Source organism: Apium graveolens, chromosome 8 (assembly GCF_009905375.1).
Source record: "Apium graveolens cultivar Ventura chromosome 8, ASM990537v1, whole genome shotgun sequence".
Classification (NCBI taxonomy): Eukaryota; Viridiplantae; Streptophyta; class Magnoliopsida; order Apiales; family Apiaceae; genus Apium; species Apium graveolens.
Genome location: NC_133654.1, coordinates 253675515 through 253747603, shown reverse-complemented (window position 1 = coordinate 253747603; position 72089 = coordinate 253675515). Strand labels below are relative to the sequence as shown.

At 34.9% G+C, this 72089-nt stretch overlaps 3 protein-coding genes across 3 annotated transcripts; 1 reads left to right on the top strand and 2 right to left on the bottom strand.

Annotated features, from left to right (window-relative positions):
• Window positions 1–21727: 21727 nt before the first annotated feature.
• LOC141678528 (endoglucanase 5-like) lies at window positions 21728–25323 on the bottom strand. Its single transcript, XM_074484877.1, has 10 exons — window positions 24996–25323; window positions 24632–24844; window positions 23976–24176; window positions 23796–23882; window positions 23522–23686; window positions 23216–23339; window positions 22963–23126; window positions 22488–22848; window positions 22345–22398; window positions 21728–22231 (listed from the first exon to the last, which is right to left on the bottom strand). Exons 1-10 carry the CDS (start codon window positions 25191–25193, stop codon window positions 21942–21944), a joined length of 1857 nt encoding a protein of 618 aa, XP_074340978.1. The 5' UTR covers window positions 25194–25323; the 3' UTR covers window positions 21728–21941.
• A 3874-nt stretch (window positions 25324–29197) lies between these two features.
• Window positions 29198–34177, bottom strand: LOC141678527 (uncharacterized). Its single transcript, XM_074484876.1, has 5 exons — window positions 33084–34177; window positions 32636–32743; window positions 32258–32461; window positions 30276–32089; window positions 29198–29817 (listed from the first exon to the last, which is right to left on the bottom strand). The coding sequence occupies exons 1-5, from the start codon at window positions 33786–33788 to the stop codon at window positions 29283–29285; spliced, it is 3366 nt and encodes a 1121-aa protein (XP_074340977.1). The 5' UTR covers window positions 33789–34177; the 3' UTR covers window positions 29198–29282.
• An 11529-nt stretch (window positions 34178–45706) lies between these two features.
• Window positions 45707–46087, top strand: LOC141680665 (uncharacterized). The gene has a single exon (XM_074486831.1). It carries the CDS (start codon window positions 45707–45709, stop codon window positions 46085–46087), a length of 381 nt encoding a protein of 126 aa, XP_074342932.1.
• The last annotated feature ends 26002 nt before the right edge of the window (window positions 46088–72089 follow it).

The following is a 72089-nucleotide window of genomic DNA, read 5'->3' as shown; positions in this document are numbered from 1 at the left end:
TAGAAATTTAAATAAAAGACTTAAAAGAAGTATTAACTGAACAATATAAATTAATAAATGATTTAAGGCAAAAAATTAAAAAAATGAATTGGATAGATCCAAATGCAATAACTAGAAATAATAGAAAAATAAAAGAATTAATAAAAAATGAAGAAAAACTAGAAATAGAACTAGATAAATTGCAAGAAAGAAAAAATAAAATTGAATAGACAAGAGAAAATAGGGATGAAATAATAAGATGTTATCAACAACTTGGAAATATGATAATAACATTTAGAAATAATAAACTAAGAATACAAGGACTTAAAAGAATAATTTTATCAAGTAATATAACTGGATAATAATACAGTTCGAAAAAATGTCATTGGAAAAATTAAGTGAAAAACAAGATGTATATTATCAATGGATGAATACGAAGAAGGAACATCACAAACTCTAAGTTTTAAACCGGATATATATAATCAAATTCAAAGTGAAACAGAAGAACTAACAATAAAAAAGATATTCAAAACTTCATATTTTGAAAGAAATAAAGAAGTTAGATATATAGCTCAAAAACATGAAAATATAATAGATATAGATACGATAAATGGAAAAGCAAAAATAAATTTAATAAAAAGAGAACTATCCAAATTAAAACAAAAGGAAGCAAATAAACTAAAAAATATTTATTTTGGAGCAATAGAATTTAGAATAAAAGCATATTTTCAGAAAAAATATTGATACTCCTATACAGATATATGTACTAGATGATAGAATAATAGGAAATATACAAGATTCATTAATAGCAGTAGTAAAAGGAAACTTGATATATCAGAAATTAAAATTTATAATACAACATGATTTTAGCATATCATTAAGAGATGAAAATAAAGAAAGATCTTTAACATTATATTATAAATTAGATGAAATAAAAATGCAAAAGGGCAGTAAAGTAATTAGCATAGAAACTAAAATAGTTTATGCTATGACTGGAAACCATCATGTAAAGAAACAAACGGAATTAGGAATAATAGTACCAAAATTATACAATGATATATTAGAAAAAATTGAACATAAAAGAGAATCTCAAATAACAATCCCAGAAGAATTTACAATAGACTTTAGTAATAGACAAATAATTCCAACACAAAGAATTAAACCAATATCGGAAGGATCTAGATTAAGTTTTAGAAGAGAATAAAACCCTATAAAATTAGTTAGATCAATAAGTATGACCAGTAGAAAATTAGATTTAATAAAATTACCGTGTTGTGAATCAGATAAATTAAGAATAAAAACAATAATATTTAATGGAATATTTGCCAAAGAAGTCATAACAGAAATAAATACTGGAGCAACAAAAAGTCAAATACATATAACTGAAGTTGACTCAAACAAATGTGAGGAAATAGAACCTGTTATTCCCAGTGGACTAACAATGAGATTTACAGAAGGGGGGTTGAATGTAAATCTCAAAACTTTTTCAAGTTTTGAGTAGTTTCTAAGGCTAAGTGTTTTAGTGAGCAAATGTGTGTGAATTGCTTGAAGCTAATACAGACAGATATATATTCGAACACAAATGTAAAGAACACGAAGAACTTAAAAACTTTTCTGGTGGATTTGTTGTTCCACCAGAGATGTGTTATTTCAGAAAATCTGTGATTCAAAGAATTAAATCACAGCTGCTTCGTAGTACAAACTAGATGATTTTCTCTCTGGATTTTTCTAAACAGCTCTGGAAAATTCACATCTAATTACTAGCTGCTACTTGGTTTATATATCACCAAGTTTACAAGTGAAGACAAAACTGTAAAATACAATTAAAAAGGCTCTTCACATGTTTCTTCTTCATTTCTCTATCCAATGCAATTTAGGCTTAGCTGTTAATCTTTGAATACTTCCTTGTTTGCACCAGAATGGAAATGCTGCATTTTCTTGATTCCTCCTAGAGGCTTCCACATTCCAGTTTGTCTCTGTCAACCCATGTGCCTCTGTCAGCTTATGAATTGTCACTATCAACTGCTAATGAACTAAGCATCCGTTGAAGCTTTCATCCGTTGATGCCTTATCCGTTGAGGCTTTATCCATTGAAGCTTTATCCGTTGATGCATTAGCAGTTGAAGTCTTTATCCGTTGAAGCGCTTATCCATTGATGGATATTATCCGTTGAAGCTTTAGAGACATCCGTTGAAGCTTTATTTTTTTATCCGTTGAAGGTCTTCAATATCAGTTGATACTTCTTCACTTATACAAAATTACAAGGCATGAAATATTTATAATTAGCCCTCCTATTTGTATATCCACTAGTAGTCAACATGACTGATAATTTCCTACAACATCTAAGAATTACAACTTGAATTCAGAGAATGAAATGTGCTACAATACTAAACTTATTTCTAAGTAAAGCTACTCCTTCAACGGATAGCCAAGATGGTCTTATCCGTTGAGGCTACAAACACTAGATTTCTACTTAAGTGTTTTGTTTAACTTATCATCAAACTAATACACATATTCCTAACAATCTCCCCCTATTTATGTCTACTAGAACTGTAGGCATAAATTTGGGTTTAGCTTAATGATAACAAAATACTTGACAAATATATTAACTGTAATAAAGCAAAAATTCAAAAGTGCTGCAAAAATGTGTATGCTGAGATGGAATTGAAGAATTACATTGTTTCCAAGGGTGCTCCTTTAGCCTGAGCAGATTAATTTCTTTTCCTTTGATCCCTTGTTTTCTTTCCTAGCCTCCTGTCATTCTCCTCTATTTGAAGTTGAAGTTGTCTGTAGAACTCAGCTTCATCTTCTTCATTGATGTCCAACTTAGATTGCATATCCTTGGGAGTTTCATTACTGGCAATTTTGAGCTGATCTTCAAGTCTGAAAAATCTTCTGACTCCTTTGTTGTCTCTGAACTCCATCAACAAATGAGGTGATTTGTGAACTGTAATTCCTCTTTCTTGAATGAGTAATGTTCTAGGCAAGGCATTGGGCTCCCACCAAGTTTTCCTTATGTTGGCAATCTTATTGAGAATCTCAGTTTGAGCAGTCCTGGTAAAGCCAGAATCCCTTTGTATGGCTGAGTAGACTCTAACCAAGGTAGAGTAGCCTTCATTCAGAATCCTGTAGAGAGGCCAAGTTATTTCCCCACTTCCTTTGTATTTGAACACTAGTCTTTCTGGTAGCTGTCTATAGGCAGCTATTCCCCTTACTTCCTCCAGCTCATCCAGATAGAGTTCAATGTCTGAAAATTCTTTTATGTCACAAATGTGAACATAATCATCCTTAGAGGCTTGTGGCTTAGGCTTCTGAGTGAATTTGATTGAGGTTTTAGGAGGTGTTGATTTGATTCTTCTTTTCTGCTTCTTTGATGGTGGAGAAGAGGTTAAGAAGGTGGGAAATTTGATGGTGTCCCAATCAATTGGTTCCTCCTTAGGAATGATTGTTTCACCATGAATGTTTATGAAAGGGTCAGGCACAATGGGTTCAGGAATATAAGGTAGTGGTTTGGATTTTGATTGGGTTTCTTCAGTCTCATCTACCATCTTTCTCTTTGCATTGGCCTTCTTTCTGTTCCCTTTCTGCCATTCCTCTCTTTCCTTACTTCTTTCTTCCATATCATTATCAACCATGTCCCCCATACCTTCATCTTCACTTTTGTCTTCAATTTCTTTCTTTTCTTCAGCTTGACTTGACTTTAGCTGTTTTTCAAGCTTTGCTTATGCTCTTTTGTCAGCCTTTAGCTTTTTGGCTTCTTCCTTCAACCTTCTGGCTTCTTCCCTCTTGGCTATTGGGAATTTGAGATGTCCTTGCATCACACAAATGCTCTTTCCCTCTCTAAAGATAATAGCCATGTTCCTCCTTTCAACCACATCCATGGTCTCTTTGTGCTTTATGATACTTCCACCCAAAACCTTGTCTTCATCAGGCTTTGGAAGAGGAAAATCCACTTCTTTCATCTGAACAAGGCTTAGAGGATTCTTTGTAGAGTCCTTATTGGATCTGTTGTTGGGCTTGAGAACCATAGGTTTCATATTCTTGGAAGAAGTCTCTCCAACCTTATTCCTCCTTACTGGCTTGAGCTCCATAATAATTGGTTCCACCTTTGTGCTATGCTTCACAGATTGTGATTTAGAAGTTGTAGAACCAAAAATTTGTTGCATCTTTTCATCAATTTTCCTCCTTTGCTCTTTGACTTGTAATTCAGCTGCTGCTATCTGGATTAGATCAATTCCATCAAGCTTTCCTTTGATTTGAATAGTTGGAGAAGTGGTGATGGCAGGAACTAGCACTTGAGATATTTGAACTGTTGTTGATGGCTCTTCTTCCCCTTCCCCTTTATTCTCCCCCTTTTTGTTATCATCAAGGGTAGGGGTCAAGCCTTGTGCTTTTGCCAGCTGCATTAGTAGATTTGTCTGAGTTTGTTGATTCTGAAAAATAGTGACCATAGAGTCTTCAATGATCTGAACTCTGTCTTCCAACCTGGCCAGCCTCTTGTCAGCATCAGATGCTTTCTTCAGTCTCCCCAACAAATCTTGCATAGTACCATAAGGCATGACTGAATCCATCTTCTCAGCATTGTAGGATTTCAGATCAGCAATGTCCTACTGGAGTTCATCCACACTTAGATTCTGTTTGAAATGCAGCAACTGCAAGAGATGCAGAGATTCCAGATGAGCTTGAAGAATTGCCTTGGTACCAGCATCTGTAGTCTCCTGAAGGGCCTTCTGAATAGTCATTACTTGCCTGACCAAAGTTACACCAAACTATCATGGTGTAGATGCCTTTGCCCATGCCCAATCAGGTAGATCTGGAACAGAACTTGGGCCTGCTTCTCCCCCTAAGTTCATGCTCTCATCCAAAGAATTAGAGTCATCATCATTAGAATTTACTCCAAATTCTTCAGATGGCTCACCAGCTTGAGAAGGCAGCCTGTTAACAACAGCTTTGTCTCTGAGAAGAGATTCTGAAGTGTGTACAATGTTTAAAGTCTGTTCTGCCTCCACATTGCCCTGAGCAGCCAATAATTGATAGGCTGGAACAGGGTGAGTAAAAGTGTCAGCATCCAAGGAAATGTTGTCAATTACAGCTTTGTAATGTTGCTGAAATTGTCTTTTCTTTTCTGCATCATCCACTATCATTGACTCACTAGCAATGGCTGGATCCACCCTTATAGCTTCTGTACCTGCCTTTCTCTCATTTTCTCTATTTTCTTGCATCAGGGACTCCCCCTAGCTCACACACACCCTCACACCCTCACCCTCACCTTCTAAGGTGGCACTCCCCTCACTCACTTTTGCCATGCTGGAAGAAATAGCATGCATATGATGACTCTCAACCTCTCCTTTTGCCTGGGAGCAACCCAGCCTCTCACTCAAATTATCACTCCCTTCCCTCAAACCTAAGAGTGATTGTGCAGTAACCATGTCCTCTACAGTTGGAAGTGTTTCTGTTATATGTGTAGAGACCATCAACGGATAGGGAGTATCCATTGAAGTGGAAACTGATGGTATCAACGGATAACTGTTGTTAAGCTTATCCGTCGAAGAACAACCACTTGTCAATGGATGAGAGATATCCGTTGAAGAAGGAAAAGATGTAGATATTAAAAGTGACATAATTGTTGAATCTATGTGAATTGATTTTAAGTGAGGTGACACAGATTCTTCAACTATATCTGAAAGAATTGGCTGATGATCCAACAAATCATCTAAAAGATGATGATCATCAGGTTTTGAGTGGGGCTCCTCCCTGAGTTTTAATGAGGGAGAATCAGGAAGTGATGTGAATATCATATCCACATCCAGAGAGGGTGATGGAGAGTTTGATGATGGATGTGTTTCTATTATGAGAAAATGGGGTTGTGACTCCACATTTGCTGGAGTCACATCAAGCTGAATTTGAGAAGGCAAAGATACAGGTGGATGTATCTGTGCTGTGTGTGCCCCTTGTGTGGAAACTAGGGTCTTGGCCTTCTTCTTCCTTGAAAAGGCTTTGATTGGTGAATGTGTGGCCTCAGTGTCCCTCCCTCTTTTGTTCTGTGTCCCTGGTTGGGGACTATTTTCAGTAGCTGCATCCTTTTGGGAGGATGCAACTAGGGATGTGTTTGACTCCTTTTGAACCACCACAGTCTTTTGAGAGACTGTGGCTTGGCTGGCTGGGGTACCACTCACCTCTCCCACCTTATCCTGGGGGGTTTCTTGATGTTCACCCCTCCCCTCACCACTCACACCCTGTTCACTCCCTTCAGGGTTTATGGTAGTTGTTACAACTGTTGTCTTTTGAGAAACAACGAGGTGGTTTTCTTTGACTTGTGTTTTGAAATTTTAGTTTTGGTGGCTTTGGTAGGAACCTGTTTGGACAAAGACACAGATTCCATTGCCACACTGGAAGGCAAAGAAACAATGGGGTTGGAAACGGTAGGAGTTATAGAAGTGTTTACCTCACTTACCTGTGGTGCATTCATGATTGGCAAATATACCAATGGCACCTGGCTGTTGAGGTTGATTCTCAAAAGGTCTGCAAGGACCCTTTTCTCTTGTGCCCAACATTTGAGTTTATTGTTCTCATTAGATATAACCAATCCTTCAGCAACATGGTTAGCCAATAACATAAAGAATCTAGCATAGTAGATGTTATGTGGTCTATTAGCTTTGTTACCTAATCTGGAACCTAATTCTAGCATGACATAGTTGCTAAAATTAAAGTACCTATCAGAAACTAGCATATAGAGCATATTAACAAGAGATGAAGTTATGGCATCAAAATTGCTAATCTTCCCAGAGAAAACCTTGATAAAGGCATCTTCAAGAAAACTCCATTCTTTCCTAAGGCCCTTCCTTCTAATACTACCTAAACTAGCAGAATCAATAACATAGCCTATGGAATCTAACATAGCAGATACATCTTTATAAGTGTGTGGTGTCATGGCATTATTCTCAGGCAACTTAAAGCAAGACTGTATATCATCACAGTTAATGCAATAATCCTTACCTTTGAGAGAGAAGGCAATAGTCATATCTGTGGAGTTGAACTCTGCAGTTGTCCAAATCTCCTCAATCACCTCACAGTAGATGGTTGGGGCTTCCAGCATTGCATAGCTTAGTTTGCAGTTTTTGATGAAGTCCATCATCTTGTGATAATCAGAATGGGCTTCATTCTTTTTAACCAAGGCTACAAAATTATTCTTTTCATAAACAAATCCAGATTGAGACATAATTTTGACTACTAGTGCCATTGTTGTGAGTAGAGGTTGCAGAGAAAAACTTGAGAATTTTGGGAGAGAAGGAGAATAAAAATTGCAAGAAAGCGTAAAGTGAAAATAAGAATTCAATGGGCTTTTATACTTTCTTGAATTAAAACGTAAATAAAATGATTAAATGATACTTTTAAACAAATTACAGCCGTTTAAGAATAAAGAAAACTGTAGAAATTCTGAAAACTGCCTTTAATACAAATGCATACAACAGTGTATATCTGTATCAACGGTTAAGTAAAAGAATCAACGGCAGTGACTCACTTAAAGTAACTGATGTGACACTTCAACGGATAAGGTAAATAGTTATCCGTTGATGATCAACACTATTTTATCTGTTGAGGGATAAAATTACCAGAAATGTATTTGCCTTTCAACGGATAATGAACATCCGTTGATAGAACAATTTTGGCTTTCAATGGATAGGGAATATCCGTTGATAGAATAAGTCTTACTTAAAGCCAACTTTGTTCTTGCAGCAAATTCATTTCAGGCTTCAAGGCAGATTATATAGAGGACATAAATCTATGAATAATTAAGCATACCTAGCTCACTTACTAATCTTGTGAATGTTGATTCATCAAGTGGCTTGGTAAATATGTCTGCAATCTGCTTTTCACTTGGAACAAAATGAAGTTCCACTGTACCTTTCATCACATGTTCCCTAATAAAGTGGTACTTGATGTCAATGTGCTTGGTTCTTGAGTGCTGCACTGGATTTTCAGTAATGGCAATGGCACTTGTGTTGTCACAGAATATAGGAATTTTGTCAACAGTTAGTCCATAGTCAAATAGTTGATTCCTCATCCATAGTATCTGTGCACAGCAACTACCAGCAGCAATGTACTCAGCTTCAGCTGTTGATGTAGAAACAGAATTTTGCTTCTTGCTGAACCATGACACAAGCTTGTTCCCTAGAAATTGACAGGTGCCAGTTGTGCTTTTCCTGTCTATTTTACAGCCTGCATAATCTACATCTGAGTAGCCAATTAGATCAAAACCAGACTCTCTAGGGTACCAAATTCCTAGATTTGGAGTCCCTTTAAGATATCTGAAGATTCTTTTAATAGCCACTAAGTGAGATTCTTTAGGGTCAGCTTGAAATCTAGCACAAAGATATGTAGAAAACATTATATCAGGTCTACTAGCAGTTAAATATAAAAGTGAGCCAACCATGCCTCTATAACTTGAAATGTCCACAGACTTTTCAGCCTTGTTTAATTCAAGCTTGGTGGCAGTGGCCATGGGAGTTTTTGCAGATGAACAGTCCATTAAGTTAAACTTCTTTAAAAGATCATAAATATATTTAGTTTGACTAATGAAAATTCCACCACTAACTTGTTTAACTTGTAAACCAAGAAAATAAGTTAGCTCTCCCATCATGCTCATTTCATATTTACTTTACATTAACTTAGCAAACTTTTTACAAAGCTTATCATCTGTAGATCCAAATATAATATCATCTACATAAATTTGAACAAGTATTGTAGAGCCATTAACATTTCTAAAGAAAAGAGTGTTGTCAATAGTACCTCTTGTGAAGTGATTATCTAGAAGAAATTTTGACAAAGTCTCATACCAGGCTCTAGGTGCTTGCTTTAGTCCATAGAGTGTTTTCAACAGATAATACACATAGTCTGGAAAGTTTGGATCTTCAAATCTTGGAGGTTGGCTTACATAAACTTCTTCCTCCAATTCTCCATTTAGAAATGCACTCTTGACATTCATTTGATAGACTTTGAAATTGGCATGGGCTGCATAGGCTAGAAAGATTCTGATGGCTTCAAGTCTGGCAACTGGAGCAAATGTTTCATAAAAATCTATTCCCTCTTGTTGGGAATAGCCTTTAGCAACCAATCTGGCTTTATTCCTTATGACAATGCCATTTTCATCCATCTTGTTTCTGAATACCCATTTTGTGTCAATAGAACTCTTGTTCTTTGGCTTGGGTACCAGCTTCCATACTTTGTTCCTCTCAAATTGGTTTAGCTCCTCTTGCATTGCTAAAATCCAATCTGGATCCAATAGAGCTTCTTCCACTCTCTTAGGTTCCTCCTGTGATAGAAAGCTACTATACAGACATTCATCTTGAGTAGCCCTTCTAGTTTGCACTTTAGATGTAGCATCGCCAATGATCAGTTCAAAAGGGTGATTCTTGGTCCATTTCCTTTGAGGTGGTAGATTAGCTCTAGATGAGGTTGCCTCAGTATTGTCATGATGTGAGATAGAATGTTGATTGGTTGAAACTCCCCCTGAGTTGTTGATCCTTTGAAAGGAATTGGGAGCTCTATCAACTGATGAAGTGAAATGATTATCCGTTGACAGACTGTGATCAACGGATGCTTCATTATGAACTTCAACGGATGATGCACTTTGTCTTTCAACGGATGCTGCATTGCTTCTTTCAACGGAAGCTGAATTATGACTTTCAACGGATGCAGCATTATGTGCATTATCCAAAGGCATATTTTGAATTCTTCTTGAGATGCCTTCTTCATCATTCTCATCTTCACTATCATCACAATATATCTCAATATTGTCAAATTTGAGTCCTTCATGATGTCCCTCATCTGTTAGTCCATCAATCTTTTTATCATCAAACACAACATGCACAGATTCCATGACAATGTTGGTTCTTAGATTGTAGACCCTATATGATTTTCCAGCAGAATAACCAACAAATATTCCTTCATCAGCCTTTGCATCAAACTTCCCTTTGTAATCAGATTGATTCCTTAAGATGTAACATTTACAACCAAAGACATGCAGAAAGTTTAAAGTTGGTTTTCTTCTCTTGAATAATTGATAGGGAGTCATGCCTTTTGCCTGATTGATTAGAGAAATATTCTGAGTGTAACATGCACAGTTAACAGCCTCAGCCCAAAAATAAGTTGGGAGTTTTGACTCTTCAAGCATTGTCCTTGCAGCTTCAATTAGTGATTTGTTCTTCCTTTCCACCACACCATTTTGTTGTGGGGTCCTTGGAGCTGAGAACTCATGCATGATCCCATTTTCTTCACAGAACAACTTCATGGTTGAATTCTTGAACTCAGTTCCATTGTCACTCCTAATATTCCTTACTTTGAAATCAGGATGATTGTTGACTTGCTTGATATGATTGATAATGATTTCACTAGCTTTATCCTTTGATCCAAGAAAATAAACCCTTGAAAACTTTGAGAAATCATCTACAATCACTAGGCAATATTTTTTCCTTGAAATTGACAATACATTGACTGGTCCAAAAAGATCCATGTGTAGCAGTTGTAATGGTTCATCAATTGCAGATTCAAGCTTCTTACTGAATGATACTTTCTTTTGCTTTCCTTTCTGACAAGCATCACACAGTCCATCCCTTGTGAATTCTACTAGAGGTATTCCTCTAACTAAGTCCTTTTTGACTAGATCATTCATTGTCTTGAAATTCAAATGGGACAGCTTCTTGTGCCATAGCCAACTTTCAACTGAGCTTGCTTTGCTGAGAAGACAAGTATTAGATTCTGCATCTGTAGAGTTGAAGTCAGCTAAGTACACATTTCCTTTTCTAACTCCAGTTAGAACCACTTTATTGTCCTTCTTACTTGTGATAATACAGGCTTCAGAATTGAAGGAAACAGTATTCCCTCTGTCACATAGTTGATTGATGCTCAATAAGTTGTGTTTGAGACCATCAACTAATGCAACTTCATCAATGATGACATTTTCTTTTGAAATCAAGCCATATCCCATAGTGAATCCTTTGCTGTCATCTCCAAAGGTTATGTTAGGGCCAGCTCTCTCCTTAAACTCTGTGAGCAGGGTGAAATCTCCTGTCATGTGTCTTGAACAGCCATTGTCCAAGTACCATAGATTCCTTCTTTTTCCCTGCACACAACAAAATCAATCAAGTTGATTTTGGTACCCAAGTTTCCTTGGGTCCAGCCTTGTTAGTCTTTTTCCTAGACTTCATTCCTCCTGCATCTTTTGACTTAGGTAACTTTGGGTCAACCTTGATCTCAGATGTGGTTGGTTGAAGTGTAGGGTTAGTCACAGAATCATTTAGCACATTTGATTGAATTTGATAAGGCATAGATTATGCAAACATGTTATTCCACATAGGCTTATTGTATGGCATTTGAGGCATACTAAATGCAGTAAAATAAGGATTATTAATATATGGCATGTTTGCAAAATATGCATGGGGATTCTGATGAGACATAACAGGCATAACATGCAGAGGTGACATAGATATGTTAGGCATGGAGGGATTTGAAGGCATGGGAGCATTTTTAACAGATTTGCAATTATCAGATAGGTGATTAACACTTTTACAATGCACACAGCTTTTTCTAGGAGCATACCTATCAGGTGTGTAATTGTTATGTTTATTAATCCCTACCTTCCCATTTCTTTTAGATTTTCTTTTAGTTTCCTTCTTATCTTCAACCAACTTAAGCCTATTTTTCAGCTGATCTAAAGTCATGTGTCCTATATTCACCTTACTGGCATCTTTGGATGTGATAGCTCCTTCTTTGACAAAGTTCTTGAAAGTTGAATCATCCTTCTTATTGAGATTTTTATTTTTAAAATTACTTGCCTGTTTTAATTGATGAGCCTTCAACGGATGCTCTTTTTCTTCCTTCAACGGATAACTTTCATCATCCGTTGCTTCCACATCCATTGGCAATCCATCAATTAATTCTAACTCCTTTTTGTTTTTCTTCCAGGCATTCTCACAGAATGATTCAATTCCCTGAACCTTGGCAATCTGAACACTAACATCCCTAGATGTTTTCCAGGCCTTGATTACCTCTTGCTCACTTTCTAACTGTTTAGAAAGAATTTCTACTTTCTTAACAGCTTCTTCTAGTTCACTCTCAACAGTCAAGCATCTAAGTTTAATCTTTTCAAGCTCAATTACCTGATCTTCTAACACAGCATTCCTATCACTTAAAAACACATTATTCTCTTTGATCCTAGTGTTTTCTTTAGCTAGTGATTTAAGGGAAATACGCAAATGATATAATTCATTGGACATATCATTTATGGCTTCATTGCATTCATTTTTAGAAAGCTGAGAGAGATCAGTAGTAATTACCTGGTTGCTTGATGAACTAGTTTCATTTTCATCAGAATTAGCCATCAGGGCTAGGTTGACATATTCCATATCATCATCTTCATTGACTCCATCTGCTGCCCAATCATCTTGAGTGAGAAAAGCTCTTTCCTTTTATTTGAGCAAATCAAAATACTTCTTTTTGTAATCAACTTGCTCAAATTTCTTCTTATCAGAGGTTGGCTTCCTACACTCACTTGCAAAGTGTCCACTAATGCCACAGTTATAACATTTGAACTTGGATTTGTCCACCATATTTTTGTTTGGCTTAGTGAATTTTTATATTTTTCCTGAACTTCATCTTTGCAAACCTCCTGGACAGAAAAGCCAGATGTTCATCAACATCATCAGAGTCATCCTGACTGGAATTATTTTCATCCTCAGCTACTTGCTCTTTACCCTTGTTTGATTCTGATTTGCTTGTGCCAATTTTGAGACTTGGCATTGTCTTCTCCTCATTCCTGGCTCCAACCTTCTCACTGTCAGCTACAAGTGCAACTGATCCTCCTTTTCTCTTCCCCTTTTCCAACAACTCATCTTGCTCCATCTCAAGTTCATATGTCTTCAAAATTCCATATAATCTTTCAAGTGTGAAGTCCTTATAATCTTGAAAATTTCTTAGAGAAACAGTCATAGGCTTCCATTCCTTTGGTAGAGACCTTAGAAATTTTAAATCAGAGTCCTTAACTTGGTACACTCTGCCATACAGCTTCAATCCATTCAATAGTTTCTGAAATCTGTTGAAGGTATCATTCAATGATTCTCTTTCTTCAAAATGAAAATATTCATACTGTTGAATGAGAAGCTGCATTTTGTTTTCTCTAACTTGCTCAGTGCCTTCACAGAAGCTACACAGTATCCCAAATTTCCTTAGCAGTTTGGCTGTTAATGACATTGTCAAACATATCTTGATCTAGGTCATTAAACAAAATGTTCATGGCTTTCTTGTCCTTGTGAACCTCTTCAATATCTTCAACAGTCCATTCTGCTTTTGGCTTGGGAATAGACTGTCCAACAGCAACTGTTGCAGTAGCAGCTGTGGCCACCTTGTGAGGGATGTGAGGACCATTTTCAATGCGGTTGATGTAGCTTTCATCTTGAGAGAGAAGATGTAAATGCATCTTCACTTTCCAGTGATGATAGTTATCTCTTTCCAAGATTGGAATCTTTACACCAATATCCTTCTTACTCATGATGTTAGCAGAATAGATCTTTAAACTCTTTGTATGTTAAGAGCTTGCTCTGATACCAATTGTTATTCCCAGTGGACTAACAATGAGATTTACAGAAGGGGGGTTGAATGTAAATCTCAAAACTTTTTCAAGTTTTGAGTAGTTTCTAAGGCTAAGTGTTTTAGTGAGCAAATGTGTCTGAATTGCTTGAAGCTAATACAGACAGATATATATTCGAACACAAATGTAAAGAACACGAAGAACTTAAAAACTTTTCTGGTGGATTTGTTGTTCCACCAGAGATGTGTTATTTCAGAAAATCTGTGATTCAAAGAATTAAATCACAGCTGCTTCGTAGTACAAACTAGATGATTTTCTCTCTGGATTTTTCTAAACAGCTCTGGAAAATTCACATCTAATTACTAGCTGCTACTTGGTTTATATATCACCAAGTTTACAAGTGAAGACAAAACTGTAAAATACAATTAAAAAGGCTCTTCACATGTTTCTTCTTCATTTCTCTATCCAATGCAATTTAGGCTTAGCTGTTAATCTTTGAATACTTCCTTGTTTGCACCAGAATGGAAATGCTGCATTTTCTTGATTCCTCCTAGAGGCTTCCACATTCCAGTTTGTCTCTGTCAACCCATGTGCCTCTGTCAGCTTATGAATTGTCACTATCAACTGCTAATGAACTAAGCATCCGTTGAAGCTTTCATCCGTTGATGCCTTATCCGTTGAGGCTTTATCCGTTGAAGCTTTATCCGTTGATGCATTAGCAGTTGAAGTCTTTATCCGTTGAAGCACTTATCCGTTGATGGATATTATCCGTTGAAGCTTTAGAGACATCCGTTGAAGCTTTGTTTTTTTATCCGTTGAAGGTCTTCAATATCAGTTGATACTTCTTCACTTATACAAAATTACAAGGCATGAAATATTTACAATTAGCCCTCCTATTTGCATATCCACTAGTAGTCAACATGACTGATAATTTCCTACAACATCTAAGAATTACAACTTGAATCCAGAGAATGAAATGTGCTACAATACTAAACTTATTGCTAAGTAAAGCTACTCCTTCAACGGATAGCCAAGATGGTCTTATCCGTTGAGGCTACAAACACTAGATTTCTACTTAAGTATTTTGTTTAACTTATCATCAAACTAATACACATATTCCTAACAGAACCTCAAATAATAATTGAAACAAATAGTTCGAGAGAAACAATAATAACAAAAGGTATAAAATTAAGATTAAAAATTTTAGACTTAGAATATAATATAAGTCTAGGAGTGATAGAAAATGACGTTAGTTATCAACTTTTATTAGGAATGGATTTCTTAAATTAAATAAAATATAATATAACGAATGAAGGAATAGAAATAAATGATCAGAATAAATTAAGATTTATAGACTGAATATGAACCCTGAAAAGGAGATAAACGAGAAGAAAGATGAAATAGAAACTATTAATAAGATAATAAAAGAAACATTAATTATGTCTCAAGAAAAAGAACTACAATACTTAAAAGAAAAAGAAAAACTAGAGGAAGAAGTAAAATAATTAGAGAAAATAAAAAGTAAGAAAAGAAAAACATGGATAAATGAAGGAGAATAGAGAAAACGAGTATATAAATATGAATAATACTGAAAACCAAATAAAAGATATTTGGAATGAAATATTTATAAAAGAAAGTTTAAACGCTATATTGAAAAAGATGGAAGAAAATCAAGAAATTAATAGAAAAATAATTTATGGAATATGTCAGAAATCCCAATCTTTAAACAAATATTAGATAAGTTAACCATTATACAAAATAGTTTAGAACAAAATAAAGAAAAGCAAATAATTAAAGACGAAACAGAAGAACCAGAAATAGTACCTATAACGGTAATAGGAAGAACTAAAGAAACTATATTAATGGATATAAGCAAATCGAAACCTAAAATGACTATAGGGGTTAAAATAGCAATAAATGGTTTAGTAGAACTTCATAAATCAGGAAAATTCTAGAAGAATGTCTATAACAGAACATAGTGCTATAATATTTCTTAAAAAACATGGAAAAGAGTTAATGGAAAAAGAAAGAAAAAAATATGAACCTATAAAAGAAGAAATAAGAAAAGATGAATTAGAAGAATTAAGAAAAGAAAATGCTAAATTAAAAACTAAAACCAATATAGAATGGTTAAATAAATATAAATTTTATAAAAAAAAATATAAAACCCAAAAGAAAGAATTAAAAGAAACAAAGTTAGAAGTAATAAATGTATTAAAAGAAATAGATAATTTAAAAAATGAGATTAATCAATTAAAGATAGAATTACAAGGAAAGGAAATTATTAAGTCTGACGATAATGATCCAGAAACGAATAAAGAACAAGGTGAGAGTAGTAATACAAGTGAATCAGATAGTAATCTAGGAGAAGAAGGATTAAATTACTTAGAAGAATCAGATAATGAGGAAAAGGAAATGATAATAAAAGAAAATAAAGAAATATTAGAAGCCCTTGGAAATACCGTAAATGCAATCATAACAAATGAAGAAAAAAGCGATGAAAGTGATATAGAAGGAAGAGAAACTTCGCATAAACAAACAAATTATGAAACCGAATCAGATAATATAATGGATGAAGATGCATACCTAGAAGAAGAAATAGAAGATCATATAATAACTAAAAATAATATTAAAATGCAGGAAATATACCTATAGGACAACAAAATGAAGTACAAGATTTCATAGGATCAATAAACCAAGGAATAAATATAAATGGATATTTTCTAGATTTAGATAATGTCTACGACGATCAAGAAATAAGTAGAAGAATAAAAGATTGGAATTTAGGGATGTATATAGTCTTAATGAATTCAAAAAATATAGAAGATCTGGATTATGTTTTTGAATTAATATCAAAAACAATTGTAGGAAAAGCAGCATTTTGGTTAGAAAATATTATTTATGAATTAAAAGGACAAGTAAGAACGTATGCTAGAAGCTGGAAAGATACGTTAAACGCATTTGATATATTATTAAAAAGAGAATTTCTAGGAGAAAGATGGTTTGTAGCTCAAGAAAATATAACAGTAGAAAGAAAATTAGAGATAACAATGTATCTAAATAATATGAAATGTTATAGGATTAGTAAATTACCAGAATATACTATAAGTTTTACTAAATTCTTTTATGAAACTAAGTTTTTACCTAATGAAAGCTTAGTATATCAACAACTGTATTATGATCATTTACCTTCACCTTATAATATCGAAATAACTAAAGAATATAATAATCTAGAACCTAAGGAAAATACATTAGGAGAGAGAATTGGATTATTAAGAGCATATTTAACTCGAAAATGTGAGGAATATAGAATTCAACAGAGAATTAAAAAGGATAAAAAACAAGGATTAAGAGAAATCTGTAATTTTACAGAGAAAAAATTAATATTTGGATGTGATAATCAAAATTATAAAACTAGAAAGAAATATAGGAAATATAGAAAAACAGATTATAATAATCAAAATATATATTATAAAAAACAAAATAAAACCTATAGACCTTATAAACCATTTAATCGAAGATTTAAAAGAAAAAAATTTAAAAAATATAGAAATACTCCTGAAAATAGAAAGAGATTTAGATATAAGAGAAAGTTTAGAAAAAGAAATAAAACAAAAATAGCAGATTGTAAATGTTGGAATTGTAATGAAAAAGGACATTATGCAAATAAGTGCCCTAAATTACAACAAAAAGGAGTAAAATACATAGATACTACCGAATTAATAATGAAATTAGAATACATAAGAGAAGATAATAATAACTGGTATGATGAAGAAGTATTCTATATAAGTGAAACAGAACCAGAAGAAATAAATTATATAAATGAAAATGATAGTAATGATGAAAGTTTAACTACTGAATATAATAAAATGGTAGCTATATATATTGAAGCACGGGTAGAATATAAACCTACTAAATATATAAAACAAAAGATATTTATAGATAGCGGAGCAAATATTTGTTTAGCTAAAGAAGAAGTATTTACTCAACACAAATGGAAACGTACTAAAAATAGAATAATAGTAACATGATTCAATAACCATAAAAAAGAGATAGATATAATAGCAGAAAATGTAAGATTTATATTAGGAAAAACAAGGTTTAGGTTACCTATAATATACCAAGAAAATAATATGAAACAACAAATGTTACTAGAAAATAACTTTTTAGATTCTTTTAAAACTCAAATAATAAAACAAGATAGGATAAGTTTGTTAACACCTTGCGAAAAATGGATAGTATTAAAAAGAATAGTACCTGTAAAATCAATAGAAATAAGTAATATTAAAGCATAAAGAAAAACTAATTTAGAACTATTAAAACAAAAATATTTAAAAGCCTTAGAAATAAATTTTGGAGAACATCCAATGAAGCTATGGGAAAAAGAAAAAATATACGCTGAAATAAAACTGATAAATCCTAATGATATAATTAGAAACAGACCAATAAGATATAGTCCAACAGATCAAAAGGAGTTAGAAGTTCAAATAAAAGAATTATTAAATTTAGGACTAATACAAGAAAGTAAAAGTCCACATAGTAGCCCAGCGTTTTTAGTAAGAAATCATAATGAAGTAAAAAGAGGAAAAGCTAGAATGGTAATAGATTATCGAGAACTAAATAAAAAGACTATATTTGATGAATATTTTTTACCATATAAAAGAAATTTAATAAACCAAACAAGTAATAAAAAATGGTTTAGTAAATTTGATTGTAAAAGCGGATACTGGCAAATAAAATTAACTAAGGAATCTAGATGTTTAACAGCATTTAGCGTTCCACAAGGACATTACGAATGGATAGTACTACCATTTGGATTAAGAACAGCCCCACAAATATTCCAAAGAAGAATGGATAATATATTTAGAGAAAAGAATGATTTTATCCTAGTATATATAGATGATATATTAATATTTAGTGACAATTTAACAGACCATTCAAAATATCTAGATATATTTATTCAGACTATTAGAAAACATGGAATCCTATTATCAGAAAAGAAATCAGAAATATTTAAACACAAAATAGAATATTTAGGATATATTATAGATTCTGAAGGAATTCAATTACAAGAACATATATCAACAAAAATAAAGAATTTTAAAGAAACTTTAGAAAATAAAAAAGAAGTACAACAATTCTTAGGAATAGTAAATTATGCTTCAGATTATATAAAAGACTTACCAAAATTAAGAAAACCTCTACAAGACTTAATAAAGAAAAATAAAACTTTTGAGTGGAAAGAAGATCATACAAATGCAATAAGAGTACTAAAAACAAAGATAGAAAATTTACCTAAACTACGATTACCCAAAGATACTGATCAATTAGAATTATTTACAGATGCTAGTGATATAGGATGGGGAGCAACATTAGTAGCTTTTGAAAAAGATGATATTGATAAAGAAAACCCTTTAATATGTGGATATGCAGCTGGAACTTGGAAACCCAATGAAAAGAATTATCATATTAATGAAAAGGAATTATTAGCGGTAAAATTAGGAATTAAAAGATTTTATTATAATTTACTACCTGTAAAATTTGTTGTAAGAACAGATAATACTCAAATAAGATCATTTATATTCAATAAAATTGACCATTTACCAGAATTAAATAAGAGAAGAAATTGGCAAGCATTCTTTACTTGTTATGATTTTATTATTAAAAATATATCAGGTACTAAAAATATTCTTGCAGATTTTCTTAGTAGAGAAAATGGACAGGGATAACAAAAATATTCAACCGATGGAAATGATATTAGAAGAAATCGAGAGGAAGAATGAACAAATTGCAACCTTGACCCAAGAAATCAATAACCTTATAAAAAATCTTGAAGGAGCTATAAAGCTAACCAAAAATATTACACCCCAAACTTTTGTATCAAGACTAGCTACAACTCCTACAATATCAACCCTTACCCAAACAGAAATATCCAAACCAGAACAACCAAAACCTCAAGATTCTATATCAGACAGAATTAAATATCCAAAAGAGTATATAGAAGCCTTTGAAAAGATAACAAAATTTTATGACTACAAGTCCAATAATATCATCCTCAGAACTGGAAAATTTAGTAAATATCCAAGGTATATCTGCAAAGAAGACGCTGATCCTAAAGTGGTAGAAAGCTTATTAATGTTGGGATTTATTGATAAAATAATGGTTGATGAAATATTAAGAAGTATATCAAAACTTCCACCACTAATAGTTGAAAGCGTTAGTGCAATGATGCAATCATATGGACCAAGAGGAATATATGGAGTGCAGGTATTTGATGCTTGTACCGACTTTGAAGGAAAACCAATAATAATATGTCAGATATTCAAGTATGGAAGGAATACTACTATAGAAGACGATAATACTAGTCTCAAGTCCCCTATGTCATGCACAATAGAAGGATTTCAAGAATGGATGTCAAATAAGAGAGCAATTGGATTATCAGTTCTAAAATCCAAACTTGAAGATCTTATAAAAGGAAGGAAGGCATGCGTATTAGGAACAAGTACGAAGGGAGACGTAGAAGAAATATTAACATTATATTATAATAATGATGTTTTGAAAACAGATACAAGTGATTTAGCAGGTATGCATAACAGGATAACAGGTGGAAGTTACAATCATGCACCAAAAACCAAGGAGTTTTTCAAGGATATTATTACAGGACAAAGAAAGAAGACTGTAGTAGTTTTAAAACCCTTAGTAAAGGAAGGAGTATGTTCTAATCCTTTCGAGTAAGATTGTAATAACTCTTGTTATTTCAACATGTAATATTATAGTAATCTTATGGCCCAAACAAAGTTTGGTGACCATAACATATTAGAAAATGTTTTTACGGCCCAATAAAAATTGGTGACTGTAATATATGATTCTACGGCCCAATGAAAATTGGTGACTGTAATAAAAACAGCCAAAAAATTATGGAATTCTAGACAAAGACAAAAGACAGCTGGCATCAAAAGGAGTGGACGAAATAAAAAGAGAAAGCAAGAAGAAAAAGAAGGCAGAAGAAAAAAGAAGACAGAAGAAAAAGTGGAAAAAGTTGAAAAAGAAGACAGAAGAAAAGAAAAAGAAGACAGAAGACAAAAGAAGACAGAAGAAAAGAAAAAAGAAGATAAAAGAAAAAGTGGCAAACGTTGAAAAAGAAGGCAAATGTTGAAAAAGAAGACAAAGAAAAGAAAAAGGAAGGGATGAAAGGAAAGAAAAGGAATATTATGTCGGGAAAGCATATTATGTAACAAAAATCTCTCCCTCTATAAAAGAGGGGAATTGGAAAAAAAAGATTATCAGTGTTTTTATCAGTTTAAAAAATCCATTATTTGCTGAGCTATTTTCTCTGAGTTTTCATATACAAATTTCTTTTCTTTATACATTAATGGCAAGCTAAAAACCTCACATCTGCAATCTATAACAAGATAACATACAGTTTATATATATATATTTAAGTTGAATTTCATATAGATCAATTACCTAATAAACATATACAATTATGATAATTATAAAGATGAAGAAGCAAGGAACGGTAGATAGTAATGCCCGTAAGATTTTGGGCCTTCTCTCCCCAAATTGTGAGAATAAGGGCCAGATAGAGAGAGTAAACGCGTCCAAATATAGTGAAGGGAAATTAAATTAAATTTATAGTCTTATTTCCTTCCAGAAAATATTGAACTTTTTGGATATAAACTGTACTAGCCTATAACCCGTGCGATGCACGGATTGCTTTTAACATTCGATAATTTTTAATAATATATTTTATAATATAAATTGAAAAATATAATAAGTTATAACAATATATGTTTTATAATAATTTGAGACTTGACTGAAAATAAATAATATAATATAATATGTTGTTCACGGGACTTGAGCCCTGTAAAAATTGTTAAAATAAAGAATATAAAAGTTTAAATATAATAAGTTCTTGACGGGGTTCGAAGGAGAGCAGTTTAAATATTAATATAATAATATTTTATTATTGCATCCAACGGTTCTCATCTTTATAACTTTAGATCTGACGGTTGTTATTTGTCGTACTAAACAACTGTACCGAGTAACCGACTACCAAATAGATGGTGTTCTGCTTATAATAGTATAGTACAGATAGATAGATAGATAATGCTTTACAGAAGATGATGAGTTGTGTGCTTTGAAACAAAAAGAATTACCTTAAATTTTCATATAAGTTACCAAGTCTTGCATTCAAATTCTATTCTATGTGAACTTAAAAAAATTACAAAAGAAAATCTGTGTTCGCCTTCTAAATTGTAATACGCTGACACCTTCTATTAACATTTAACAGAGAGAATCTTCAGCTTCATGGATTAGAAAATTTATCTTCTACAATTATATAGATAAATGGAATCCTGAGCTTCTGTTGTAATCCTTAATTGTAGCTTTCAACTGAGATTTTAGCCTGAGGGCCGCTTTGAATATAAACAAAAATGCAATCTGAGCCAGGTTTCAGTACTTTGAGCCATCGCGGTAATTTGTATATGTTCTTTTCGTGAGTTGGAGAAAGACCCCATGAAGATCCACTTAAATTCTCAACTAACAGCCTGAGATTTGTTATCGTCTTCTGTGAAATGTTCTTGATTATCACTCTGTGTCGATAATAGTTTGTTTTGCCAACCGTCCATGAATTAGTAATGGAGTGCAAGAACTGAACTGGAATAGCTGTCATCAAAATGTACTTGTAGTCAGTATCGACATTAATCTTGTTTATAAATTTCTATCAAAGAGTTCTGTAGTTGTCCATAATTCTTTACTGGTAAAGTTTGTAAACTCACCTGATCTTGGGGTAGCGACTGGGGTAGCTATTGGTGCAGCTTTAGGATGAGAAACTGTAAACAAAGAGAAACACATAAGCCAGTCATCAACAAGATATTGAAAATATGTGATTTTGAGGTGCTTTTAAAGTTTTGGTACTCACTTGGTGGTTGATGATAAGACACGGCTCCATTATTTTTACTCAAGGATTGCAACTTGGAGAAAAGACCTATAAGAGGAGCAGTACCAGTCATTGTAGGCTCAGTTTGTTCATAATTAGAACGGGTATCGACGAACTCATCGTTCTTGTCAGGTCCTCCAACCAATGCTCCATAGATAGTGTTAGGATTCCTTTCAGCACGACGATACCAAGTCTCAAATCCTTGCACACATCCAACAGCAGAGTGGAGAACTGATGTTGATGCAATGGAAGCACCTCGGTGGTGAACGTGATTCGGGTAGTTTTGTCCGTAGCCAACTATATAACTCATGGACTTGGGATTTTTTCCTAGTATGTAATCACCCTATAACAAAGTAATCAAAAAAAAATATAAACTTTTGGTCTAGGTAAAGTTCATAAAGTTGAGGAAAATGTAAATATGCGTGTTTGTCAGAAACAATGAATTTCAAGGGAATGCCTGTGATTTAGCAAAATTGAGAAGATCTTGAGGTTTAAGCACGGCATCTGGACACTTGAGCATTGCATTTGCAGACGAGAGATACTGAGAGTAAACAACATGAAGAAATGCTGCTGACGCTGCGTACTGCATGTTGTTCCAGTCATTTATGTATAGTAGTCCGCCTAGTTACATAAATCAGTAGAGGATGTTAAGACTTTTAGTCAAGCTTTCAAACTTAGTTCAACAAACAACTAGGAAACATAGACATTACCAGGGGTCATTGGGGCATTGTATCCATCATTCTTTTGTTGACAAGCACATGCAAAATAATCTGCCTTGGCCTGGTATTGCTTTAGCGTAGATGTGTAAGCTCCTCCATTCCCCTCTAATAACACCTGCACATGGTGTCCAATGTCACAAGAAGCTCAAATGAACTTTGAAATGTTTGATGTTTGTAATGTACATAAGCTTAGCTATGATCAGTGATGACAAGGGTGCATTTTAATTTGGACCCTGAATAATTATGGGTTTTTCGGATGATCTAACACATATATCCAATGAATTTCTCATTGCATACCTTGGATAGGAGAATCTGTACACCAGCATATTTATTGTCCCAAGAAAATTGTTTGACTGCCCAGCCAGTTCCACCCATAGAGACAGCATTATCAACCACATATTTCAAGTAGTACTCCTCCTTGGTTGCTTGATGGAGCCATGCAGCGGCCCATAACAATTCATCCTTTAATTGATGAAAACAAGTAACTCAGTACGAGAGGAAATAACCAAAATAATGGCCGAGTTCCATAGGTATAATCATAGATAAATAAACAGATATAATGTTGACTAACCCCATAACCAGATGATGCATAGAACTTCTTGGAATTCGGAATGGAGTCTATAGACAATCCCCTGAATCTATCAGCAAATGAGAATAGCTGCCCAAAAAATAAATTAAAGTTAGTTTCTGGCATCTACACTACAGAACTCACTTTCTTCAAAGTTATATCGAAGTGTAATGAAGAGTTTACCTGTTTAGCATGCACTAACAGAAGATTGGAGTAGGAAGAGTCATAAGGCTTGAATGCTAAAGAAGCTGCAGCCAAGGCAGCTGCAGTTTCACCAGCAAGATCTGAGCCTGGATTATTGGTGTCAAGTTTATAAGCAGTCCTTGAGGTTGTCATGTCCTCAGCTCGCTCCCAACAATAATGATCAGAATCTCCATCTCCTACCTGAACATATTAATTTTTAAACCAAATTTAGTCCATTGTTGTCATAAAATCTAAAATTCAATTTGTTCCGAGGATGACTGAATGTAAAAGAGCATGTATTTGTGAAATATAGCACAGCTTGTTCCGAGGCGCGCGTTTACATAGCATTTCCATCAGTTTATGAACTGATATAAAGAAAATGTATTGAAACAAAGCCAGGATATATAAGTGTCAAATGTAATGCATTTATGCATATAGTAGGTGCTTGTAGGTGACCACACTTGCACTTGTTCATTTTTCACGCGAACAACCAATATATGGTAAGAAAGAATGCATAACTAGCTATAAGAGTTTTTTTTGATATGCTGTTGGAGTAGGAAGGAAATTGGAGACAGGGAAAGTACTTGAAGTTGGGACTAGTGTAGTCAGTGTTAAAATATTATTGGAAAAAAAAGAATAGAATTGGATGTAGTGACCTGTGCCCAAAGAACATTAGGCTGAGGATGAGCTTTGATGAAATAATCAGTTCCCCATTTGATGGCAGCCAAAGTGTTCCCCATTTGATTTTGTCCTGTTATCTCTTTTCGAAACTCAGTAACTCCCCAGGACAGCATTGTCACACTAAAAGCCATTGGCAGCCCAAACTTCACATGGTCTCCTGCATCATAATACCCTCCCACCAAGTCCACCTGCATAAACAAATATTCGTAAATACAAATTTATAATCCGTTTAACAAAACATCAATCTTTATGCAAACATGCAGCTTTTACATAACAAAAGCTTGTTGCAGAAACTATATTGGAAAAGTTTACGATTAGGTATCAAGTACAAAAACTTACTCCTTGCTTATAGCCATCAGAAAGGCCAGAATCAGCACGCCATTTAACACGTTGAGAGGAAGGCAATTTACCAGACCTTTGTGCCTCGAAGAACAACAAACTCTTGTCAAAGGCATCTGCATAATCAAAGCCCGACGCAACGATACTACTTGCAATCAGAAGGACTAATACACATGCACATGCTACAGTGTTCACCATATTATTAGCTACTTGCTATGAAATGCCCTTAACAGTACCAGTTCTGCTTGCAAACTAGCTTCTGATATACATTTAAAATGCTTGTGCATCTATATATATGTTCAAGTAGTGCATGAATGAAGATGAAAGACAGAGAAAATGGTATAATGGTAGTAGCCTTCACGTTCATGAAAAAAATGTTAGGAATTAAGAAGACAAGCAGAAGATAGAGCTATGCACGTTGTGTTGTTTCATGTATGTACGTGCATTTGACATATTATAAGGCTATGTGCTTTGGTTTTTGATCGGTAGTTTGGTGAACTAAATATTATAATGCATGCAGCATTATGACATTTGTCATGTGTTGCAAAATCCATACCCTCTCTATCTTAAATTTAGGCCTAATTTTTTTAGTTGACTTTGTAAGATATTGTTCCTTAAAGAATTAACTTAATCACCATAGAAACCGTGGACATGTTTTGGCTAAGATTTTGGGACAACACTACTATATATAAATGGCGGTTTAAAGTTTAAACACATGTATAAGCAACTTTTTACATGAAATGAGCTCATTTATCCGGTGCTTTCGTCCTTGATGAGCATTTTTTTTCCGCCAAAATATTTGGTCTCCTGTATTCATTCAGTAACTTTTGAACACACGAGTAAGAAAAGAAGATAATAAATGGCATAACAATTTCAAACGACTTAATATATATAACATTTGTTCCTACTAGTAGGGTTGGAACGACTTGATATCTGTTCCTTCTGTTTAGCAAAAGAAGGCAATATCGACTAGCTTACATGCATCGTTGTAGGTGTGTGTGTGCCGGACAGGGCTGTAATTTGGAGCGAACTTGAGTTTCGAGCCGGTCGTAATTCGAGTCGAGTTTAATTAATCGAGCCGAAATTTCTGCCCGGACTCGGCTCGTTTAACGAGTTCGAGCCGGGGGAGCTCGCGAGCTGCCCGACTGGAATAACAGCTCCAGTGCTGCAAGTACACAGTGCTATCTACCTGACAAAACAATTTAAAGCCGGACCAGAGTATAAACTACAAGAATAACATCTGCAACTAAAGATAACCACCGAAATTTGGTGGGATTGCCAGGCTTACAGATCAAAGTATCTAAACTTTACAGTTCAAGTATAATTATACACAGTGAGGAGACATGTTAATAATTAAACCAATAAACTTTGGCAGAAATAGTACAACAGCTGAAATGAACTAATGATGCATCTTAACTGGTTCTTCAAACCTGAGGAACAATTCAAGCGCCGCGCAATAATAATTTCTACGGACTTCATAATCAGTTAAACTCAGATAGAATCAAGACTAATAAGACCATAATACTGAAATTAGCAGAGATGCAAAACAGGAAAAGAAAATGTATAGCTCGCCATTGGATTAGTGGGGAATGGGGAAGTACATGATCTAAATAACCATGACTTAGTTTGTAGGAAACTTTAAGCTACACGAAACAAAAAGTCTTATAACCAATCGATGGGCAGAAAGACATAAAAGTTAAATACCCTTGAGGGTTGAGGCCATTACTTGAATACACTGTTAATAAATGGACGTAAAAATGCAGTTCATTTTCAACAACTATTGTCCCATGGGTATAATACCCCGCATAAAATACCAGCTGCATAGTTATGTAGTCAATATGAGAAACATGGTTTTCAGCAAGAACTGTGTCCATCTTTGGCTGGCTCCTAATCAAAAATGACCTGGGCTGTTAAAAAATGAAAGGAAATCTTCGACAATTGAAAAATCAATATACTGCTGCTATAAGCCCATAAATGATAGGTAAGAAAAAAAAAAGTGAAGTATCTTGGCAATGAGCATTTTAGAAAAATAATGTTCACCTTATAAATGCCCAAGAGTGTCAAAGGCCAAACTATCAACCCGTCTGATAGCAATAACTCAGCGATCTCCAGGTTTATGATATCTCCATCATATCCGGACATCCCAAACCAACTAAAAATTTACAAACACGTACCAAAACTATATCTAGAAACTCAGTCAGTCAATGTACCTAAATAATACCTCCTCCAATTTAAAACGCTATTATTCCCTTTAAACATCCTTCAGAACTATCCTAAGAACCATTCTCTTAGAGGTTAATCTTCCAAATTAGGGTAATTTCAACTTTGTTTTCTGTCTACTCATTAAATTTAACAATTTAAAAAAAACTATGGGTACTTTTTAAGTGACTTCATATAAAATTGAAGGATATTATTCTAAATTAAAGTATATATCAAAAGTTTCGAACACCGCACAACAAAAGAAAACTCATTATTTGTTTGATTGTATTTCAAAACTCTTATTACATACAAATATACAATCCTTCTTTGCAACAGTAATATTGAGAAGGAATATATTACAACAATCACAGACAACTGCAAGAAGTAAATCACATAAAAAGTTAAAAATTCATAAACCTGTTCTTCGTAAGCCCAATAGGAATCCAGCAAGCACAGTGAATTTACTTCTTCTTGGCTAACATCTTTGTCCAGTGGTCACATCATACTCACTCACAACATGAGGTGGTTCCAAGATAAAGAAAACCTGTGTAATCACTCATGTAATATCTTGCATATCATGTTTCATGTGACATTAATTAGTATATTTCTGATTAATAGTCCACTAAATATTTATAGAAGTTAAGTGGAATCACACACAGGACTTCTGATAAGTTATGCTATATAACTTCAAGTTTATAAAAAATGTGAGCTACTACAAGTCAAACAGGTATACCACGGTAGTATTTCTTTCTGTATCCTTCATTTCTGTTTGCAATAGATCTCAACTGCAGAGTTAAAAGTTCCCGGTCCTCCTGGATGTCCAGTTGCAGCTCGGACAAAACCACAAGTTGATCCATATGACCTTTAGCAAACCATCAAGTACTCTCTAAAAACGTAATTTGCCATTATCACCTACACAGCTACACTAGGTTCGCGAAAATTTGGTATATACAGTTCAAAGACACAACAAGAAAAATATAATCGATATAGAATAATGTATAGTGTCCCATATATAATTACTATAATTACAGTTCCAATATAAAATATAAAATATGCAATTACCAAGTTAGTACACATTTTGGTATGATACACAAGCCTTCAGCTAAGTACAAACCATAAGTATTATGTTTGTTGGCCCAGGTAAATATTTTTTTTAACCAACTTCAATTAGGCATCCACCTAAAGAAATATAACAAAACCTGGATTCTAGGCTCACACTACAATTCACAAGTAGAAGTATTCCTTTTCCCTGCCCTCACCAGTATAGAAAACAAAGGGACTTAAAAAACAGGAAAAAGAAAAAAATGTTAATGCAAATAAATGAAAAATAGGTTCATGCTTAATATGTTAATCATCTGGAAATCTAACAAATATTCTGTATCAATCTATAACTATAAAAACCATATTAATGCGCCAAAGTACACATCAATGGCAATGTAAATCCATCAAGACAATGTAGAACGAGGGGTTTTACCAATAACAGCACTGAGACGACAGATGACCTGCACTTATTTTAGGGGCTGCGGCACAAACTTATATATTCCTTTTCCCTGCCCTCGCCAGATTTAAGAGACGAAGGGGATTATAAATAAAACAGGGAAAAGCAAAAAATGTTGATGCGAATAATGGAAAATAAGTTCATGCTAAATATATTAATCACCTGGAAATCAGACAAATATTTAGTATAATGTTTTCAAAACATGTTCCTGTGACAAAATTCACATCAATGGCAAAGTAAATCCATCTAGGCAACGTAGTACGCGGGACCTTACCATTAACAGCACTGAAACAACAGATGACCTGCACTTATTTAGGGGTGTGACATATATATTTGTCAATTCACAGGTACTTTTATTGGCTCAATTGCCCCGCTCTTGACACCCCCCCCCCCAATAAATATATAAAAATCGATAGATTACACAACAAGAGACAGTACAGGACTGGCAATAGATTTGTTTTGTTTATCAAAAATATATATAAAAAAGGGTGGAAAACATAAATAATGATTATAAACTCTGATTGGGTAATAGGTAGCAAAATTAATCATGTTACATGTAATCATCAGACAACAAAAGGGAAAACGAAAAATCACTGTACATTGAATATTGGGCCAATATTTGAAGGAAGAAGACTCCAATAAACACCCTGACTGTTAATACCACAGCTATACCATTTGATTCTGTAAGAACCAACAGGAAAATCAGAGACATCCAGTAAACAGGTAGAAAATCCTTGGCCTTTCATGTTAGTTTCAAAACAAACTAACACCTCCCGATTTCGGCAATCACCAGAATCCTCAGTAACATGCGGGGTTATGTTGCTCTTGTGCCCTATCACGTATTGAAATAGTTTCTTGTTCATATCTATCATGTCATCAGTTCTCCAATCTTGAAAACCTAATTCTGGTTGTTTAGTTTCTCCTCTATAGGGATAAGGTGTCTGCAAGGATGCACTAGTAGAGAGGACACAGTACAGCTTGGGTAGCTGTAATGACAGATCTTGTGGCATGTCTCTCAATTGAAGGCAAAGATTCAAGGAAAGATGAGAGCCTCTAGAAACAGATAATCCATCTCCATGTCTGGCATCTTTATTTGAAATAAAAAGCTGAGAATATACAGGCGACCTACACAAATATATGAACTTGATTAAAATAGTGTCACAATGGTCGCATGGAATTAGAGAAAATAAAGACAAAAGGCAGGGGAGGTCATAGACTCATAGTAGAATGCGTGTATGTAAAAAAAATCTATGTGCCAAGTGAAATAAGGAATTTATAGGCAAAACATTAGTTATGTATACAACTATAAACACACAGACTACTATATAAAATGTGCAGTTCAAGGGATTGTAAAGACTAATAATGAACTGCTTCAATGTTGAAGACAATAATGAACTGCTTCAATGTTGAAGAATGCTTGTGTTAACAACAAAAAATTTATAGGATGCAAACTACCATAAACAGGGAATATCAAATAATATGCAGAGGAAACACTTCAAGTGTTCTAGCTAAATGAACAAATTAACCTGATAGAATAAGGGTTAGTACTTATTACTTCCGATAATAGCTATTAGATACCATACCTTATACGAAAGAAGTAACTAGGAGTCTGAAAGGGAATCTGCATCCATTCCTTAGTGATGTTCACCAGAAGATGTAAGCCATCAATAGCAAGTTGCGGTGAGAGAGTATTGTCATGCAGTCTGTTTGCATCATTTTGCATGCCAACAGCTTGTCCAACAGCAAAACCACATAGTGTAACTAAAGTTCTCGTTTCATAACAATCGTCCAATATGTGATTTCTGGGTTGAGGAATATAAGAGCTCCTAGGCAGTCCACAAGCATCCAAAAGCATCATGAGCTTAGAAGTGATTTCACAATCTACATGCCACAAGCGGCTGAAAAGATCTAGTATTAGCATTGGATATAAACTGTCCTTGCACTTTTCCGAATCAAAATGTGTTAAGCATTTCATAGCTTGTATATTTGGACTGTAAAGAACAAACCCAACACTAAATGCCAAGAGTGAACAACTCAATGCTAATGCTGAAATGATCAGTACACTTTTGTAATCCATGCCAATAAATGATACGGCGATTAAGTCAAGTTCTTGTGCAAGCCTCCTGAACTTCAATGATATCTGAGTGAGAGGATGCACCAAGGAGTTCACAGTTTGAGAGCATTGTGAGTTCTCAACCATATTAACTTCATTTGTATGTTGGTTATTATCGTCTTTAGCGTTACTGATGGCATCCAAAAGTCTAAACATATCAACGACATTTTCCAGAAAACATGCTCTCAGGGATAGGAACCAATGTTGGAAGCCAAAAGCAGTAGCAGATTTGCTGGTTATATTTAGCATTCCCTCTGAAGAATGAAGGATCTTACAGGCATTAACAAGGTTATCAATATAGTTAGGTGAGCCCAAAGTGGAAGTAGAAATCCCATGACTCTCCAGACAATTTAACAAGTCAGAACATTGTTTTGGGGAAGTAAGAAACTGAATGTGCATCTCAGAATTAGCAAAGTCGGCCAAAAAGTTTAACCATGAAACACAACAATGAGATTGAGCCAGTCTTATTAGTTTGCGGAATATAAAAGCGGCAACAAACCATGTTCCATGACATGCAGCAGATTTTCCAGCTTTGTAAGCCATCCAATTATCCTTCCTTGTCAAGAGTTCATTTGAGCAGTTAAGGGTTGAAATTCCAAGATTGACAAAGTCCCTCTGATCAGATGTCCCCGGCTTATTAAGATTACCGGTTTCTTGGATATTGCTCCACAAACGGTAATGTGTGAAATAAGACATAAACAAGAGGGCCAACACCATGTGCGTATTATTGTCAAATAAGTTGTACCTATGTGCATCTTCCACCAAAAGCTTCATTGTGGCATGGACTTCAGTAGTCAAGACACCAGTTTTGTCTACTATTTCGAGGCAAGAGATCAAAACTTTGCATATATATAACATGGCCTTTGTTTTGACCCTTTTGGTGTCTCCAAGTTCAGGCTCATGACTTGACAATGTTCTTTTCCCTTTGTTCATTAATTTAACAGAATCAATAATTTTTTCCAACACCAGACCAGCAAGAACCGTGCGTGCATGAACTAGGTGAAGGAGGAGGCTGATCAAACTTTTTACTTCAGAATCTTCCTTCAACGCGAAGATTGGATAGACAATGGAAGTGATCACTCGTGATGCCAAATGATGTAGCCCTTCTCTGTCTACCTTTGAGTCTGCTCTTTCCATGAACTTGCAATATATATCTACTAGAACATACAAGACTCTGTTCGATAATGTAGAGGATTGAATACCGTTCTCAACAATCGTCAACAGCTCAGAAAGCAATTCAAACATGTCAGGGTAGGGAAAACTGAACACATTAAGTATTACGATCTGCAATTTACAAAATATTAACCAAATGTTAGAAAGCACATTCAATAATTCGACCATTCAAGTTCACATAGTCACATTACTCTATACACTATATTGTTTGAACATTTTTCTTTTGCTTTTTATGAAAGGAAAACACGGAATTGGTAAAGAATTAAACATACAACTTACCTTATGCAAAATTTGAAGAGCATCCCATTGCAAGGGCGGTGGAATTGTAGGTTCACTTAGTCTGCATGATAGCGTTCTAACTGCATCTACACTTGCTTCAACATAATGCACCCCTCTTGCTAAAATGTACCGCATGCATTTTAATGATGTTGCTTGTAAACCGAATGATCTATCTTGGCTTAGAAATGAGAAGAGCACTTTAACCTGTACAGGCATCAATAGGAGCATCATATGAATTTCATGTGCACGCTACATAATATAAATCTCTTTTTTAATATAAATTTGCCTAAAAAAAGCAATAATATGCTTTTAATTTAGTAAAATAAAAAAGAATGTGGATACAAAATCCAAATAGCAGGAGAATAAGGAAAAAATTACCTGTGTAGAAGTTAACAGCCTTGATTTGACAGCAATCTTTGAAAGTGAAATCATCATGGCAACAGAGAGGTCTCCATCTGAAAAATTTAAGAACAACTTTAGACTTGCCTGCAATGCAATGAAATTTTATCAGTGTTGAACAGAATCAAGTTTTGTAGAAAAAATTGCATATACATGTATTTGGTGGTGCCTATTCATATTAATAACGTGTTTTAGGTGTATTAAGAAATTAGACCAAACATTTCTACTTCAAATGCTATCTAGCAACTAGCTAATTTTGGAAGGTTGAGCTTCAACGATTACAACAATTTCTACAAATATGATATTTAATGTTGGTTTATGTTATATCTTAAACAAGTTGTAGAATATGGCAAAAATTTAAAACTAACTAAAAACTTGTGCATGCATTTTCAAGAACTGGAACAAGAAAGGAATATAAAAGTATAACCTCGTAAGCTTTAATCGCAAGTTTATATGAGGGCCCGAGTTTAGCTAAACACCGCACTCCAGCAATCCTTATATCATCCGCTACATCAGATGATGAAATCATATTAACTACCATCTCCAAAACAACACAAGCAAAATCTTCGGACAATTCAGAAAAGCATCCGGCAGCAAACAAAGAAGCCTTAACCTCCATAACTTCTTTGGAAACCAAGGTGGACAAAACAAGATACCTTATTTCCGCATTATCATGTGCATAATCCGCCAAACAACCAAACAAACCCAAACACAATGACCTAACTTCAACATCACCAGTCTCGAAAACCAACTTAACTCTCCTCAACACTTCCAAATAATTACAAAACCTTTCCCTCGACAAAATTCCAACCTCATTCCTCCTCTTCCTTCTTTTCTTATACTCCGACTTAAAAACTTTCACAATACAAAGCTTCGTATAATTATCACAGCAACTAAACGCATCAATAAGCCGCAAAATTATACAATTAGCATAAAGATTGTCTTCTCCGGGAACTAAACTGAATAAATCATACTGAGCCATAGTTAATTTAGGTTCACTACTCCACCATTCGAGTTTTGATCCAATTTCTTGTATAGCTTTAAGAGATTTGTTACCTCGGGTTTTCGAGCGCAGTGCTTTCTCGAGCTCAATGCTCCATTCCATAGCACAAGCTGCTGGAATTCTCTCCATACCAGATAATCTAAATTTCTAATTTTATCCCTAACCGCAATTAGTAGCCGAACCAGGATTTCAAAATAACCGGGCTTAAAATCCTAATTTAATCCTAACTGCAATCAGCTGTCGAATCAGGATTTCCAAACAACCGGGCTTAAAGTCCTAATTAAGTCCTAACTGCAATAAGTGGTTAAACCAGGATTTCGAAACAACCCGAACTTAAAATGCTAATTAAATTATAACCGCAATTTGTAACCGAAACAGGATTTCAGGTTTAAAGGGCTAATATTTGAATGATAACATACCCTTATGTACAATTACAGGATTTACTCGAACCAATAATGTCAAGTATACATACAAGGGTGGGTGTATATAGGCGACAAAATTGTTCGAATTGATTTAGATACAGGGGTATTCGAATAGTATGTATTCGGGTCGAGATGCTCCGACTCATTCACCAATTCCCGCTACTTTTAACATTTTTCTTCTTTTACTATTTTGGCCCCCACGGGCGGCTCTCTCTAAAAAAATTATTATTTAAAAAATACAAATATATAATTTATTTCATTTTTCATCGTGTATAGTTACAAATTTTAATTACCAAATTAAAAAATGAAGTTACGCAATTTTTTTATTTAACTTAAATTTGATTAAATAGTTTAAAGCGATTTTGTAGTAGAATTACAGTAAAATCACAATTATCCAAAATTATTCCGCACTAGAATCAAATTTAAAATCAATTATTTTTTTCAAATTTCAATTGTTAAACGTCTTGTTATATATAAATATAATTATTATTCTACATTAACAACGAATTTGATGAAATTGTATAATAAAATCAAGGGTTCTCTACGATTTTTTATATAAGAGAATTCTCTTTTCAAGAAAGACCTCCGTATACATATTTTATCTAAATTATTATCGGCGTACGCGATTTGGATCGTATTGATTTTTGGGTAAAATTCAAAAAAGTCGGCGAAGTGCGATTTTAATATTTGTCATCCGCACACATTTATTATGATTGCAAATTTACGATTATTACAGTTTGGTTTGAGATTCAACCACTTAATATATAATATTAAGAATTATTAAAATATAAAACATTAATAAATTCAAGTTTGAGTTACTTGAAAGTTAACATTTAAAACTAAAAAATATAAACTGTCCAGAGTAATAAATAATATAAATTATCAAACATCTACATTATACTAAAACAAAATACAACTTACATAATCATATCTTATGTGTCAAACTCTCCTTACATCCTCGAATCTATGTGTCAAACTCTCATCAATTTGCTGATGTCATCTTCCACTAACAATCACCTCCTCATTTAATTTACTTTCAACCTCTCTCTTTCATTTATTACCTCCACAAATTTTCTCTCTCACCCATTTTTCATTTCTCTCTTACCTATTTCTCATTCTCTTTCTTCATCATTTTTAGATTCTTAAATTAATAATTTTTAATAATTTTATTTTTATCACTAATTTTATCTTATTCAAAATTAATTTTATTTCCACAAATATTCATTATTATATTTTAATATTTAATAAAAAGTTGATAATCAATATTAGTAGTTTGGGTAATATTATTATTTAAGTTTTTGTATTTATAATTTTATTCTACTCTCATTATTATGTATTAAAAATATTATATTAATATATATAATTCAAATTAAATTATTTCAAAATTATTTTTAAAAAAATAATTATAATATAACCGAGTATCATCCCGGGAACAAACTATGGGCTACCAGGTTAAAGAGTACAGAGATAGGGTCCGAGATTAAGAGGAGAGGATAATAAAGTGAAGTGAGTAATGAACCGGTAGATAATTAATTAATTAATCTTATAACATTAAATTAAAAAAGTTAAAAATAAATATGTTTACTTATTAGTTTTTATAATATAAAATATATTTTGAAGTTGGCATTTGCGATTTTTAAAATTTTGAAACCGTATCCAAATCGTAAATAAGCGATTATTAAAATTTTCATCCACAATCAACCTGCGTTTCGCGATAATTCGCAAAATATGGTTCGGTTGCGAGCGGTTCGAGCAATTAATACGGTTCGTGTGTACACCCCTCATTATTGTATGTTATTTTTTATTTTGAGAGTGATGGACAAAAATACCATTTTTAAAAAAATATATGGCAATAATACCACTTTTTGAAAGGCATGGCCAAAAATACTCGTCTAATACGCATTTGAGAAATGGTTAAATCTATTACGCATTTGAGAAATATGTATTATATAAAAAAATAAAAAAAACAGAAAAAATATTAAAAAAAGCCGTATAAAAAATGCGTATCATTAAAGTTGAAGAGGTGATACATATCTCATAAATGTGTACCTGAAATTATTTTTTTTATATTTTTTTGAAAGCATTTTTTTATACAAATGACTCATTTGTAAAATACGTATTATTGATAATTAACTAAAATATGTGTATTATGCAGGTATTTTTGGTCAAAATTTTCGAATGTGATATTTTTGTCTCAAACTAAAAAAAGGGTAATTTTTCATTTTTCTTATTCTATCATACTCTAGAGATTAAACTTTATGATTATATACTATTATATATACTATATATATATATATATTATCTTTACTTTACTATTTTATTAAAAACAAAATATTGATATTTTGGTTAGTAGTCCTCTAGTTGTCTGGTCACATGTATTTTGATAAAAACGAAATATTGAAAGTTTTGTTTGTAGTTGTCTCGTCCTCTAGTCGCCAATATTTTGGTTATCCTCTAATTTTATAATTATATTTAAATAAAATAGGGCTTTTTTCATAAATATCCAAGTTTTACAAATTTTTTGTACAAATATTGTCATTTTTAAAAACAAATTGCAAAAATACCATCTTTCAAAAAATATTTGCAAAAAAACGGAGGTTGCATTTGCAAGCATATCTGCAACCACTAGTAACCATATATGCAAATTTGAAAAAATATGTTGAAAATTACATTTAGTTGTAAAATAAGTTGTCCGGGTGATTGCAAATGGCGAAAAATGAATGCCCCTGCGGGGCCAATACTAATAACACAAAAGTAACAATGAAATCAACTAAAAATAATCAAACTCACTCATCAAAAATTTCAATATAACAATCAATTTCATCTTTTATTCCATCCAAACAAGCCCTTAAATTTTTCTTCAATTAACCATGGGCGGTTCGCAAAGCCGTGAAGGTCTCGATCTCTCCGACTACGAATCTGATTCCGACTCTCAAACCGACGCCGCCGTCGACGATGATTACCACGACGCCGTCGCCGACGGCAACAACAAAACCCAAGAAAACATAGATACCAAGTTACGGAAGCTGAAAATCAAGGAATCACAAACCATAGAAAATAGGCGGGAAAATGCTGTGAAGCTGCATTTACATGTGGGTGGGAATACAGCATAGGGGAAGTGGATAATTGCGGAGAAATCGACGTATTATTCGATATCGATTACTAATCGAAAAAAGGTGGAGGAGGTGAAGGAATTGGGGGACGGGGAGTTGGATGAGTTGTGTGGATGGATAGATGAATACTAGATTAAATCTCATATAATATCAACGGGGATTATGAACTGAGAGAGATGGAGAGTGAAAGAGGGAGAACGAGAAAGATAGGGGGAAGGAGAGAGAGGCAGTGAGAGGAGAGCGAGAGAGAGGGGTAGAGAAGTTAAAAAAAGGAATGAGAAGATGAAAATGGTATTTTTGCAATTTAATTGTTTGTATGTTTAAAAAGATAGTAAATTTGCAAAATTTTAAGTAAGTTAGTAGAGTTGCAAATAAATTTCCAAAAGTTGGTATATTTGTCAAATTCTCAATAAAATACTCTTTTTAATATATTAATATTTATAATATAATCATGTAGATAAACAAATCTATACATACTATTCATCCAGACTTAAAAAAATTATATTATTAATTCGAGTTTAAAAAATAAAAATAACATTAATATTATTAGTTATATTAAAGACGAAATATTAAAAATTTTGTTAGTAGTGTATTATGTATTTTGGCCATGCTCTAATTTTTTTATTATACTTAAAATATTTATTAATAGATAAATATTCACAAAATATTTATATAAATACAAATAAAAATATATATATGTACAATGCACTCAGAACAAAATAAATTAATATATACTAAGGTCAAATAATAAAAATATTACACACTACTGATAGAATGAAAGTCCTCAATAACCAAAATTCAGATTAAATTGCCTAAAATAACCAAAGCCGAAAATAGTGCCCAAAACGCCCAATGAAACACGCAAACCGCAAATGCGTATACGGTATCCGCAGCAACCGAAAATGCATGTGCTACGTGAAAAATCAAAACTCTTTTAAGGTTGATTTTAATTCTCACATCTCAGTATACACATCCATGATATGCTAAATCATCGCATACGCATATGCGATTCCCCATGCCAACTAAAATCAACTCTAACCCTGCTAATGTACAATCAACTCAAACCCAGTGCACAATCAACCTCGATACTATACCCGATGTCACCCAATTTATCAGAAACAGGTTCTTGGGAGATTGAAAACAAATTAACTCAGAAACAAACAGCTTTGGAGAGAGAAATATTAAAGGGCGATGACCCTTAATATCACAATTTGAGGAGAAAAGATCCAAAATCTCACATGAGCTGTGAAATGACCCTTTTTATCACTAAAAACACAATTTTTATATGCGTTTCAAAAAAACGCAACTATATTATGCGTTTTATTTTATAAAAGCAAAAAAAATAAAAAATAATTATTTTCTGAAAACGTACGTTAAAACGCCTCTATGGGATGCGTTTTGAGTTGCTAAACGTATATAAAACATGCGTTGCTCAGACAAATTCAGAGGCCCGTTTCCTTGGCCCAATAAGAAAAACAATAATTTTGTAAAAAAGTGATAAACTCATTCTTTTGTTACGTTATTCTGTGATAGTAAGGGTCATTCCCCAAATGTGATATTTTGGACTATTTATTCTTGAATTGTGAGATTAATGGCCATTTTTCAATACTAAAAGACACGAGGCAGAAGCGGTTGAAAAGTCACAATTAAGAGAGAAGTAGAGAAGGAGAGAGAAGAGAGGAAGGGTTTGCAAAAGAGTGGAGAGTGATACATAGATGATTCAATGAAACTATACAAAGCACTGCTCATTTGTAGAGGGATTGATTGGTACTTTTATTTTAATAATTATGTGTATTATCAAACTATGATGTCACAGAAATTTAGGATTGGAGATTGTTGATGTTACAGAATGTGTACATGATGAAAGAATGAAAAAGATAAATAATGATAAAATGAGGTTGGTTTCTAATGGTAAGTATTGAACCACTGTACACGCATTCAAGCAATGCGAGGGTGAGTGATTAAAAAGGGGACTTCACGCGTCAATAGTTATTTCAATAGTTATTTCAATAGTTATTTCTGGCACTGGTACCTAAACATCAGTTATTTTGGTCATTTTTTCCTATTCATATATGTTTAAACAAAATTATATCATTGATTCGAACTAATTTAACAAAAAATAATTAAAAATAACAAAAAAATAGTTAATTAGATTTGACCCTTGGACTAAAATAAAATAATAAATACTATTGACGCGGTTAAAAAAATTTAAAATATTAAATTGGGCTAAATCAAAATTTAAATATAAAGATAATCTGTTGGTCATATACGCGTGTGTATATATAATTATTATCATATCTACTTAAATATATCGTAAAATTTTCAATTTAAATAAAATTTTAAAAATAATATATAATTTAAAAATAAAACTTGCATCGTATCGGTTTTAATAAACTATAAGATATGAGAATATAGTTATACATGTACTCACATCTTCATGAATCTTTAATTTAATAATACTTTAAACAATATTATCTAACAGAGAAGGTATATTTACGAATTTTACATAAGTATCCTATTTAATTTAGGATACCTATTTATTTTTTATTTAAGCCATGAAAAAAATATTAGGTAGTTTGTTCAATTTAGAATTCCTACTTATTTTTAGTTTAAATCATAAAAATATGTAATATATATATAAATTACTACAAGATTTGAATCTTATAAAAAACTATGTAATTATAAATTAAAATATTTTAATTGAAATACATTGCGTGTTTAATTGGCCCGGGCATTGGCCCGGGTATATATTTTTCAGAACTTGTTTACTAAGTTAGTTTATGAATTTATTTATTTTAAAATCTAATTACTATAAATAATTATTATAATATAATGAAATATCGGATATACTTAATCAGACATATTTACTCTCGTATAAATTTAATTAGTAAAATTTTAAATTAAAAGTAATAAAATAATAATTATTTAAAACAACCATGTATCGCACGAGTTTTAGGCTAGTTATATAATACACATTAGGGAAATATTATCCAAATTTTTTATAGTCATGGTACATGTATGATATAGGCCGATATAGGCCGAAAATAAGTGTAGAGAAATAATAAATGTTGTTTTAATTAGACCTAATACGGTCCAATGACAAAACCCAATTAATGAGGCCCTAACCCCTAATTATTTACTAATTTCATAATTAATAAGTATGGTGAATTAACAGCTCATGAAAGATGTCAAATAAAGGATATGATTCCGTGAAGAGTAGCCTTCAAGGCACCTAAACCAACAAGGAATCTGCTTCCTACATCTTAGGACTCCAATGTCCACTCAAAGATGGAGACTTGCTCACCAAGTCTCCTAAACCCTAGTGAAATTCGAGGACATCCATCATCTATATAAAGAATCTTACCCTATTCAGAACTACATTTTGTCTTGATTCTCTAAACTTGCAAGATATGTAGGCATCTTATAAAGGCAGATTTAAGCTAAGAAATACAAGTGCAGCCATTAAAGGCCTTGAACTCACGAACCCTAAAAATAAATATAGTGATAATTATAACCTAGTTTTTACCTATAACATTTGGCGATGTCTGTGAGAAAAAGACATCAACCATGGTAACCACACGAAGCGGAAACAACGTTCTAGAAGGAGCATCAGTTGAAACTACTCAAACAATCTCATCCACCATTGATATTCCACCTAGTTCAACCGACTCTCAAGGGACGACGAATTTTATCATTTCCCAATCCGGATCTCAGTCAATCCCGACTTTAGGGGCGAACCCTCAAAACTCGAATCTGAACGCTCCTTTGGGGGCACAATCTGCAAGTTTTGAGATGACAATTGTGGTGCACCATACGCCAATAAACCCCACATATGGGATGCCATTGTACTCCGAGACTGGAGGAAGTAGGCTTCCCCCTCCGCCTCAACCGCAACCATGGAACGACCCTAATTATATTAGAGGTTTGCGACCAATCATTAATGAGCGAGATGTCTCTAGATTCTATACAACTGTGGAGAGCGGAGAATCAACCGACGAGGGTGCTTATCATAGGAGGAAAGATAGGGATATAGAGCCCGTTGGAGGCAGGCGCTCCGAGCCCGTTAGAGGTAGGCGCCATGAGCTTTAAAAAACTCAAGGGATGTCATCCCAGACTTTTGAAGAAAGAATACGTGCTCATGTAGTAAAAATCTTAATGCTTCCGAGAACCAACTGAGTTAGATGAACTAGAGGAGCTACTCAAGTCATCGACTTGAAGGAGACTCTCAGAAGGAAAACGATTAATATCCCTCGAGGAAACCCTTTTGAATAACTTCCCCTCGGGGATCCTGAAGGTCCAACCCCGCCTTTTACAGCAAATATCATGAATACCCATATCACAAAAAAGTTCAATATGCCCGCCACAAAGGTCTATGATGGGACAGGGGATCCGGCTAATCATGTCAGGACTTTCTCTAATGCACATCTGTTACAACTCGTGAACGATGTTATTAAGTGTCGGGTTTTTCCTCAAACCTTGTCAGGAATGGCCCAAACCTTGCCAGGAATGCTATTGGGTCTTTTAGAGATTTAATTCAGGCTTTCATCAAACAGTTCATCAGTGGAAAATTACATAAAAAAAGCTTATCTTCCCTCATGAGCATTGTACAAGGAGCAAAAGAGTCTCTCAGGGATTACCTGAATTGTTTCACAAAGGAGGCCTTGAAGGTCCCGGATCTTGATGATAAGGTAACCATGATTGCTTTACAATAGGGAACCAATGACGAGTTCTTTAAAATGTCTCTAGCAAAACGACCACCAGAGAATATGCTACAGATCCAAAGTAGGGCATGAAAGTATATCCATTGAGGAAAGTATGAAGAAGACGGTGATAAATAATGATCACGCGGGTTGCAAGAAGTGGAAAACAGATCAAGAGTATGATGCGAAGGAAAAGTATCCTCGGATTAACAAAGACGTCGATTCACCCCCGAAGAATGGAGGGTCAGGATAAAAGTTCATTGAGTATGCTAGGTTGAATGCTCCTAGAAGTCAGATGTTGATAGAAATTGATAGGGATAAAGATATTTATTGGGAAAAACCTCTAAAGGCTGACACTGCCAAGTTGGATAAAAGCAAGTATTGTCGATTTTATAAGGATGTTGTCCATGAAACAAATGAGTGTCGAAAGTTGAAAGACAAGATCGAGTTCCTTATTTGAAAAGGAAGACTAAGTAAGTACACCGGAGATGGTGAGAGAGAAGAGATGAACAATAATGGGAGAAGGAATTTTGATGACTGGAGGAGCGATCAAGATGATCAGGGGTGAAACCCACAACCACGAGTCCCGGTGATCAACATGATCTTTGAAAGACCAACTGCGGTTGATTCTTCTAAAAATTCAAGGAAGACTTATGCTCGAGAGGTCATGCACATAGTTGGAGAAGCCCTGAAAAGGGTTAAGACTGGAGTATCAATATCGTTCGATTACTTTGATTTGGAAGGGGTTAAGTTTCATCATGACGATCCTCTAGTCATAACGCCTATCATACGGAATAGCCCTATATAGAGAGTCTTTGTAGACAATGGGGTATTAGTGGACATTCTTCTATATGACACCTTTTTTCGGATGGGATACAACGGTTCTCAATTAATCCTGACCGATATGCCAATTTATGGATTTTCAGGGATCGAATGCCCAGTTGAAGGAATAATTAAGCTTCCACTAACAATGGGTCAAGAACCGAGACAAGCTACATAAATGTTAAATTTTGTAGTAGTCAAGGCTGGATCAACTTATTATACAATCTTGGGAAGGAAAAGTATACACAACTTTATGGCAGTCTCCCTCATCCTACCATTCGGTAATCAAATTTCCAACTAGGAATGGGGTAGGAGAAGAAAGAGGATATCAGAAGATGGAAAGAAGTTGTTATGTAGCCTCGTTGAGGGCAGATAGAGCTGTGGGCAAGTTCTACCCATTGAAGACATGGACATCCGTGAAAATGACGAAAAGCGAGGGAAGCCAGTGGAAGATTTAATCCCAATTCCCTTGACTCCCAATGATCCGGAAAAGATGACTTTCATTGGAGATTCTTTAGATGAACCTCTTAAAGGGAAGTTGATAAAGTTCTTGCAAGAGAACAATTACCTTTTTACATGGTTGACAACTGATATGCCGGGTATAGATCCTGAATTGATAACTCATAAGCTAAATATCGATCCTCATCGAAAGACGGTAAAGCAAAAGAATAGGAGTGTTGCTCGGAAAAGGCGAGAGGCTATAAAACATGAGGTAGAAAAACTCTTGGAGGTTGGGTTCATTGTGGAAATACAATTCCCTGAATGGTTGGCTATTCTAGTAATAGTGAAGAAGGCCAATGGAAAGTGGAGGATGTGCGTTGACTTCACTGACCTGAACGATGCATGTCAAAAAAATAGTTTTCCTCTATCAAGGATAGATACTTTGTTAGATGCCACTGCAGGACACGAACTGCGGAGTTTCATGTATGGATTTAGCGGGTACTATTAGATCAAAATGTATAAAGATGACATCTGAAAGATATCATTCATCACTAACTTTGGTATTTTTTGTTATCTTGTTATGACATCTTGTCTCAAGAATGCAGGAGTCGCGTACCAAATATTGGTGAATAAGATTTTTAAGGATCTTATTGGAAAGGCCATGGAGGTCTATGTAGACGACATGTTAGTCAAGAGGCTTGTGAAGGCAGATCATATTACCCTTTGAGGGAGACTTTTGAGGTCTTAATGTATCACAAGATGATGATAAATCCCGCAAAGTGTGCTTTTGGTGCATGATCTGGGAGTTTTTTAGGATTGATGGTCTCCAAGTGGGGAATTGAGGCCAATCATGATAAGATAAAGGTCATCCTGGATATGGAATCTCCACGATCCGTAAAGGACATTCAGAAACTTACTGGAAGGATCGCTGCTTTAGGATGGTTCATTTCCAAGCCTGGAGACAAGTACCTACCATTCTTCAAAGTTTTAAAGAAAGTAAAAGATTTCGCTTAGACTGATGAAAGTAAGATGGCGTTCGAGGAATTGAAGAAGTATATGGTCCAAACCCCTTTGTTAGCCAAACCGGATTTAAATGAAACTTTGTACTTATACTTGTTTGTTTCTGAAAAAGCCTTGAGCGTTGTATTGGTAAAGGAGGAAGTCAAAATCCAGAAACCTATCTACTATGTTAACAAGATTCTACATGGAGATGCGTTGAACTATTCAACTATTGAAAAGTTTGCCTTAGCCTTGGTCATGGCATCAAGGAAGTTGGGTCCCTACTTCCAAGCACATAAAATTGAAGTGTAAACAAATCAACCTTTGAGAAACATTAATCACGGTCCTAAGGCTAGTGGAAGACTAATTAAGTGGGCCATAAAACTTGGAGAGATTGATATCAAATATAAGTCTAGGGCAACAACCAAAGCTCAAACATTGGCTAACTTCGTGGTTGAATGTACCATTGACAACCAAGAAGTCGGGGGCAGGAAGATATACCCCAAGAAAATAAGGGTGAAGAGAAGGAAGTTAAGAACAAGGAATTTTGGGTGCTCCATTTTGATGGGGCATTAAAAATAAATTCGAGTGGAGCGGGGCTTGTTCTACAGAGCCCCGATGGTTTCCTGATTGAATACCCTGTGAAGATAGATTTCCCTACCACAAATAATGATGCTGAATATGAAGCCCTGATAGCTAGACTTGGTTTGGCAGAAACTTTAATGGTTAAAAACTTGAAAGTCTTTCAAGACTTGAAGCTTGTGGTATCTCAAGTCAGAATTTGGAGCAAGGGATGAAACCATGACTTGATACGTAAGCCTAGTGAGAGCTGTGATGACTCGATTCGATGAATGTCACGTCGAGCATATTTCGAGAGAAGAAAATGCTAAGGTCGACGCGTTCTCCAAATTTGCCTCCTCGGAAGTAGAAGAAAGTTCTTGAAGCGTATACTTCCTTATTTTGAAAATATGAAGCATTGATGTCAAACTAGTTACCCCCATAGGGCATGGAGGATCATGGATAGATCCCATTAGGGCCCACATTCAAACTGGCTGGCTCCCAAATGATGTCATGAAAGCACGAGGGTTGGTTGTACGAGCACTGAGATACTCTTCGATTGATGGAATCCTATACCAGAGATCTTATGTGGTTCCTTACCTTAAATGTCTCAGGCCCGATTGGCCCTTGAAGAAGTGCATGAAGGCATTTATGGTCAACACTTGTGGGGCAGGGCCCTTGCACACAAGATAACTCGTTTGGGCTTCTATTGGCCAGATATGATGTACGATGCCAAAGATTATGTAAAGAAATGTGATTGCTGTTAAAAGCATGCACCGGTTGTCTGACAGCCTCCCGATATGTTGACTTCCATAAACTCTCTCATCCCTTTCGCCATGTGGGGAATGGGTATTCTTGGGCCATTACCGATGGCCACAACAGAAAGAAATTTTTTGATTGTGGTAATTGATTACTTCATTTAGTGGATCAAAGCCAAGCCCCTGGAAAAAATCATTACCAAGCAAGTTTCCCAATTTCTTTGGGAGAATATAATGTGTAAATACGGAATTCCCCGTATCCTAGTAACTGATAATTGGGCACAATTCAACAATGAGAACTTCAAGAAGTATTGCGGGGGAAATGAAATCGAATTGCGGTTCACTTTTATTGTTCATCCTCAGGCCAATGAGCAAGCAGATGTGGCGACTCGAATTATCCTCAGGCCAATGGGCAAGCAGAAGTCCAGAAGCAACTGGGTGGATGAAATACTTCCAATACTTTGGGAAAATGGAACCACTTGTAGGGTGACTATGGGATCAACCCCCTTTATGTTGGCCTATGGAGCTGAGGGGTCGTCCCCGTGGAAATATCGCATTCTTCTCCATGAATTCGAGCTTATGATGCTGAAGAAAATGAAGAGAGGCAAAGGTTAGATATGGATTTGATAGATGAAGTTCGAGATGAGACACATGCTAATATTTTAGAGTATCAGAAGAAAGCTTCTATTTATTACAACTTTAGAGTGAAGGAAAGGTTCTTTAAACAGTGAGACCTGGTCCTAAGAAATATTGAAGCTTTCGTAGTGGGCCAGAAGGGGAAGTTAGCTCCGAAATGGGAAGGGCTGTATAAAAATAAAAGCGTCCAAGGACGAGGATCCTACAAGCTAGAAACAATGGAAGGAGAAGAAGTACCAAGGACTTGGCATGCATAGAACTTGAAGACCTACTATATATAGCTCCTTTTTCCAAAATAGGGGAACTGTTAGGACTATCAAGTGGCAATAAGGTTCGTTGAAACCATGAGCTTTGAATCTTTAGGATTTATACTCGAGTTTATTAGGATTTCCATTTCAGTCTACAAGAATTTCATTTCCGATATGTAAGGGTCGAACCCATTTTACCAATATTCAGACTATTTATTTATTATTTTATGTCTATGTTAATTATCCTTCTGATTTTGTTATCTTGAAATAAAAAATAAAGCATGTGGCAAGCATAGAATGTGCAAAACTAAGTACAAGGGTAAGATATGATGGAAATAGATGCATAAATAATAAGTCACGAAACGAAAGTCTGATCAAGTACAAAAAAGCCATAATAGGCTTACAAAAGCTGAAAAACTAAACATCTAAATCCGTAAACAAGTCATCATCATTCCCCCAATCAGTAGAAGTAGTAGGGGAAATGGGTCATCCTCCATAGGAGTCACATCCCGGAGAGGAGAAGCAGCGACCTCGACTAAAGAGGCTCGAATAGGAGAAGTCGTGAGAGTAGAATCTCTTGCATATTCTCGAACCTCCTCATCTGAGGACTCCTGTCCATGGATATGAGGCACTGGATATGCCTCAAGAGTCACTTCAGGAACCTTCTTCCCGATCTCCTCCACGATCTGCTCTCAACAAGTGGTAAAAGTATCAGGAAAGTTCGCATCATACTCGGCGTTCAGGACATTCTGGAAGTCCATAGACGCCTTGTACTCAAAGATCACCTCATCATGACCTCTCTGAGCGGCCAACTCCAGCTTAAGAACCTTCTTTTTCTCATCTGCCAGCTCCTTCTCCACCTCCCGAAAATGGGTAAAGTTAGCTTCCGAGGCTTTGAGATACCTATCTCTGTCCCTCTCGGCGATAGACAGGCTAGCTCTCACCTCCTTCAAGTTAAGAAGAGCAGCCTGACGGTAGGTGTTCATCTGCAAAACCATGTTAAAGTGCGATAAAGTATAAATGCAAAAATAAACAAGTAAGAACAATACGAGATAGAGAAAAAAAGCTTACCGAGGCCACATCCTAGAAGCCAAGGCGCTCGATCTGCAAGTCGTTAGAAGACTCCACGATCTCCGCCTGATATCGTGGTGTAACCACACTCTCAAACCAAATAGTTGTAACTTCTGAACTCCCTGCCACTGTATCCCTTCTCTGCAAACCCCAGGTTATAGTGAAAGGGGTGGTGTCCTCATCAAGGCTGAGAGGCCCCTCGGACAAAAAGGTGGGAACGGTCTCCGTGATAGTGACTGAAGGGCCATCTCCAACCCTTACTCTCTTCTCGCGATGAGCCTCGACAACAATATCGCGGTTAGCACGGGCCTCTTTTCTCTTGAAAATTAAGTCCAAAGTCGCCTTAGCTGCAAAAGTTCACGAATATTAGTACGATGATAAAGTACGAGAAATAAACAACAAAGTCAGAAGGAAAAAGAAATACCCTCGGGACCCATATCGCTAAGACCTAAATTTTACAAATTGCCCACTGATAAGATGAGAGCACATTGATGCAAGTTACCAGCTGTTACAACCTTGCTGGTCGCATCTTCATCTATCCCCAACTTTAATTCCCTCAAAGAACCATCTATATTTTTAGAAAAATTGGTCCTAAAAAAATGGTCCCAACTCTCCTCGGCGTCTAGGTAAACGTAAAACCACTCACTTTTCCAGTCAGGATAAAAATCAGGGTTTGTATCAGAAATGAAACAAGAACGCGTTAGAGTCCTATGAATAATTTTGACCTAACCTTGGTCATCAGGGACATTTACAAACTTGAAAAAGTAGCGAAAGACATAGACTTTGGGCTCAAAGCCCTGTTTGCGAGATTGAGTCATGTAGCAATGAATAAAACGCGAGAGTTGGGCGTGAGTTGGGTTGGACAGACACGGGCTTCGGCCGATATATGAAAAATAAATGGGTGAGGGGAAAAACAAAATCCCGCATAAAAGGTTTCCTTATAGAAACGAATGACCTCGGGTTTTGGGTAACAAGCCTTGTCATTTGGGTCGGGGACCTCAGCCCTATAGGGAGCGGAAATACCAAACATACAAGCTATAATACCTACTTTATGAGAATCATATCTAGAAGGATAATTATATGCATCTAAATGGAGCATGTTAGGAAATGCTTGGCCAAATTCAGTTTAAAGATCCTTAAGTGAAATTACGAAAGCATGAACGGGGGATTTTTTTACCTCGATTAGCCTTAGTGGGGCGGGAAGCGGTCTGAGGAGGTTGAGAAAGGGAAGAGTCTGAATCCGCCATTGATATTCTTGCGATGAATCCTTGAAACCCAGAAAACCTTGAAGAAGGGGTAAAGAAGATGAAGATTTAAACGAAATCTTCAAGGGAAAACCAGAAAATGGTAAGGTCGTTGTGGTACGGACCGCCAGAAATTGCCTTGCGGTGGACAAAGAACAAAGGAAATTGAGAGAGGGTCTTTTTAGAGTAATTTTGTTTGAGTGAAGTGTGAGAAATGAACTCACACTCCACTCCTTATATAGCCTCTACCAACTGGTCATATACCGGTTGTAAAAGGTTTATGGGCCCAAATAAATGGGCTTATCGGTCACCAGGGGCGGGAAGCTCATAAAATTTGAATTTTGAATTTTGTTCTATAAAGTTCTAGAGAGATCTAGAAGGTTCTATACCAAACTCGAAAATAAAAAGAGAAAAGAAAATATGTGGATGAAAAATGCCTAGGAAGCATTAATCCTAGGCATGGTTTAGACTAATCCTGCTAGGTGGGGGTTACCCACGCCTTTGAATTATGAACAAAAGAAAATCCTTTTTCTTTATAAAAGAAAAAAATAAAAGGAAATATTTTAGTGAACAACGCCTAGGAAACATTAATCCTAGGTGTGGTACAAATATTACCTCCTAGGAAGGGGTTACCTACGTCTAGGATCCATGAGCGTGTGAAAAGTTTCAATTTTATTGCCAAAAAAAAATAGGGGGAGCCAAAGCACGCCTAGGAGACATAATTCCTAGGCGTTGTTCAAATCTAACCTCCTAGGCGGGGTTACCCACGCTTAGGAAGGAATTGAGCAATGAGAGGCTAAAAGAAGCATAATCCTAGGCGTGATTTAAACCATGTCTCCTAGGCGGGGGTAACCCACGCCTAGGAAGGGAATGAATATTGGAAGGCTAAACTACCCACGCCTAGGAAGGGAATGAACATTGGAAGGTTAAATCACGTCTTGGAAGCATAATTCTTAGGCGTGGTTCAAACCATGTCTAGGCAGGAGTAACCCACGCCTAAGAAGTATCAAACCATGTAGCCTATTTTCTGATTATTTAATTAATCAAAAAAGATAGGCTAAAATTGGTGAAAAACTCCCAAAATATAGAGAGAGAAAAAAGATAAAAATCCCAAAAATCTAGGAAAATCAGGAAATATTTTTTAAAAGTATTTTTTTGGATATGATATTTTTGATAAATTATCAAAAAATTAGGAAAGAATATTAGAAGATATCAAAAAATTTCTGGAAAAATTTAAAAAATCATGAAGCCCACAAGAACGAGTCCTAAAGGGAGAGTCGTTGTAGATGTGTAGGTCGCTCCATACTTTACGATGAAAACGATAACCAAAAAAGGTATAAACTTAACTACTATGAAAATCTTTACCCGGTTTCGTAAAAGTTGAGGGGCAAATGATATGGGCCGAAAATAAGCCTATAGGCATAATAAATGTTATATTAATTAGACCTAATAAGGTCCAATGACAAAGCCCAATTAATGAGACCTGAAACCCAAATTATTTATTAATTTTGTAATTAATAAGTAGGGTGAATTAACAGCTCATTAAAGGTGTCCAATAAAGGATATGATTCCTTGAATAGTAGCCTCCAGAGCACCTAAACCAACAAGGAATCTGCTTCCTACATCTTAGGACTCCAATGTCCACTCAAAGACGGAGACTTACTCACAAAGTCTCTTGACCCTAGTCTAATTCGTGGACATCCATCATCTATATAAAAGGTCTTACCCCCATTCAGAACTACGCTTTGGCTTGATTCCCTAAACTCACACAGATACGTAGGCATTTTGTGAAGACAGATTTAAGCTAAGAAACACAAGCGCATCCACTAAAGGCCTTGAGTTCATGAACCCTAGCAATAAACATAGTGATAATTATAACCTAGATTTTACACATAACAATGTACTACCAATTCAATAAGAAATGCGAGATTGTTAAATAAATTGATTATGCCTGTTGGATCTAAAATAAATGAATATTCTAGAACCCATTATAAGTAGGTATTTTAAATTGAATATAATATCATAAAATAACTAGACATTCTTAATTGAATACAATAATAATACAAAATTCGTAATGGGTAATATTTGTTGGATTTTTTTTAAACCATCACTGTATTAAACACTACTTCGTAAGTTTCACGTGGGCTATAAAAATCGTTATATTCTGATATATAGAATTTAAGATATAGCCAAAATAAAATCAAATGAAACTCGATAATTATTTTATTTGTTTGAACTTTAATTTGATTCTTTTTTAACTATTTTAAATTAATAAACATTTGTTAAATAAAAAATAAAGTATTCCTGGATAGCACGCCAAAATATTAAAATTTTGGTAGTCGGTACTGTACTTAAATTTATATAATACATGAGATTGATTTTGTATTTTATAACCAACGATGAGTAGATTAAATAGAATATATTATAGTTTCAATGAATTAAACCAAAAATCAATAGACATCTTAAATTGAATAGAATAATAACGTAAAAATCGTAATTATTTTTTCCCAATTTCTTGAAAATATTAGTTGGACAAACGTTTTAAACTATTACTGAATTAAACATACTTCGTGAGCTTCGCATGAGCTGTAAAATCATCAAAGTTAGATTTATAGAACACAAAATAGAGTCGAAATTAAATCAAATGAAATTTGGTAATTTTTTTTATTTGTTTGAACTTTAATTTGATTTTTTTTACTATTTTAAATTAATGAACATTTATTAAATAAAAAATTTGTGCTTTGCATGCCTAAACATTAAAAATTTGATAGGCTGCATGTTGGTATCGTACCTGGGTTTATACAATACACATGATTATTTTTTTATCTATATTATTTATGCTATATTTTTCAAAATCTAAATGGAGATAATTTATTTGTCGGTGTAATGACCTTAAAATAAGAAAATAATTTACCTTATTCACCATGTCTAAAACAAAATTTTAGTATTGGTCTAGGTAAAAACTATACTTAAAAGCATACAAAATTATAATTAGTTGGATTTGATCTGTGTAATAGATTTTGGGCTAAGAGAAAATAATAAATATTATTGATTCGGCCAAAAAAAATATATATTATATCGATAATTTATTGATCAGTGTAATAATATCAAGTTAAAACAAAATAAAATTATACTATTTCTTCGGATTAAAAATATAGAATTGATCCCCGGTAAAACATAATTAAAATGAAAATATTATTTGACCAGTTTAGACAAACTAAAATATATATTTATTTATTTGATTTAAACATAAGTGTATTAATTTTCTTTTCCCATAGGCCAATACTGAATTATATCCCCAATATTTCAGCTCAAGTACCATTTGACGTTTCATTTTATGGGGAGTATTTGTCTTGTCATCTAACACATACTTAAAAATTGCAAACTTTCTTAGACCGAACTGATTCATATGTGAATTTAATTAGAATACCGATCAATGTTTTTCATTCTTCATCTTTTTATTTGCCCCAACCACCAGCCAAACACCCAACTTCATTTTTAATTATAAAATATGAATACCCAAGCTTGTATCGATCATCTTCTTTTATGAAGTCAATATATAGGACACCAATTTGAAGCTCAATGAAATTAATTCCAGAATATAGATTTGAAAAAGCTTGTCATTTCCTATTCAAATTAAGTACATGTTATGCTTGTTTAACACACTCTCTAGAATAACATGATCATCTTTAATCACTTAAGTAGAAAAGTTAGGAATATGTCATAGACTTGATGATAAGTTCACCAAATCACCTTAGTAGATTTAATTTAGTATTTTTGTAGCTCTCAACGGATGATTTACTTTAACATCCGTTAAGAGAGTAGCTTATGTCTTAATAAGTTTTGTAACACATTCCTGCATACTACAATACCTTAGAGATCTAGAAGTTGTAGGATATTCAAAGTCATGTTGACTACTAGATTGATATGCAAAATAGGTTGGCCGATTGTATATATTAGATGCCTTGTAATTTTGCATAAGTGAAATGGAGTTAACGGTTATGGAAGACTTCCAACAGATGATTCTACAAGATTTCAACGGATGATCCAAGTCACATTCAACGAATGATCTAATGAAGTTTCAATGGATGATCCAACACAGTTTCAACGGATGATCCAATGAAGTTTCAACAAATGTTCTAATTCAAATTACAGTTGATAGTGACTTGATAGTCACATGGGTTGATTATATGCAAATGGAATGTGGCATCCTATATACATGTTTTAGAGAACAAAGAAGCATTTTCATTTCCATGCTTACTTGAAGAAAATCAAAGATACTGGATGGAGAAATAAAGAAGCATGTGATTAGACAAAGACACGTTTTGTTTTATTAGTTTGTCTTATTCACTTGTATCTTGGTAATATATATAAATCAAGAGTAGCTAGTAGTAAATTAAGCAATCAACAAGAGAAATAGAAAAAGCTGTATATGTGAAGAATTTCTCTGTTCCCTTTAATTCTACTTGTAAGCAGTTGTGTGCAAACTGTTAGGCCCTTAATCAACTGTAGAGGAGGGTGAATACAGTTAATACGATCAACTAGACAAAGCTTCAACATAATCAACAATTTTTATATCAATCTTATAAAAACTTATTACACAAGTACTCTCTCGAAAGGATGAACAAATATCCTTGAGAGCTGCTAGGTTATGTGAAAGATATAACAATGTCGCAATCGCTTATAGCATGAACCTAAACTATGCTTTTATAGAGCACAACTACCAATGTATAAGGAACCCTATTCTATTAACAACAAGAAAACCTATACTATTGCTTCTGAGATAAAGTCCTCCACCGACTTGAAATTCCTGTTTCCTTTTCCTCTTCAAAGATCAACTGATGTGACAAATACTGATTTCATCATCCGTTGATACCATTATCCGTCGAATATCAACATCCGTCGATATCATCATCATCCGTTGATGCTTGTGATCATTATGCGTTGATGCTTGTAATCATCATCCGTTGATGCTTTTGATAGTTTCCGTTTGATATCATCAATTGCTCCTAACAATCTTTCCCTACTTGTTCATTATGAATTATGGACAAGTTCCAATTGATGATGTCAAAACTATCTAAATGCAGGAACCAAGTATGCATATTCAATGTTGCTTCAGTGAATATCAGGTTTAACTCTTCATCCTGAACTGCTTCTTTAACTTGAGCATTGTCAGAGGTTAACTTTACTTCCTCAGATCAGAATGCATCCAGAAATCTTCCTTCTTAAACCAGCTTGGATGATTTCTGCTTCAATTAGATTTTCTTCAGTATCAAGAGCTTTAACTACTATATAGATTAAATCTATCAAAGTTTAAGATTTAAATTCCTTAGATATTGTCTTCAGCTTTAGCTCTTGACTTTGAAATCTTTGAACTTTCAGAGTTTGAAGATATTGATCTGCTTCAGCACCAGCTTCTTTCTCCAGAATACCTTGGTCTTCATCAACAACAGTTGTGACTTGTGAAGATTTTTGTATTTTAGTAGTCACAGTCAATTTTTCAACTCTTCTTTCATTCCTCTTGCTTCCTCTTTTTAATTTCCTTCTGTTCCTCCTTATTGCCTCCATCAGAATTTTCATCATTAGTACCTGTTAATGTAGCTGTTTGCATTTAGATTTAACAATTTTCTCCCCCTTTTTTGGCATCATCACCAAGTAGTAGAGAAAGAATCAGCTCCATTGAATTTTGTAATTCAGTAATTTGATCAGACATTTGAGCTTGATTAGCTTCCAATCTAGCTTGATTGGCTTCAATTGCATTTTGTCTGGTAACTATTAGTGAAATTTGTTTCTGAATTTGCTGACGAGTAAGCAGCTTTGAAGCACTCAATGATTCTTTAATCTGATTGATTTGAGTAGTTGTTTCTTCATGAGCTGTATGTAAAGATCTGACAACCAAAGTAGATGCTTTCAGATGATTCAACACATCAGGATTTGTAATATTCTGTTCTGCTGTTTCCAGATGTTCAACTGTACGTGTTCTGGAAATAGGATATGTATAATCTTTCCAATAAGCATTCCAGAGATTATCAGAATAATCCTGCTTTTTCTTAACATCTAACTCTTTCATTTTCTGTTGTCTAACATGCATAGGCATATCTTCAGGAAAGAAAAGATCATTCTCAAGATCTAACATAGCATTAGATACATGAGTTTCTTTACCATCATTAGATTCTTCAATAGCAGCTAGATCTTGCATTAATTTCTGAATTTTATCTTCAGCTTCAGTATGCAGAATAGAATGAGAAATTGATCCAATAGCTTCAGAAGCTTCAACACCTTCAGCAGTTTTCTCCACATCTTCAAGTATTGTAGATAAATGAATTACAGCTTCAAAACGAACTTTCAGAACTTCAGTTCCAGTAACATGCTGTGGTGATTCTGAAATGGATGAATATTTATGAATGGACTGTTGTGCTACTACATCTTCAGCAACAACCAGGATTATCTCATTTGATGGAATAGAAGAATGAATGGACTGTTTTTCAACAAAAACAGGGATTATCACATGTGGTGGAATAGTAGAATGTATGGACTGCAAGAAAGTATCAGTACTTAGACTTGCAGGGAGATCAATAGCCTTTGATTCATGTAAGGCACAAAGCATGCGCTAAATAATTCACGCAAGTATACGCGTTCGCAAGTAAGATAACATGATTTCTAGTTCATTCCCACAGAGACTCTGATTAATTATATTTAATTACACTTACTCACAAATATATGATTATTCTTCAATGCCAAGACTCTTCTGAGCAAGTGCATTTCGCTCCATCTTGCTCAACCCTAGACTACTCATATACAATACGAGCCGGCTACTAGCCATTTGACGCCTAGCCACAACTAGCAATGAATTCCAATTTTTATCTCTAATTTTTATCTTTTCATGTCTTTTATTATTAAGAGCATATCATGCATTCTAAGTATAAGCAATAGATTAACCTCAAAAACCATCAAACCATGACAGCGATCTAGTCCTTAAGCATACTCCTAGACTTAGTGAAATTACAAGTGTTTCTAGCATGCATATCAACCTAACAAGATTTAACTTCACTCCAATGCTATCACTACACTCGCATCAACATCACATATTAATCGGTAAGACAACACAAAGGGATCATGGTATATGCATGAGCTATATGACATGATAAATAAAGCTAAAAAAACTATATGGTAAAAATTTGTAACTATATGAACTAACTATCATGAACATGCAACTATATGACACACACACAAATATGTTCCTTAACTACCACCCCCAAACTTAAAATCTTCATTGTCCCCAGTGAAGGTAATAGAAAGGAACACATGGTATACCTACTCAGATGAATCATCATCATCACCCTCAGAGGGTGGAGTGTCAGAAGGTGGATAAACAGAATCCTCACCATAAACGGGCCACTGGATGTTAGCTCCAAGGCCTCTAAATGCAGTACCAAGTGCCTGGGTGAGCTCCTACGCAAACTGACTCTGCGACTCATACATCGCATCCATCCTCCTGGAAAGCTTTTTGTACTGGACATCAGCCAATCCCGAACCATCTCCTCCCCGGGCTCTCGAAGAACCTGCCTCTCCCTGAGCCTGACTGGACCTAGCCATGGTAGCACCAACTGTTGGAACTCCTCCTGGAAGGCGATACCCCAAACCATGTGACTCGGGCTCTCCACCCGTCTACTCCTGCATTGCATTCAAAGTCGATGAATCAATAGGAGCGGCCGGCATCTGCAGCTGCTCATAAGAAGGCCACTAGAATCCACATGCCTTGCAAAGCTTCGTGACAATAGAGGCATACGGGATAGAGTACTACGATTTCCCCTCAAAAATTTTAAAATCCATTGGTAGATGTACTCACCAAGGTCCACATAATATTCATCATTCAGAATCCCCCATAACAACCTTGCCCTCTCCACTGTAACCTCATGTGCATGCAAAGAAGGAAGAATATTGGCACATATAAATGCATTCCAAGCACGAGCATACCTATTCATCGCGACAGCAGGAAAACTACGATAATCGTTGGATCCCCTTTTGAACTTCCACACTGTGTCCGGCTGACAGAGAGTAGCAATAATCAAGTCCAAATCAAAGTCCTTTGGGGCCTTTGAATTCTAGTTCTCCTCTTGTGGTTTCTTTTGTCGCTGTCCAATCACACGGTGAATCGCCTCGGGCTGATAATCAACAGTAAGCCCACGAACAACAGAAAACCCATTCATGTCAGCCTTGATGTTCGCATAGAACTCGCGAACAACACTCATCAGTACCGCCTCAGGTGACTCACAGAATGTAATTCATCCCTTCTCAGCAATCATTGGTAGTAACTCACCATCCCTCCCTGATGGGAAGAACCCCCTCTCCTTCATAAGAGGCTTAGTCAGAAGCTTGGCGTACTCTTCTTCAGCAGCCCTATCCAACAATCAGGGCCTCGCAGCAGTATTCCTCGAAGAATCAGTAGCAGTCGGATTGGTGCTGCTGCTACCCACAGTTCGTGATCCCTTTGGGGCCATGAGAACTGAGAATAAGAGTTAGAGAGTTTATGTTTGGTGTGTAGGAGATATTTTGTAGAGTTGAAAGTGTGAGATGTGTATGTAAAGGTCGTATGTATTTATAGGGCAAAATTAGGGTTAAAATTTGATTAGGAGTGGGGATTATGGCTAAGTATGGGGAGAATTCGTGGGTTAATGGGTGATATGGCTTCTGTGAATTTTGTTTTTTTAGGCTGAAAAATGATTTTTCAACAGTCGGGGACGCACGCGGGCGCCTGCTGGCACGCAGTCGCGCGCTCCTAACACGCGGGCGCCTGCTAGGCTTCTGGAAAAAAAAAATTACCAACTTTTTTCGGATTTTTTTGGGTTTTTGGATAAAGTACTATATTCTAAGGTGTCCTATGGTCTCATACCTTGGGTTGCCTCCCAAGAAGCGCTTCTTTTAGGTCATTAGCTTGACGTAGAGTTATGCGATCAAGTTAACAATAAAACGACACTAACCACTTCACGGTTTGCTATATCGCCATAATAGTGCTTCAATCTCTGACCATTTACTTTGAATTCTTGGCCCGGATCGTTCTCAAAAATCTCCACCGCTCCATGTGGAAACACAGTTTTGACGATAAATGGTCCAGACCACCTTGATTTCAACTTTCCAGGAAAAAGTCGGAGACGAGAGTTGAATAAAAGAACTTGTTGCCCCGACACGAATGACTTAAGCGATAGCTTCCTGTCATGCCACCTTTTTACCTTTTCCTTGTATATTTTGTTATTTTCATATGCTTGAAGTCGAAATTCATCAAGTTAATTTAACTGAAACATTCGCTTCTTCCCAGCTGCATCTAGATCAAGGTTTAACTTCTTCAATGCCCAATAAGCCTTATGCTCAAGCTCCGCAGGTAAATGACATCCCTTACCATAGACAACTTGAAATGGGGACATCCCAAGTGGAGTCTTGTATGCTGTTCTATAAGCCCAACCAGCTTCGTCGAGCTTCAAAGATCAATCTTTCCTTGACGGACAAACGACTTTCTCTAGAATGCGCTTGATCTCTCTATTAGACACTTCAGCTTGACCATTAGTTTGCGGATGATAGGCAGTAGCAATGCGATGATTCACATTGTAGCGTTGCATCATAGAAGTGAACTTACGATTGCAGAAATGCGACCCTTCCTCACTTAGGATGACTCGTGGCGTTCCAAACCTTGTGAATATCTGCTTATGAAGAAAACTCAACACTACCCTTGCATCATTAGTCGGTAGAGTTGACTTCTACCCATTTTGAGACATAATCGACTGCCAGAAAGATGTACTGATTATTGCAGGATGAGATAAATGGTCCCATGAAATCGATTTCCCAAACATCAAAGACCTCAACTTCAAGTAGCGCATTTAAAGGCATCTCATCCTTTCTGGAAAGATTCCCAACTCTTTGGAAGTGATCACACCTTAAAACGAACTGATGTGCATCCTTAAACAACGTAGGCCAGAAAAAACCTGCTTGAAGAATACGAGCTGCTGTCTTTTCACCACCATAATGTCCACTATAAACTGTGGAATGAAAGTCTCGTAATATCCCCTCCGTCTCACATAATGGGATACATCTCCTGATGATCTGGTCATCTCCCTGTCTAAACAAATATGGTTCATCCCACATGTACCACTTCACCTCATGCAGAAACTTCTTCTTTTGAGCCGCATTCATATTAGGAGGTATTATATTGCTAACAAGATAGTTCACAATGTCTGCGAACCATGGCTCTTCCTCTTGAATTATGAACAACTGCTCATCAGGAAATGATTTGTTGATCAATGTCTTATCATGTGAAGTAGAATTAGGATTCTCCAATCTAGAGAGATGGTCAGCTACTTGATTTTCAGTACCTTTTCGATCCTTGATCTCTAACTCGAATTCCTGTAGTAAGAGTGTTAGTGTTTGTGCCCTAGAGACAACACTATTATGTTTATATTATGAAACATTTGGATTATTAATTCCGATTATATGGATTATTCTTTAGTAATTTATTATATCTTTATTTTCTGCGATAAGATGTTAGATTAATAAATGTCCTTGGAATATGATATGTAATTTTATATCTCTAAGTACGTGACTTAGAAATGAGATTATGAGAATAGCATCGATATTCCTAAAGATCCCTAGTCGAGTATTATTATTAAGGGACAATAATAATGCATTAAGACTAGTATGAATGTTGACTGATGATCACATCTCATTGATCACAGGTATAGTGATACTAAAGTCAAAACACAGGCACATGTATTATATACATGGTGCTGGAAGACCCAATATGAGATTTTACATGTCTGTTGTGTCATAAGTAATTCTCACAGTGATAATGATGTATTGGTCCTTAGACTTGAAATCATTATATTTCTATATGAGAATTAATATACTTTGGTTGCATTAAAAGTTACCTTTGACCGGGTGATGATAAAAGTGTATATTGGGTATATTATGAATCATATGAGAAATATGAATAATCTAGAAATGATTTAACCCTCCTATTTTAGGAGTGATATTATTGGCCTCTTTTTTGAGTTAGACTATGAAATGTATGGCCATGCTCAAATGTTGATTTGATGTTATAGTCTACTCATCGATCAAGGAAACCTGGATTAAATTATGAAGAGGATGACACATAACATGCCTCGAGTTTAATCTATAATATATGGTTAAAAGGATTATAGTACATTGTACATTATACACAAAAGGTTCAATCGATCACCGATTTAATTATTATTACTTGGGTAACAATGATGTATTACTAGATGCCGCTCATTGTTTATTATTTTAAATTAGATTTAAAATTGTTGCCAACGTAATAATAACCTAAAGGGTCGCACAAAGAATGATTGAAAGATTATTTAATTTAAATTCAGATTTAAATTAAATGTAAGTAATTCGAATTATTTGTTATTAATTAAGTATGACTTAATTAATTAAATAAATAGGAAATTCGAATTTAATATTAAATTCAAAATTAAGTTATTGGATGATTAAGTGAGACTTAATAATAAAATAATTAAAATTTCGAATTTAATAATAATAATAACTCTAAAATTAAGTTTAGAGTTGGAGGCCCAATAGCTATTGTCTATATAATATCTTTTTCTAATAGAATTAGGGTCACACATTTTTATTTGATAAAATATAAACCCTAGAACTTGATGAGAGATATAGAGAGCAAGAAGGCGGCCTCAAGAACGTGCTAGTACACACCCATCCTCCGGGCGATCATTCGTGTGGATACCTTCAAGGCGTAGATCGTTCCAGCGATGGGCTACGCAGTGATCATTCAAGACCTCCATCTTTCCATTAATGTAAAGCTTCTTAAGGTAAACATACTAAACTACGAATTAAATATTAATTTTCGCATGGATCCTGCGGAGGGTTTCAATTTTTTAAGAATTAAATTTATGTTTTTGTTGCGTTTATGTGTTAAAAACCCTTCAATGGCATCTGAGCTACTTGCGAAAAGTTTTTAATTCGTTTATGTGTTTAACCGTTTTCGATATATGAGCATGTACGTGATTCGCCATGATTTGATGTTGATATAATATGCTTGTATATGTATGGTTTTGAATATATGATATTCATGTGAGTTTTATAATCATAAGATGATTATTTAATCTGTATATATACTGATATATACATGATTTATGTTTGTTCTAATTATGAGAATCATATTAGATACGGATTCTGAATTGGCTGCTGCAGATTTGCTGAAATCTGGGTCTGGTTTCCGATTTACGCAAACGAATACCCTATTCGATAGGTAAACGAGCGTCTGAACAAAACTGATAGCTATAGCTATCAACGACTCTTCTGTAAGGCGTTTGACGTCGTTTACTGCCCGTAAACAGTGATTCTTGTTTTTCTAATTTGATTCTGATTTTTCTGATTTTTGTCATATTTTTTTTTATGATTAGATCATGGATAATATGATATGTTAAGATCAGATTATGTGTTTTAACATGCTTTTATGTGTTGTATGAGCATGGTGGATGGTTATGGCCTTTCGACCTTAGTGTAATGGTTTTGGTTTTGGTTTTAAATACGACTTGCATGTCGTCAATCTTTGTAATCATAAATCTCGAATTTAACTCGAGTTATTATTGTAAGTTCATTAGATTAGTTTTACTTTCAATCATGTAATATAATTAAAGACTCAAGAAGGCTATCCAATGGAGGTGATTCAAAGAAGACGAGACATACAAGAAGTCTAAACAAAGAAGAAGACTTATGTAATAAGTAGTTGTATTTATTTGCATCACCATGTTAGATTGACCTTGATCTTTATCATGAGCTTGATAAAGATCACATAGAATGGGGCCATAACCAAACACATTTACTTTATTGCACTTTACATATTGATGTATAAATGTATGTATAGAATAGTTAATGATGCATGCTTTAATTAGATTAATCATGCATGGATGTATGTATTAGATACGTCACCCATGCCATGCCTAAACAAGATAAAATCTGTAACGACTCAAGATTTTAAAATTTACAAACGATTATGAGATTATCGTATTTATAAAATACAGAATGAAATACGAATCTTCTTTATTTCCGATATGGGGCGATTTTGTCAACAACGGGTTCATAGAACTTGTAAGGTTGTGGGTTTTAAGCGAGACCGATGTGACTCCTCCACTACCTGGAAATCAAACCATTGACGAGTATTGATTTGAAGTATTTTATTCAAGGAAAAATTGGGAATCTCTTTATGATGGGATCATGATCGTTATAATACTAACAAAACCCAAATTTTTATATTAAGTTATTTACATGCCTTCCAATATGTCCAACGTGTTAACCCCTATATCGATAAGGAGTGGGTTCTCCAGAGCGAAGTGCTCTCATCTATCGTGGGACGGCGTGTTGAAGTATATGATACTTTTTAGACTTTTGGGTTTTAACTTAACTAAGTTACCATAATTGGATTGTGAACTTAGAGGCATAGAGTTTGGTGAGATTTATTGGATAAATAAGAATAAATGTTGTTCCACTAAACTATCCAAGAGTTATATAGTTGATATAATTGAAAAATGTTATCTACCTTATTGAATCATGTTTTAGGAGTAAAACCAAAGCTGAAGTAAAACATTGTGAAAATTTGGATCTTGGCTCACTAGAAAGTATATAGAAGATATTCTTTCCGAGTTAATAGTTAGGGCTATTAATTTGATAAAATAGTGGGAGATATATATTTTGAATATATATGAATAATCACTTGAACATAATTTAATAATCCTCTGTAAACTAATTTATCTTATGCATTTTAAACATTGTAGATATCAAATGGCAATCAATTCAAACAACTTCTCTGTGCGATCAATCCTTGAGAAGGACAAGCTGACAGGAACAAACTTCCTTGACTGGCAGAGGAACTTGAGGATTGTCCTCAAATAAGAGCGAAAGCTCTATGTCATAGATATCCCTCGCCCTGCACCTCTCACTGAAGGAGCATCTCGTGCTCAACATAATGTTTATCAGAAACATATCGATGATGACACGGATGTTCAATTTCTCATGTTAGCGACCATGAGTGCTGAACTTCAGAAACAACATGAGAATATGGATTATTATGATATGATTGAGTACCTTAAATATATGTTTGAAGGACAGGCTCGTCAGGAGAGGTTTGAGACCAAATATCGGATGACAGCGTGATCAGTGAACACTGTCACCTTTGTCCCAAGTAGATAAGATCAAAATTTTTCGAAACCATAAACTATAGCCAAGAGTTCTTTCTCAGTAGTTGTGTAGTTCATTTGGGCTCCATTTAGCGTCTTACTAGCATAGTAGACCACATGAAAGATATTATTCTTTCGCTGCCCAAGAACTGCTCCTACTGTATAATCATTTGCATCCCACATCATCTCAAAAGGTTCTCTCCAATCAGGTGCCGTAATACATGGTGCTGTAATTAAACTCTTCTTGAGAGTCTCGAATGCTGCCAAGTATTCATCATCAAATTTGAAAGGCACATCTTTCTCGAGCAAGTTGCACAACGGCTTAGATATCTTAGAGAAGTCCTTGATGAAACACCGATAAAAACCCGTATGACCAAGAAAGCTACGGATTCCTTCCACATAAATAGGTGGCGGAAGATTTTCAATGACGCCCACCTTGGCTTTATCCACCTCAAGACCTTTACTAGAGACCTTATGCCCAAAAATGATGCCTTGTTGTACCATGAAGTGACATTTTTCCCAATTAAGCACCAGATTGGTCTCAACACACCTTTTGAGCACCAAACGTAGATTATTCAGACATTCATCATACGAATGTCCAAAGACGGAGAAGTCATTTATGAACACTTTGACATTATTTCCAATCATATCAGAGAATATAGCCATCATGCATCTCTGAAAAGTGGCAGGTGCACCACATAAGCCAAAAGAAGCTCAGCAAAAAGCAAACGTGCCAAATGGACAAGTGAAAGTGGTCTTCTCTTGATCTTCTGGTGTAGTGCAAATCTGATTGTAGCCTGAATAGCCATCCAGAAGACAATAATACTCATGACCAGCCAACCTGTCAAGCATCTGATCAATGAATAGAAGAGGGAAGTGATCATTCCTCGTGGCTTTATTCAACTTCCTGTAGTCCATGCATACCCTCCATCCTGTGACTGTTCAAGTGGGGATGAGCTCGTTCTTCTCATTTGTTACCACAGTAATACCTCCTTTCTTAGGTACACATTACACGGGACTCACCCAAGAACGGTCAGAAATAGGATATATGATTCCTGCATCCAGCCATTTTAGAATTTCTTTCTTCACCACTTCTTTCATGATAGGATTGAGCCTTCACTGTTGCTCAACAGTCGGCTTGCTACATTCCTCTAGCAGAATTTTATGCATGCAGTACGAAGGGCTAATCCCTTTTATATCTGCTATAGTCCACCCGATAGCCGATTTGAATTCTCTCAGAATCCTCAAGAGCTTGTCCTCATCACTACCTGAAAGGTCAGATGCAATAATAACAGGTAAAGTAGATGCATCACCTAAAAAAGCATACCTCAAGTGTTCAGGAAATGATTTAAGCTCCAAAGTATGTGCTTCCTCAATAGATGGTTTGAGCTTTCCCTCAGCATTCTTGAGATCAGTATTTCCAAGAGATTAAAATGGCATGTCTAACTTTCATTTCTAAGGAGAAGCATTTAGATATTGTAACTGCTCATTTCCTTCATCATCTTCACTGTCAAAATCCCCCAAAAAGGCTTTTTCTAAGGCATCAGACCTTAGCACATGATCAAGTTCTGAAGTAACTACAGAATTGACCAAATCCACCTTGAAGCACTCATCATCTTTCGTAGGGAATTTCATCACATTGAATACATTGAATGTCACATCTTGATATTGCACCGTCATAGTGAGTTCACCTTTTTGCACATCTATCAATGTACGGCCTGTAGCCAAGAAAGGTCTTCCCAAGATTATGGGAATCTTCTTATCTTCCTCGAAATCCAGAATGACAAAATCTGTAAGAAAGATGAGCTTGTCCACCTTTACTAGCACATCCTCCACAATGCCTCGTAGGTATGTAATCGAACGATCAACCAATTGTAGAGACATGTATTTGGGCTTCGGATCAGGCAAATTCAGCTTTTTAAAGATAGATAACGGCATCAGATTGATGTTTGCTCCCAAATCGCAAAGGCACTTGTCAAATGACAACTTTCCAATGGTGCAAGGAATGGTGAAGCTCCCTGGATCCTTAAGCTTTGGCGGTAACTTTTGTTGCAGCACGACACTGCACTCTTCCGTTAGAGCAACGGTATCAAGATCATCCAGTTTCACCTTCCTTGAAAGAATACCTTTCATGAATTTTGCATAACTAGGCATTTGCTCAAGAGCCTCCGCGAAAGGTATGTTAATTTGAAGTTTCTTGAACACCTCCTGAAACTTACCAAATTGTTTATCCAGCTTTTGTTTTTGCAATTTCTTAGGAAAAGGTGGTGGAGGATAGAGCCGTTTCTCTCCTGTATTACCATCAGGCAGAGTGTGTTCAATAGTAGTCTTCCTTGGTTCCCCCTCTTTATCCTTTTGCATTCCGGTTTTAGGCACAAAGCATGCGCTAAATAATTCACGCAAGTAGACGCGTTCGCAAGTAATATAGAATGATTTCTAGTTCGTTCCCACAGAGACTCTGATTAATTATATTTAATTACACTTAATCACCAATATATGATTATTCTTCAATGCCAAGACAATAACAATTAAGATTGGTTAACTAATATTAACTACGAGAATTAAACACTTGAATTAACAATATTAAACACACATGAGATCCTAACTTCATTACTACTTCATTCAATAGTTATTGTCATTAACCTTAGCATGTAATGGTGATGATATTAATCGAACAACACGAAACTGATAAACGCCAACTTTCGTTGTACGAGTACCATTCTACCAAGCATCGACAATTAAGATAGAAGTTGAATATGCATTAATTATGTAGAGACCCTATATGTCTACAGAATTTGACTACATAACGATTTAAGCACAAGTTATTAATGATGATTACACAGGGCAAGTAAAACAGTTAGAGTTACCCACAAATCATGCATACAATGCATGAACCTATGCTAGCATGGCAAGTTCTAAATCTCAAGATCCACTGTCGCTTCACAAGAGATTAACAGGTTATCATACATGTTTGCGACACATATAAGACGAATAAGCACAACCTATACTGGATATCATACAATCACCACATACCACGGTATTAAACAACTAACTAAAGAAATCCATAGTAAATCCGCTAGAATCCCATGATCACGATTTGCCCATAATAGAACTCATCGTCACCATGGGTTCATATGAAAGCATAATAACACAACAATATAAAACTGAAAAACACTTAATAAATAATGAAGTACGTCATAAGAGTATTAAGGTTCAAAGCATAAAGAAAACTAGCATCCACAGTTACAACGAATTAAAGAATCACAAGATAAATGAATCCTTCATCTTCTTCGTTGTTGCGTGCTAAAATGGTCTTCTAAATCTTCTTGCCTTTGCTTTTTTTTTTTATGAAAACGTCTTTCTATAAGGTTTATATAATAGCCCAAGAGAACCAGCCAACAGAAGCCCAATTGTACTTAAATTAATAAAATCCAGATTCTGAAATTCCGCACGCACGCGGTCGCCTGCTTCCTCCACGCGGCCGCTTGCTGGCACGCGGTCGCCTGCACTAGCGCGCGGCCGCTTGCTGCCCTTCTGGAAAATACTTTATTTTGCTCCTCTTTTTGCTGATTTCTTCGCTCATCACCCCTAGACTGATTCCAAGTACTTCCTTAAGCTTTATTTGACGAAACCACCTATCTAAGCAAGTTATACCCTGAATGGCAAAAACACTAGAAAATGCGTCAAATACACAAAATACTTGAGTTTAAAACACCAATTCAAGCTGTTATGAGACGCTCTAAGTGGTATAAAATGCCACTTATCACACCCCCAAACTTGAATTGATGTTTGTCCTCAAGCATCACAGACTCAAACTCAGAATAAAACATGCATGAATGCAACTATATGAATGCTGCGATCCCCTCGCGATGACTAAACCAACCAAGATATGACATATTAACAAATGCAATTAAGCGAATAAAGATCAATCAAATCACGCAAGCTAACATATAACTAGAAATGTGGTGTGTGCGAATGCTTAACAGATATGCTTCGAAACTAGATCAATCATCATAACATAATTATTCTCAAGGCAATCACACGCTTATACGAAGAATATATTCTAGACACAAAATGACTTATAACACTACAAGATTATTGGAGTTTATCACGGAATCATGCTTTTATTCAACACATAAACAAATGCTTATTTGATCGTGCAATGAGTGAGGTCCACAAAAGACTTATGCAATGGTACCCACTTAGCGAGCGTTAGGTTAGCGGATCCCAGACTATTAAAGCCTTAGGTCACTAGGCACAAAGTCCCCTAAGAACTTAATAACTCGAATACCAAAGAGCTCACTCGTGATCAATTGTGCATTAATCATATTTTTTTCTTTTTTCTTTTCTCTTTTTTTTCTTTTTTTCTTTTTTTTTCTTTTCTGAGCAAGTGCGTTTCGCTCTATCTTGCTCAACCCTAGACTACTCGTATACAATACAAGCCGGCTACTAGCCATTTGATGCCTAGCCATAACTAGCAATGAATTCCAATTTTTATCTCCAATTTTTATCTTTTCATGTCTTTTATCATTAAGAGCCTATCATGCATTCTAAGTATAAGCAATAGATTAACCTCAAAAACCATCAAACAATGACAACGATATAGTCCTTAAGCATACTCTAAGACTTAGTGAAATTACAAGTGTTTCTAGCATGCATATCAACCTAACAAGATTCAACATCACTCTAATGCTATCACTACACTCGCATCAACATCACATATTAATCGGTAAAGCAACACAAAGGGGTCATGGTATATGCATGAGCTATATGACATGATAAATAAAGCTATAAAAAAACTATATGGCAAAAATATGAAACTATATGAACTAACTATCATGAATATGCAACTATATGACACACACACAAATATGTTCCTTAACTACCACCCCCAAACTTAAAATCTTCACTGTCCCCAGAAAAGGTAATAGAAAGGAACACAGGGTATACCTACTTAGACGAATCATCATCATCACCCTAAGAGGGTGGAGTGTCAGGAGGTGGATAAGCAGAATCCTCACCATAAATGGGCCAGTCGATGTTAGCTCCAAGGCCACTAAATGCAGTCCCAAGTGCCTGGGTGAGCTCCTGCGCAAACCTACTCTGTGACTCATACATCGCATCCATCCTCCTGGAAAGCCTCCTGTACTGAACATCAGCCAATCCCGAACCATCTCCTCCCTGGGCTCTCGAAGTGAAAGAGATGTGTCCTAAGTCCAATCATGTATGATGATTTAGGAATAACTTTTATGTAATCTATTTTGATTTCATTGATATTAATAAAAGACTTGTTTTGGTTTTATTGCGGGCTTTATCTATTTAAGTGTTTAAATAAGATATACCATAGTTTAGAGTAAAGCTTTTTATGGATTATGATGGGATCATAATAATGAGACCTAAAAGATGATAACTCTAAACTTAAATATTTCCTGGTCGTAGGATTACTAACTGGTAATTAGTAATCCGCAAAGATCGGTACATACTATGCTTGCTTCATTATGAAGGATGTCTGTTCTCATAGACATTTGTGTGGTGACACTATAGCTAGTATGTAGGTGCTTATTATAGAATAAGTTCACTGAACATGACTCACACAGCTGAACAACTGATGGAGTTCACTTACGTGTCAGCAGTTGTTCACATAGTGATAGTGGTACAAGTATCATTAGACTTGAGGTCATCATAGTCATCTTGTGTACACTGAACTATGCTTTGGTTTAGTTCTTAGTCTCCAGGGACAATTATAAGGGCTCTACTAGGTATAGGAATTTGTACACGAAGATAGTGTATGATCAATAAAGGATCTACCCCTTCCAGTGAAGGAAGAGAATGTTTAATGCTGATCCACTTATGCTAGTTCAGGAATCTCTGGCCAGAGTGAATGAAATTAGAAAGGAGTTTCTAATTTACATTAAATAGAACTAAGCATAGTGAATGGGAAAGCAAATGATTAAATAAGATAGGCTTGACACAAGTTCCATGCCTTGTATTTAATCGTGACATTGTGGGGTAGAAGGAATTAATTGTACGGTAACTACTCACTGAATAGGTTCTTGGTATTCTAAGCAGTGAATTCGTATTATCCGGATAGTCGCGATATGCTGAGAAGTATCCCTCACGATGTAGAATAATTATGATTAATTAATTAATCATATTTAATGAATTAGAGAATTTATATATATAATGATAAAATAGTTTTATTATTATTTATTTCTACTACCGGCTTAATATTGAACCTACAGGGTCACACCATAAAAGAGAATGATTTAATGGTGGAGGAATTAATTAATAATGGCTGGTAATTATTTATTTGTGAAGTAAATAATTAATTAGCAGATTTAATAATTGATTAAATGAGATTTAATTAATTCTTAATATTATTAATTAAAAATTTAATTTTGGAAATTAAATCAATTGAGAGAATTATTTTTCTAAAGTGTTTAGAAAAGGGATTAATGATTAAAAGGTGTTTTAATTATTAGTTAATTGGTTAATAAGAATAATCAATTAAAGGGTTAATAATAATAATATTTTATGGAAAATTTTCAGCTGAAAATTTTGCCTATAAATATACTATTATAAACCCTATTTGCCTCAACCCAAATAATTAACCCTAATTCTAAAGTAGAACAAGAGGGAGACAATTAATTCTCTCAACCTCTTCCTCCTCCATCACATTGTACTCTTGGTGGATACCGGTGGAGTGCTTCACACTTGAGGAGCAGCTGCTAGGGATCTCCGCTCATCGTTCTTGGATCGCTATTAAAGACCTCCATGTTTCCATTAACGTAAAGCTTTTTAAGGTAAACATACTGAACTACGAATTAAATATTATTTTTCGCATGGATCCTGCGGAGGGTTTCGATTTTTTTTAAGATTTAAATTTACGTTTTCGTTGCGTTTATGTGCTAAAATCCCTTCAATGGCATCAGAGCTACTAGCGAAAAGTTTTTAATTCGTTTATGTGTTTAACTATTTTCGATATATGAGCATGTACGTGATTCGCCATGATTTGATGTTGATATAATATGCTTATATATGTATGGTTTTGAATATATGATATTAATGTGAGTTGTATAATCGTAAGATGATTATGTAATCTGTATATATACTGATATATACATGATTTATGTTTGTTCTAATTATGAGAATCATATTAGATACAGATTCTGAATTGGTTGCTGCAGATTTGCTGAAATCTGGGTCTGGTGTCCGATTTACGCAAACGAATACCCTATTCTATAGGTAAACGAGCGTCTGAACAAAACTGATAGAAAAATCTATCAACGACTCGTCTGTAAGGCGTTTGACGTCGTTTACTGTCCGTAAACAGTGATTCTTGTTTTTCTGATTTGATTCTGATTTTTCTGATTTTTGTCATATTTTTTTTATGATTAGATCATGGATAATATGATATGTTAAGATCAGATTATGTATTTTAACATGCTTTTATGTGTTATATGAGCATGGTGGATGGTTATGGCCTTTCGAACTTAGTGTAATGGTTTTGGTTTTGGTTTTAAATACGACTTGCATGTCGTCAATCTTTGTAATCATAAATCTCGAATGTAACTCGAGTTATTCTTGTAAGTTCATTAGATTAGTTTTACTTTCAATCTAGGTAATGTAATTGAAGACTCAAGAAGGCTATCCAATAGAGGTGATACAAAGAAGAAGACGAGGTATACAAGAAGTCTAAACAAAGAAGAAAACTTATGTAATAAGTAGTTGTATTTATTTCCATCACCATATTAGATTGACCTTGATCTTTATCATGAGCTTGATAAAGATCACATAGGATGGGGCCATAACCAAACACATTTACTTTATTGCACTTTACATTTACTTGTTTATTTAATTTTATATATGAGATATATGCCTATGTTTACCATGCGATGATAGATTTAAGTGAACTCAAATCAATATAAGGCGTGCTCTAGAAAATCTAGAATAGGAATCGTTTCTTGCCTTAACAATAATATTATGAATACAATCATGAGATTCATGTGTTTATGAAACACGTAATTAAATATGAATTTTCAATATTGAGAGAAATGATGATTCTGTCAAAAGCATATTTCTATCTGTAAGAAAGGGGTATTAAGTGACGCCTCTTGACAATGCTCCCCCCGATCTGGGAATCATCTGATTATCGATTATTGATTTAAAATATTTAATTTAAAAGGAAGAATCTCTTTATAATATGATTATGATTGTAACATAATATAATCCCTCTAAAATTAATTAATATCAAGTAGTAATTGGCCAATGACACAACGGGCTTGTATCAGTCATAGCCTTCCAACATGGTAGAATGTGGTTCTTATTTTTAAATTATTATCGTTTCGTGCTACAGCCGAGGGCTTTGATTTCGAAATAAGAAATAATTGTCTATTACATAAAGATGTGTACATTAAATTAGAATCTAAAGGTCGTTACGTGCTACAGCCGTGGCCGTTGGAGACTGATTCAATTGTACGAAATGTTGGGTTAGACTTGACTTAGAATATTGAGTTTGTCGTGCTACAGCCGTGACTCAATTATTCAAGAGGCTAAAGTTTTATTAGGGAATAACATAAGATGTAATTGACAAGAGTTGTCTGCCTATTGAACATCATATGACGTTTCGTGCTACAACCGAGGTTGTGTGATGGAATGTAGGATCCCTATTCCCACTAGCATTATGAATGCTTAATTTTCACTTAGGGGTTGTATAAATTAGATAAACTAGTGGGAGCCACTTATGAATAAAGACCCGATTCATATAGTGTCTTGAAATGAAATTGAATATTTGATAAGTGTTGTTATGTGTTCATCATTTATAGATTTACTATATTTGTTATGTCTTCTGCACTATCACTCCGGAGTATACTAGATGCTCACAAGTTGACTGGTCCTAATTTGCTGACTGGCTTCGAAACTTGAGAATTGTTCTCAGGGTTGAGAAGCTGGAATATGTACTTGACTCACCTAAGCCTACTGAACCTGCTAGCGATGCACATAATGATGAACATGTTGTGTATCGTAAGTGGATAGATGATGCAAATGTTGCTCAATGCATCATGCTAGCTTCCATGAACATTGAGCTACAGAAGCAACATGAGCATATGGATGCTCACACTATCCTTATGCATCTACAAGAGTTGTATGATGTGGCAGGGAGGACAGCTCGATATGAGATATCGAAGGAACTGTTCGGTTGTAGAATGTCTGA

Excerpts from the sequence above, each read along its gene's own strand:
- LOC141678528 (XM_074484877.1), bottom strand. The coding sequence starts at position 25,193 with ATGGTGAACACTGTAGCATGTGCATGTGTATTAGTCCTTCTGATTGCA. Across the intron at positions 23,883-23,975 it reads TGTTAGTGCATGCTAAACAG|CTATTCTCATTTGCTGATAG; the intron begins GTAAACTCTTCA and ends TTTTTTGGGCAG. Across the intron at positions 23,340-23,521 it reads TACAGATTCTCCTATCCAAG|GTGTTATTAGAGGGGAATGG; the intron begins GTATGCAATGAG and ends CACCATGTGCAG.
- LOC141678527 (XM_074484876.1), bottom strand. The coding sequence starts at position 33,788 with ATGGAGAGAATTCCAGCAGCTTGTGCTATGGAATGGAGCATTGAGCTC. Across the intron at positions 32,744-33,083 it reads TTGCGATTAAAGCTTACGAG|GCAAGTCTAAAGTTGTTCTT; the intron begins GTTATACTTTTA and ends ATTGCATTGCAG. Across the intron at positions 32,462-32,635 it reads GGCTGTTAACTTCTACACAG|GTTAAAGTGCTCTTCTCATT; the intron begins GTAATTTTTTCC and ends ATGCCTGTACAG.
- LOC141680665 (XM_074486831.1), top strand. The coding sequence starts at position 45,707 with ATGTGTAAATACGGAATTCCCCGTATCCTAGTAACTGATAATTGGGCA.